The sequence below is a fragment of the Agelaius phoeniceus genome, chromosome 18, assembly GCF_051311805.1.
Source record: "Agelaius phoeniceus isolate bAgePho1 chromosome 18, bAgePho1.hap1, whole genome shotgun sequence".
Taxonomy (NCBI): Eukaryota; Metazoa; Chordata; class Aves; order Passeriformes; family Icteridae; genus Agelaius; species Agelaius phoeniceus.
Genome location: NC_135282.1, coordinates 8,146,558 through 8,217,068, shown reverse-complemented (window position 1 = coordinate 8,217,068; position 70,511 = coordinate 8,146,558). Strand labels below are relative to the sequence as shown.

Sequence of the window (70,511 nt, the reverse complement as noted above, 5' to 3'; positions counted from 1 at the left end):
CTAAAACAAATTGTGTGGTAAATATTAAGGTCAGGGAGAGAAAATTATACCAGCAATAATATTCAAAGAAGAAATGGGATGAGGGAAAAAACAAACACAAGCTTTATTTTAATATTTAAATCATACCTTATATATCAAAATATAATTTATATTCAAGGAAATTGTGAACCCAAGAGTTCCTTTCAACTATTTGCAGCCTACAAACCACAAGTTGTGCTAAGCATGATCAAAGTACTTCACAATTAGTTAGGGTTTAAATCACTATAATTGTCAGCCTTGGTTGTAATCAGAGAAACATTGTTTTGAAGCAGCAGCAAACTTGCCCTGGTTGTAATCTGGGGAAAATTCAAGAAAAACCTTGGGTTGGCTAACTGTAGTCCAGTGCTTGGGGACAGAGTTGTGTTAAACATGTGGGACATCAGAGAGGCTGTCCTGGGTCCCTGAGAAGCCACCCTGTGCAAAGCCCTCTCTGGCTGCTGCTCCACTCAGCTCCCTGGAGAGGAGTGGGCAGCACATCAGAGCCTTTGTCAAAACCAGTTCCTGAGGTGCTGTAAAAATCACATGCTCCAGGTGATCCTGGGAGGTGCTTGGTACATTCATTGTGGGATGGAAGGAAGAGGCAGCCAGTGGAATGAGCGGTGCAGAATTCTTGGATGGAGGAGGCTGCAGGAGTGCCAAGAATGACTGCAATGCGAGTGCAAGCCTGCTCGAGCTTTGCTCTTTTAATAAAGCTGGCAGTGTGTTATCTGGAAGCTGTGATGGGTTTCCTAACAGATTCCTTGGAAGTTTCAGGTTGGAGAACTCTACCAGGGACTCTGCCAACACAGCTGAATAGAGGATGAGCTCAAATGCCTTTGTAATTAGGAAGAGAGTATTTCTTGAAATTAGAAAGATCTTCTAGGAGTACAGGAAATAAAGGCTGTCTTTGAAGAAATCATGCTTTCTAGACCTTAAAAGGGCAAAGATAGCTTTAATCTGGACTCTGCTATGGAGACACTGGAGGAAATTTCCCCACTGGAAGCCTCAAAAAGAGAATTTGCTCAGCAGTACAAATGAATAAAACAACAAGGCTTTGTGCTTGAGGATCTCAAAGCGTTTTCTGCTCTGCACCAGGAAATGTAATACCTCCTGGGAGCTGTGCTAAATTGGAAACAGGGACTTTCTCAAAGCTCGCTCAACTCCACTCTGGCTCAGCACAGCCATGCTTCCACCAGCGTTGGTGGAAAAGACAAGTGATGTTTTGACAACTTGAGTCTTCAGTCGTGACTTTTCTACAGGGATGCAGGAGATTAGCAGGCAGCATAGATTTAGTGAAGAAGCAGTTAAGAGAAGAGAATTAAGTTTGCCACCTTATATGCAGCCAAGCCAGTGACTTTCTTTGGGTTCAGAAAAATCACCACCTTCTTTACAGTGACTCTCATGGCTTGCAGAAAAATGAGTGTAGCATTGGGATGGCAGTGAGGGAATGGACTGGTTGAGGAGGCTTTGCTGGCAGTTTCCCCCGCTCTGTTTCAGAAAGAAATGCAGAACTGAACAAAGCTCAACCCCCAATTTAGTTTGTATGAATCATCTCCTCTGCTTCTGTTCTCTTCTAGTCACCAAAGAGGTATCAGGGAAGAGATGATTAAAAAGGAGCAACGGGCAGGTGAAAGTGAGGGCAATAATTAGTAGAAGAGATGAGGTTTGTAAGAAGCAACCAGTACATCAGGTCTTCATCTGAAGAAGGGAAACAATTTCCTGGAAACCATTTGGGTGGTGCTGGACTGAGAGAGCCCTGGACATGACTGTGGGAAGGAGGGGATTGTAAGAAAGCAGAGGAGCTCATGGAGAAAGGTGTGTTGTGCTCCCCCAGTGGAGTGCAAATGGATTGTAGCTGTCTTTTGGGTCTACTTTCACAAAATAACTTTTTGAATTGCTTATTTGAAGAAGTCACAATTAGAGTAAGTAAAGTAACTCAGGTGTCATCAGGCACTGCCAGACTCTGGGCAAGGCCACATGGCTGTGGTCCCACTGAATTCCAGAGCACCCAGCAGATGCTTTGCTGGCTTTGCAGACCTGGCATGGCACCAAGGAAAAGGCACAGACAGGTGAGACCTGATCTGGTGTAAAATGTCTCAACGCGAGCACTGCCCTAGCAAACTGTTATAAGTTAAGAATTCATAGATTGGATTTATATGCAAGCAGTGACTTTTATCAGATTATGGCTTTTCTGAATGAATGATTAAAACCTCCCAATTAGTTTCCCTCTTTATTGCTGACTTATCTAAGAACAGAGTAGCCCTCTTGGCTTTGCTTTCTGTGTCCAGAGGTATAGGACATCATTGCAGCTCTCTGTTACAGAGGTGTTATAAGGGTGTGCCAGCTAAGGTGGCATGTCATGGCTCATTACCACAGAGCTTTTGTTTATTTTAGTGTGAAGAGCCTTTATGCTCTTGCCCAATTTTGACTGTGCACATTAACCAGTGCAATTGTGAACAGTCCCAGTAAGGTGTCAGCGATGTACATGTTTGTCTTCAGCCTCTGACCATGCACCTTTTGTGACACAAGGTGTGTCTAATGCATCCCTGCAAATTTGTCCTTACATACTCAGCCCACACTGTTCAATTAAAGATAGTCCATACAACCGATGGGTGGGAGTAACAAAGAAAGAAGTGAACCAAGACTGTTTCTGTGATTTTTTTTTTTGTTTGGTTTTTTGGGTCCCCCCCTTTCCATGAATGGATGAGCATCAGATGGAAAGAAAGACAGTCATTGGAAATTGGTGATGGAAGGATTCTCCCATTGACTGGCTTGACTCAACAAACAAAATCCACTTGAATCCATGGAAAGCAGAGGGCAGAGGGAGAGAAGTGGCAGTAAAGCTGCACCCAGCCCTCTAGCAGCAGCAAAAGCCAGATGTGGAAATTTTTCCCTGGGCTGATAGGACCCAGAGTTGTTTCTTTAGCTTTCCTTTGGCTCTTCTAAGATTTTCTTGCTGTTGGGAGGAACTGGGTGAAAAGGGCAGCGAGAGAGGGGCCTTTGTGCCATTCTTCCACTTGAGTGTAGAGAACAGAGAGCAGAAGGTGCAGTGAGAAGCCTTTTAAAGTGGTCGTAGATGTGTGAGGTCTGATTCTGTTTTCAAAAACGTATCTGTTAGATGTAAGTGCATGGGAGGTCATTGGAGCTCTGCTGCCTTTCAGGGGGTGAGGCAGGAGGGAGCTGGGCTGTGGGGTGAGGCAGAGCATCGCTGCCGGGAGCAGGAGCCGCCCTGTGATCAGCAGCCTCCAGCAGGGGGACCGGGGCAGAAAGGTTGGATTTCCCTCTCCTCAGCCGAAGGCATTGCTGGTCACAGCCAGGCACTCATGTTTAAAATCACACCAGCTTGTGATTGTGCCAGGAGTTACTCTGGAAATTAGTATGGTTAGCTGGTAGGGTTTGAAACAGAGCAGTGTCTATCTTTGGTGGTCACCCAACATCTTGTTATTTACTGGATCTAAAAATAAACTGTGTTTTCCCAGAGCAGAGAATCCAGCTTGTAGGAAAAGGCAGGTATCTCCAAATTGCTTTCCATATGGTAGGTACCTCTGGTTCATCTAACAACCCTTGGTACTCCTCTAATCCTTCTCAAATCCTTGCTTACTTTCCATGGATGGGGACTGAGGGCTTGCCACACAGCTTTTTATTCAAGAAGGAAAAATAATTAGTTCTTATATGCAAAGTTATTTCTGAGAGACAGATGTTACAGAATGTGTGATAACTTTCTGAGTTTATGGGAATGGGTATCCTCTCAGAAAAAAAAAAAAAAAGGGAATGGTCTGATACTCACTCTGCACAGACACAATGTATTTCCAAGAATTGTGCTACTCCCTGATATTAAGATTCTTGTTGCATCTGAACTAATCCCCAATAAGTCTGTGATGGGTCACAAGTGAAGACATAAAGGCACAGATATGAAAGGAGAGATGTGATAGGGTCTCAATTTAAGGTTGGCCATGGGCTGCATGTGACATTCTTGTAAGTAAACTGACAGTGTCCAGGTTTATAATAGCTAAACTCCTCAGTTTCCTTTATGTAAACATTTCACTCTAATGGAACATTATACCCAGGACCATGCCTCAGCAGACATACATGTATATGAATTGCATAAAGATAGAGCAATAGATAAATAGATTTCTGGATTTAATAAACACATTCTAACAGTAATAGGCTGGTGAAATCTTACAGAGAGGGAGAGAGAGACTGAAGGAAAATACAAAATACTGCTGAGAGTTTACAGACTGGCACAACTGGAAGCACTCAGCATCAAAAGAATGAGGAGAGGGAAAGGCCAAGATGGATCAGGCATATTCTGTGCTTATTAGTGTTTTCCCATCTTGTAGCAAGGGATGGTGAACAAGCCAGTGGGTTTGGGTGCCTGCTATTCCTTCAGAGGGGAAATCATCCTCATCCAAATCAGAGTTTCATTTATGAACTATGGAAGATTCAGACATGATTTGCCAAAGCCAGAGGATCTCTAGGAGTTTGTATTCCTTGAAAGTCAGGTAAGTGCCTTTCAAAATTTTACTTTGACTTCTCTTGGAAGCAAAAATGTTTTTTCCAGTAGGGACAGATTTCTTCAGATCGCTCATTTTCCTGTATACGCTTCTTGACATTTTCCCTGTTGTTTTTCACCAAAAAAAAGAAGAGGGGGGGAAGAAAGTGGCAAACAAAATCCTCCAATCCCTATTCCCTCCCAGATAAATCTCTCTTCCAATTCTTGGTCTGGGAACCAAAATCCTGTAACAATGGCAGCTCTCTACCGAACTTGTTGAAACTGGACAGGATATGGTCCTGATGGCCAGCATGGAAACAGGAGGATTCTGAATCCAAAGCCTGTGTGGGAGGGCTCAAATAATCCTTGTCAGTTATTTCTCATGGCTTCAGAATGCAAGGTAACTAGGTGAGAAGAAGGAAAAACTTTATGACAGTAAATGAGCAACAAATCAAACAAAAAAAAGAGGGAGAAATAATTTCTAAGTTCCAGCTTGCCCACTTGGGTCTGTCTTTGAAATGAGCATTGTCTGTTACCCAAGTAAGGTCAGTGCAACTATTGCCCCAGCCCAGACACCGTTTTTCCCTCATTTTCACAGTGCTTGGGTTTATTTTACTTCCCTCTGCTTGGCTCCATGCCATTTTGTTGGCTAACATTCACCTTGGCTGCACATGCCAGGGAAGGGCTGCTCCATGGTGTGCCCAGTGAAGCCCACTCTTCCCAAATGGCTCCAGTCCCTGATTCCTCCTGCCAGCTGCATTTTGGGGAGCCAAAAGCAAACCCCCTTTTTAGCTGGTTTTATTTACTGTTCTGAGCTAGACCAAAGAATATGTTTGTCTCCTTTGCAAAGAGGAAGCAGTAGAACAAGGGGGCTGCCCAGCACAGGGAGGGGAGGGCAGCACCAGCAGAGCCCCCCACGGGCGCGGGCACCGCGTACTCTCCCACCAGGGATCTGCAATCTTGCATGCATGAATTGCCTTGCAACGGCCACTCGGCTGTCATCCTGTCAGGCCCATTTACAAATCACATAACAGGTTTAATTTTGAAATCTCTCTCTTCTCCCCCCCCTCCCCTCCTTATTTTTGCTGAAATGGATTTATAATGAAAGTATTTGAAAAGGAATAATTATCTATATGAGCAACAGCAGCACAATGCCTGCAGCAGCAGGGTGGGCTACAATCAGAGGAAATGAGCTTTAAGTCTGAAATCTGCTTTTATACATGTATACATACTTAAAAAGAGACAGGTATTTGCAAATACCTATAAAATATTTGATGGATATGGATATGACATGATTTTTAAATTCTGTGGGTATAGATCGGACATGCAAAGTCTGATTTCGGCTTTTGCTTTTGTTGTGTTAAATGCCACATTTTAAAATAAGTGTGCACTTTATATCTGAAGTGATATTCCTCAAGAAATTGGTTACCAAAACCTTAGAAATGCTTTCCAAAGCATTCCAGCCCAATTTATGTTTTTAAAAGGGCAGCCAGCTCACACTCTCAAAGTGCGGGAGAGCCCGTTTTATGCAGTAGTGGACATGAAGCTGAAGCTTTTTCTATAGTCTCTGTCCATTTCTCTCAGTGAATTGAATCCAGTCAAAGGTCAAACTGGCCAGAGGCACTTTTATTGTCATGGTAACCATGACTTAATCAAACAATCCTGAGATTCCAGGTTTGTGGGAACAGGCAAAGATCTGAAGAGACTGGAATGAATCAATCAAAGGGGGCAGGAAAGAAAATCCTAAGATATATGACTTATCCTTCCAAATCTATTACTCTGTCCTTAAACACACAAGAATTATGCCTTGGACAAAGCCTCTTTTCAGACCAAATACCTCTGATTTTTGTTTTCTTGTCCTTTGCATCAAATTTCCTAACATACCTCTGTCCTACAGCAATCAACCTCAGCCCAGATTTAGCCAACAAGAGGAAAAGAGAGGAAAAAAGAATTTAGGAAAGATAAAGATTATTTTGTAAAAACCTACTTAAAAAAAAAAAAAGAGGAAGAGGAAAACCAAGGCAAAATGCAATCAACCACTTTTGATTTGAAAACCTATTTAGGCTTGTTAGTGGTGATCTAATGCAACTCTACAGGCAGTTAATGAATTTTTAAGGTTTTCCTCCTTTTTGGGCAGCACCTGTGTCTTCTTGGGGTGCCAAGGCTGTGGGGCTTGCTTGTGTCTCAGGCATCCAGGGGCTCTGAGTTCAGGCAGCCTCTGCTCTTTGGCAACTCCAGGGCTGTCTAGGGACATCTGGAGAGTGCTGGGGGCTGGTTAACCTGAGACTTGGCTGGGGCTAAGGCTGCCCCGAGTCTGTTTGTGCATCTTTGTTTTTATTCCAGAAGCAATTTGCATGTGTCTTAACTCCTGTATGTGCTTGTGAGTCCTGGTTGCATTTCTTGGTTGGAATAGAGGCAAATGTGTGGCCTCTGCTCCACCACCTTACTAATGGGGGAATGTCTTGTGGGATTTTGGAACCTGACTGCAGTCTATGTCCACAGGCCATTAAGCCCCTCCTAATAATTCCTACTTTGGTTTCTAATATAGTTAATCTCTTTGGCTTCCTCTGTCCTGAGAAGTCATAAATAGTAAAATCATGGGGATATGAAAGGAGTAGGAGACACTTTGCTGAAGTGTTGGTGGCAGTGTGTTTAACTTGTTCTACCTGGTTAAGTGGAAATATCACATGTTCTTTTCCAGTGCTGGAGAAGAATTAGCAAAGAATCTGAAATGTATTTGCTCTTGGAGACTTTCCTGAAATTGGGAGTGTGGGGTTGGGGTTGGTTGTGCAGTGTGTGTGCCTTGTTACACTTCCTGATACACAGTCATGGAAACATGGGGAAGCTGTTGGCTGCTGTGCCATACTGGAAAACTGGTTTTGTAATGTCACATATTACAGAATGTGTGATGTTCACCTCCCCAGCCTGCCCTCACATGCAAGACAGGATCTTTTCTGGTGACTACCCTGTCTGAGGGGATTGCTGCTGAAATTCTCTGTATCCATGCAATTTAAGGAATGCAGGTTGTGGCTTGCAAACCCCAAACCTAAGAACTGTAATGACAATCAGAGCATGAAACAAACTCCTTGATTGTTGTTTTTAATGTAGAGTGTCCTTACCAGAAAATGTCCTCTTAATGGGCTCAGCAAACAGACTCTAATGGGGGAATTGTCCAGAAAACAAGTTCCTTCCTTGCTGGTGGATGGTTGTAGTGTCTCCTACAGAGGTAGATGTTGGTAGATAAAATATGCAGAAAAAAATTGCATAATAGAGTTTAGCAGATGGACAGAATTCCATGGATACTGCCAGGATACTGTCAGGACAGAAGATAAGTTACTGAAGCCTGAGCATCAGACAGGGAAATAAGTAGCTGAGGAGGTCTGGAAAAAGGAACAGCAACCTGTGTCCAGGGAGGATGTGATTTTCAAGTGTAAGAAGAAAGAGGTCCCCTTTTAGCTTGGCTGTAAGGAGGCCGCTGCTACCTCTGATAGTGGTTGTGGAAAGGAGACATTTCAAGCCACATGGGAGGAATGGAAAAGCAATTCAATGTAGAAAAATAGCAAAGTTTAGAAAACAACAGGAAGGAAGAGGCAGAAGGCTGATTATTTCAAGAGAGCCTTTTCTGAGGTCTGTACATATAGGAGCAAACAAAGGAAACAGAAAATAATAGCAGAGATGAAATGAGAGAGAAGTACAGGGAGATCAAAAATGGGAATTAGAGGACTGGATGAGCAACTACATGAGCAAAGAGGGAGTGACACATCTGATGTGGGCTTTCTTAATAGCAGAACAAGAAGAAAGTTTAAGAGGAAGAAAGGCTGTGCAGGGCCTGCTCTGAGAATGAACAGGGTCTGTGGCTAGAGATACTGGGATCAACAAAATTGAGGAGAGTTCTGATGGTTTTTGATAGGGAAAGGCTTTTCTTCATTTCTTGTCCAGTGTCTCAAATAATATTTCAGACCAGGGCAAAGAGCAGCAGAGACAGAGATGAATTGCTGCCTCCTGCAGCAGTGCTGAGCACCCTTCTATCAGGACTATGAGGAGCAGCAGGCGCTCAGCACTACTGGGAAAGAAACCTCAAATCTTCTCTTCTCTTAATCTGTTGATCTCCTCAGGGCAAGACTGAGGAAATTGGTGAGATGAGGGACCATGGGCAGGTTATATAGGGAGCCAGCACTGCACATGACCTGTGCAGAAATGAAATGCCAGTCTGGTAGGTAAAAGCCCTTGTAAACTCCTTCCCCTCTGCAAAAATACCCTCCAAGTTAGCTTTAACACTTAAGTACCATGGTTCCTGAATGCTACCTTTAAAGGTTAAAGCATTTAAACTATAGGAACAGCCAGGGGCAAAAAGAGGCCCGTTTCAATTTGATATGTTGAGGTCCTGTGAAAAGCCAGACTGGGGGGTCTCTGAGCTCTTTGTCCTTCCCTTTCCTCCTGAACCTGAGATGGCCCCGAGGCCCAGGCTGGGCTGTGTATCACTATCCTTCTTCCTTTCTCTCCCTATGTTGTAGTAAATTAGCCATTTCCAAAGGGCTCAAGCAGGGGAGGAAGTTCTCCATCCCTGACTTGCCTGCTGCACAGGGCAGCTTTGCAGGAAGGAACTGAAAGTAGATCAGGAAAGACTGGTGCAAGAAGAGAAGAGCTGCACTTCTCCCAAGGGTTCAAAGCTTGGTTGAGACAAAAAACACCCCTCTGCCACCATGAGCACTGCCAGGATGGGTGGAACTGGTCCCAGTGACTGCTCAGGGGGAGCTCATCTGCCTTTCATGGTAGGTCACAGGACACCTGCCTTCCCTGGAGGGATCAGGGTCTGTCCCAGCATACTGTCATCAGCTGACAGGGGTTTTTTCCCATTTCCTGACCTTTATCTTGTAGCTGTGTTTCGAGGCAGGCCCAGGCCTGGCTCTTGCTGTTTAGCACCCAGGGCAGGGCAGGCTGTCGGTGTCACTGCAGCAGCCACAGCAGGACGGTCCCGCTGCACCGCGGCTGCTCGGCTTCAGAGAGAGGAGAACACCCTGCAGGCTTTACCCCACCCTGTAATCCAGAGTACTCCTCAGTTTGCTCTAACCTAAGCCTTCCTGCAAGCTGCTGCCTTTTACAGCTTATCTGCTGTGATAGCTGTGGTATTAATAGCAGGAACCTTCCTTGCAAGGAGCCGACTGCAGCCAGAGCCCAGCTCCCCTGTGCTCCTGCACTGCTATCTCTGTGCAAGGAAACACTTCCAGCTCTGCTCCACTGCTTACAATTAATGGAGATCTCCATCCATTTATCCCCCCTCAGCATAAACAGTCCTATCTGGAGGTGGTGCTTGCTGTCAGCTCCCACCCTTTAAAACGGTGCTGGAACTTCCTTGTGCTCAGAGAGGTGAGCAAAGGTCTCGAGCACTTTCTAGGCAAGAGCAGGGCTGAAGGTGACTACTGGGGAATAGAAGTGTAAAATCTTCTTTCTGGGAGCCCTACCACAGAGAGATCTTCTACTGTTGTGTTTCCCTCTTTTAAAGACATCCCTTTAAAAACCTCAATGAAAATCGGGAGGGATTTGCAAACAATCATTTAATGGATCAGAAAAGCCCAACTACTTGATAAAGCTCTTTTACCTTTAGTAAAGCATGTTGGTACTGGAAGGCTGCCATGTGCTCTCCAGGGCTGTCCTTACAATGAGCTGTTTTAGAATAGCTGCTGTTCAGGAAAGGATAGGTGTGTCTTACTAGGAAAGCTTTCTGAGGGTCTCTTCCAAGGCTTGCTTTTCTCATGGGAGCAGAGAAAGGTCCAAGAGTCACTGCTGTGTTACCCTGACACAGCTCACTCCTCTGCTCAGCTGCACGGGCAGGCACCAGTCCTGGTGAGTTTCTCAGGTGGGGAGAACTCTGAATAGTGCTGACTATTGAGTGCTTAAAAACAGACATTCTGGAATACAGTTTTTTGGGAGAAATGTTATCTGCACCAAGAAAAGCCTGTAAATTGTGTGTATACTATAAGAAATTTAGTGCCCAAGTCCTTGACAGAGACCTCTATCAGATATTTGTTTTCTCCATCCTGCCCTCAGTGCAGCTAGGGACTGTAGCTTTGCCAGGGAACTCTGAATTCCACAAGTTTCTGCTTCTGCTAATATCCAGTCTGACACTTCCTAATACCATCATTCAGAATAAGATTATACTGGGATACTCTAATTTCTTTGTCAATCTTCATTCGATTTAGAAAATAGTTCTAAATCATTACAAATTTGGATCTATAGCACTGAGCTATCTCTCCAAAAAGATCCCAAGAAAGTATATTATAGGCTTTTCATCAGATGTGTTAGAGCATAGAAGCAATGTGTGAAGATGATGGAAAACTTAAGCATGGAGACCATTTTTTCCAAATAATGAATGTGCAAAATCTTTTGTTATGGATCTTGAACCCCCAGAGGAAGGACTAGGTAGATGGCCAAAATGTCTTGCTAGTTGATGTAAAGAGAAAACTAAAAATTTGGTATGTGAAAGTTGGAGCAGGAGGAACCTGACTCAGTTAAGTCAGAGGAATATGTCAGATATCTAAATATAAATAAATCCCTCCTCCTCCTCCTTAAAAAAAAAAAGTTAAAAAAGAGTAAGATCTGTTAATTTTTTAGAGAAGAAACCAAATTCTGCTTCCTTGCATTTTTATTTTAAAAACCCCAACAAGCTACACACACAAACCCCCCCAAACAACAAAAAACCCCAAATCCCAAAACAAAACAAAAAAAACCTACAACCTTTCTAAGCACATGAAAATAGAGTTGCACTTCTATATGAAGTGCATAGTCTTATTCTGACCTCACTTTATGGCAGTGTGTGAATCTAAAGTTCAGCAGAAGTTGATGAATTTACACCCCTTAGTGTCCACTTGCAGAGTGTGCAAGTCTTGAACCAGAGCCCCAGCAGTGTGAGCCATGCAGGCAGGAAGCTGCACCAAGCTGCTTTTGAGGAAATCACACTTTTTGGATAAATATCAGTCAGCTGCAAACATTTTTCTCTCCAGGATGTGTGTGCTTTTCTAATGTTTAGAATAAAAATGTGGTGCTAGGAATTGGGAATATAGTTTTCACGTATTTGATTACTCCAGCATTAAAGCAGTATGATAATATTAGTGGTAGCCTTTAACATGAACTTTGTTCTGTAACTTCCAGGCTTCAAAAACTAATGAGGAGTAAAATTGGGGGAAAAAATGTCTTCCGACAGGCTGGTCTTCAGCACCTTTTTAATGGATAACAGATTTGCCATCATCACACATCACTTGGAATATATTATGACAAGACACACAGGCTAATATAATGCATTGTCTACACAAGGCTACTATGTATTAGTGAATTTCTCTTTAACTTGATACAGGATGGTTCACTTCCAGTTACAGAAGGTTTCAAATCGTTTTCCTGGAAATACCTAAACCCAGTGCAGGTATTCAATGTAACCAAACAGCATCAGATGCTTTGTACAGAAGTTGCAAAATGGTTTCTTTGCTTCAGTGAAATTAGGAAGGAAAAGCATGGCAAGAGTTTCTAACTGTCAGCACTTAGTAACAAGATTTCAGGGAAGCCCAGGACACAGACAGGCAATCAGAAAGGTCAGATTTTCACTGTGCTGGGTTCTGTTCCAAGAGATACGGGGAGCTGACTGCACCCTGAGCCAGGCTTGTTTTCATTTCCAGTATTCAGATGTGAATCTAGATAGGTGTTTTCAAATCCTTCAGCTCTCTGAGTGCTGGGTGCTTGCTGTCACAGGTTTGGCTATGGGGTGGTGCATAGAAAGTGTAAAAGCATCAAAAGTTCCTTCCCAGGAAAGGCAGGGTGGTGAAAGAGACGTAAACTTAAAAGCAAATATCTTCTCTTATTAAAAGACCAGTACATGCAAACCCTTTTTTATATATTAAAAAATTTTGATCAGCAGAACAAGATTGGCAGATGTGAGGGCAAACCTAATGCAGCAGGCACAGCCATCTCCATCAGCTACAGTCAAGACTCCCTTTGTGTTTTCCCTGGCTGTAAATGGCAGATCTAGAAGTTTATCTCTTGTCCTGGTTTTGCCTTTTCAGTCAAGAAAGTATAGGGCAGACTTAAAACATTTTTTAAAAGTGTTCTTCAAACTTCCCCAGGTAGGTCAATGAATAGTTGGAACTGGAATGACTCAGGAGCATTGAATCATCTGCTGACATTTTCCCCCTCCTCTCCACTTCTACACAAAATGATTTGTTTTCTTCCTTCCTCTTGATTAGCTCTATAATATACCCAGATTCTAAAGTGAACTCGATTTTGTGTCTCTTGTATTATCTGTAGTGTCTCATTAGCCTCAGTACCATCATAATCCTTCTCTGAATCATCATTTGTATATGGATGTTTGACATATCAGCTGATTGCCCCTTTTTCTCTTTCCTTCCCCATCTCTTCTGAAAGCCACTGAAGACATTTCTGTTGATACTTAAATATCACAATTTCTCCCACTATCACTAATAGCATAATAGCCTTATGAAGAACCTTTCTGCAGTGCATTTTTGTGTGACGTAATGCAAACAAGATTGAATTCAAGGAAAACATCATTAAATGTTACCCTCTTAAATTTAATTTAAGAATGAGCAGGAAGTTTGGACATAGCAAATGTTTTTCAGGGTCTAAGCATTGAGCAAAGTATTTTCAGGACAGTTTCAGTCAGGGCAGATTTAACATGGAGAAGGCACTGTAACGTTTATATGCATATGACCATAGAAAAGGCTTGAGTGCACAGAAAATAGGTGTCTATGTGCCACTGAAACCCTTGTGGCATAGAATTAGTCCTGGTTTTCCCCTTTTCATAGGGTGAGATGAGAATAAATTCCCTAAGGCTTATAAACAATTCTCCAGATATAGGGTAAAAGGTGTCTCCTGCTTCTATACAATATAGAAGTCAAAGTAACACTCCCAGTGAGCATTCTACTCTGTGTGATGTTGTGTGAGATTCTTGCATGTATATTGCTTTTTAAATATTTTCTTGTCACCCATAGTCACAATCTGTTTTTCTCTTCTTCTGGAGACCTTTGTCCAGGGAGCTGCTACTTTTTAAAAATCAAATAATTAAAGCCATTGTTACCTTTTTTTTTTTTAAACTCAGGATAACAAATTCTGGCAGGTTTTTAGTACTTGGTATCCACAGGAACTAGCACTGCTTTGCAAACATCCTCAGATTTTCAAGATCTTGTTCCACCAAATACAACCTGCATTTTTCTAATATTTTCCTTTGTTCAGCTTCCCTGTTGTCTCATTCCATGTGGTCTCACTTGAGTCTTGTTTTAACAATGATAAGTTCTTTCGTTTTCCTATTCTATCTTATCTTCACAGCCACATTTATTTTTCCTATGTAAAGTTAGGCAAAATGTCTTGGTGTTACAGTGCTGATGTAGGGGTGCCCAGAAAGCCAGAAAATGCTCCTCAAGAAACACAGCTTACAGACACCAGTCAGGCTGGGTGCACACACAGTGCTCTGCTGGCTCGGGACTTTTCCTTGATGCAGTTTTGCAATGCATGTGAGCAATTATTTTGCTGAAGCAATGGGACACTAAGTTGTCAGGCTTTGCTCATTCTGTGATCTCCTGAAAAGGCAGAGAATTAGGAGCCATCTTAGGAAATTATAGCTCTTTGCCCTACAGGATACGGAACACTGAGCTCAATTGGTATCCTTGATGGATTTGACTTCAGAAGGACTTTGTTCTTGTGACCAAAAAAAAAATTATCCCTAGTATTTCACATTAATTTAGGGTCTAACTTGAGAGAAGTAGTGCTTGGTGATGTCACCCTGCTGGGGGCTATTGCAGAGAGAGCTGCTGCTGCTGCAGAGCTGCTGTGATTGCCCTGCCTGGGCTCTGCCCAGTGCTCCAGGCAGTGCTGAGGCAGGAGAGCACTGGCTGCAGTGTCAATGCTTGGGGAACCAATGGGCACTTCTGCAGCAAAGTTTATTGCCCAGCACCTGCCAGGCTCCATTGTCCTCTCTGTGTGTCCTGGGAAAAGGAAAAGCACTGGCAAGCAGGGCAGTGAAAGGTGGCAGTGACCTCTTCTTTCCTTGCAAGGCTGTGAAAGCAGGTGCAGCTTGAGGCTGTGCTTTTCCAAATGTAACAGGTTTGTCTGTGCATCCCCCGGCAAGTGCTCACTGGGGACACCCCTGTTCTTACTTTTTTAATTAACATTAACATGTGGGTGTTACCTTGCAAAGAAATTAGAAGTCCTCCTTTCCATCACTTGCTTTATTTTAGCTTTTGGAATGGGTGAAGATTTGTTTTCCTTTCTGGAGTAGCCATGCTGTTATGATGGAGAAGTTGAAGGGTCCAATTACCCTCCCCTTGATGTTGTTTGTAAAACAATTAGAACTGGCAGTGTGTGATTAAAACCAAGAAGTTATCACTCCTTTCTTGAGGCAGGAGGGGTGGCTGTTTGCAAATGAATATGCACCAAATCTGCAACAGGAGTAATTTCCTCCTCCAGTGTGTAACCCCCTCCCCTCTGTTACTGACTGCAGGTATGCAGTGTATGGGTTTTTGCACATGAATTAACACTTGTAGCTAATAGCAGTAAACTCACAAATGGACTATTACTTTTTATAGCCTTTTAGCAGAGGCAGCCTAGTGGAGCAAAACTGTTAACAAATTAAGATACGTTTGACAGGACTTCAAGTAGGAATCCTAACCCAGGAGTCACTCGTTGGTACATAAATGTGAAGCTGTCTGTAGATCAAAGCTGTATCTCATCTGTTGTGTGGTGGCAAGTGCTAAACCACAAAATAAGAATTAAGACCAAGAGTTAATCTTGGAGAGGTTTTCAGAGCAAGGAACTGGCTTCCTGTAATGGTTGTAAAGAGCTTGTCATATCTGTAGTGCTACAGGATATAAAATAGCAACAGTCACAGTAAAAATAAGTTGTATTTCTCTACTTATGACACTGTACATATTTTAGCCATTGTATGATGATGAGGAAATCTTCTGAGGGGAGTGTCTTTAAACCACAGACAGTATATATTTGACAGCACAGATGCAGGGCTTTTGTGGGGTTTGTTACTTGAGCATAAACCAAACTGCAGTAAGAATGGCTGTAGGAACTATCAAATATGTTCAAAGCAATTCACCTTTTCCAGCAGACACCCTGCTACAGCCAAACAGGGTGTGGGATTTCTGATATGTGGCTTCAGCTCCATTGTTTTGTTTGTTCTTTTTTTTTCAATTGAGGAGGTGGAGGTGGCTGCACAGAGGCTGTGTTTGCAGAACATCTGGATGAGCACTGGCTCCTCTGGTGTGTGGGAGTTAACAGAGAGTAGCTGCCCACCCTAGAGCTTTCTGCCTCTCCTCATCTGTGGCTTTCAACCCTGTCATTCTGCTTTTTATTTGAACTCTCATAGAGTATCTAATATCTTCTACCTCATCAAACCCCATCTCAAGGACAATCTTTTAGTCAGCTTCAACTTTTCCCTTATTTTGGAACTGGCTGATGGGGCTCTTGCATCTGGCATTGTTTCATTTTCCGCCTCACCTTTCCACTACCCAGCACTGCATTTTATAAGGTAGAGATGCAACACATGTCTTGAAGCCCCAGCATAAGTTGTACTCTACAGGGGGCTTTTCTGAGTGCATTTTTATTTTTGGGGCTTGTTGACTCTGTGCAGCATCACATCATGCACCTGTGTATGCTCCTGTTGAGGAGTTCAGGAGAGTTCAGTTTGTTACCAGCTCCCCAATGGCTCTGCTTATTAGTAACTTAAAGCACAAACTTAGAGACATTCAGGCTGATTCTACTCCTCTTTCTCTATCTTGAACCTTCACTCCCCACTAGGCTTTTTAAAACTTCATTCAACATAACTGAAGACTCATTCTTCTCTTAATTCCTTGTGATATTCTGCTAAGAACATCCAGTGTTACAGTTCCAGCATAATTATATTTTCCCATAGGTGTAAAATATGTCTGCATCAATAGCTTATTAAAAGAGTGTAATAAAAATTATGACCCCACAATTCTGCTATTAATATAACAATTCTGAGCCAAGAAAGCTCCTTGATCCTTCTTATGTGTCTGCTGTAACATGGTACAAGAGCAGAACACTGTAAGCCAGTTTAATCCCTTCTTTTCACCCCCTAGCAATATACATTGGCCCAAGAGAGTAACGGGAATTGAAAGTTTAATTTATTAATATGCAATAGTGATAATGTCAAAAGAACAATATATAAAGCCCACACAGAACAGGATTACACGGTACATAGGGGAAAGCCTAGAGCTAATATTTAATATAGCAAAACACAGCCAAAAATAACTTCTCGTCCAAGGAAAAGAGGGAGAGCTCTGCAGGTGCTGGAGCAGAGGAGCTGTGCAAGCAGCTCTGCCTTCAAGTGCACAGCTGGACCCAGGCATCCATCCTCTGGCTGAGCTTCCTCTCTGCTGGGAGCCACAGAGATTGTGGTGCTTTCCACCAGTGCCAACTGTTGGGCAGTGACTGAAGTTCTCAGCTATCACTTTGTCTACTTTAAAGTCTCTCACTGCTCCAGTTTAACAGAGCAGCAGACACAGGCCACACAGGTGGGGAGCAAGCCACAGCAAAAGGGGAGCCTCAGAGCTCAGAGCACTTCTGCAAGTGAAGCATGAGACCAGCTGTTCACTTCAGCTAAATTGTTCGTTTAAGCTTAAGCAAAATTTCACCAGTAAGCAAAGTACCCTACAGCCTTAGCAGAGGTACAGAGATAGCAGAGATGTCACTGGCTTTGTCAGAAATGAGAAATTTGCCCAAGAGTCTCAAATCAGTAAGTCATGTGAGTGGAAAGATATTCAGCTTCTTAGGGACTGGCAGCTTTCACACACTGCCTAGAGTTTACTTTCTTGTTCCTTCCCTAAAATAAACAAGGAAGGAAAGGACAAATGTGAAGGAATAAACCTCAGAACTTCTTCAGTATTACTGAGGGTTCAGCATACAGCCCAGAGAGCAGAACTCACTCTTGGAGGACAAATTGAGAGAGGGGTGAGATGGGGCACTCCCTGACTTCCCTGCAGGTTTCCCAGTCTGCCACACATTTCTTAAGTGATGGGATGAGGTCCAAGCTGGCCATCTATCCTGCCTACTGCTTGGCACTGTCACCTCCCTGTACACACACACACACCAAAGAAACTGCAATAGCAAATAAGTACCTGATCAAAATATGGGACCTACTTGTCTCTGTTGATTGAAGAGTGTAGGTCTGGCAGCCAGGGCTCTCTGAGCTGTTGTGTCTGTAGATTCATCCCCTGTCTGATTCCTCTTCCAGCCTTCCCCAGCTCTAATCTGCTTGCTGTCCTTCCCTTTGCTGGAGTTGATTGCTCCCTTCATGGCGTAGTCTGATTTAGAAGAGCCAGGTCAGCTCAGCAAAGCTCTGCTGCTTGAAACTAACTCATCTCCTCTTGAATGCCACACAAGATGCTCAGCTCTTATATAGCAATAATCTCTAAAAGTCAGGAGGAGGCTGTGGAGATGAGAAATGAGGGCAAAACAGGAAACCTAGCTCTCAGCTGCAACACCAGCAGCTGGGAAAGGCTGTGTGCCCACAGCCTGGCTCGGCTGCATGTTGCACATCAGAGTCCACAAGCACAGCAGGAGAAGAAAAGCCTTGGGGTCGCCCTGCCAGCCCCTTCCTGAGGAGGGATAGATAGAGGAGGATGTTTGTAGCAGCAGTTCTTGTATGAGTTTGTTGTCTCTAAAGTTTTCTCACTGGTGTTTTTCAAGTGCCAGAGCCTGGGCAGATTAACACAGGTCACAGCTGCCCTGTGTGGAGGTGTCACGTCATGCTGCCTGGTTTTTATACATGGGGCTTCTGTGATTTATTTGCTGCTTCTCTCAAAAGCTTTATTTCTCTCTAGCTGGCTAAATTAATGTATTTGTAGTAGTTCAAAACGGGTGACTAACAGCAGGCTGGGCCCCTGCTGAGTGGAGGAGGAGAGCTTTCCCCCTTCTGCCAGGAGAGAGGGGTCAGGAAGAGCCATGTGTCTGTCTGGCCTCTGCAGACTTTCAGGGCCTTTGTGATATTCTCCTGCTTTCCTCCTGTAGTTGCCATTGCTCTGCAATTTCCTGTACTGTCATATTTTTTTTTTTAGCTTTATTTTGATACTCATTAAATCTGTGACTATATTTTACTTTGCTCAAAGCTTCATGCGGTGTGTGCCAGGGTTTTATCAGCAATAGTTAGTGCATTGGACTGACACCCAAGGGAAAACCAAGGCTCCAAAGAGGATATTTGCCAAGGGTTTACACATAATATGTGGGGTAAGAGCCAGGGAAGCTGTGGGCAAGGACAAGACCAGGTCACTTGGAAGGGCAGCTGTGAATGCTGTGTTCACATAACCCAGTCCAGAGCAGGGTGAGGGGTCAGGCAGCAGAGTTATGCCCAACATCAGATTTCTGTACTGGGTGAAGCTGCTGCTGGACAGAAGTAGAGTGGTTGTACCTGCTCCACTGACCAGAGGGACATGAGACTGGAGACAGGTAAGTGAGTCTCACTGGCAAAGTGAGTTTTACAGTCCCCAGCTGGTTTCTTTCCTCCAGGAAAGAAAAAAAAAATTGGTTTGCACAGTTTCTGTGGTTTCAAACATCTCATTGTGTTGCTTCAGTCAGATGTGGGGATATGATACATGGGGTGAAAAAGAAATGTGTGAGACAGAAAATGAGGAAAAGTGCCCTCCTGTTAGTACAAATGGTTCTGCCCTGGGCTGAAGAGGGCAGGAGAGAATGACAGACAAGGGCTCAACCAGAGTTGAAAGGCAAATCTGAACTCAAGGAAAAAGGAGGGAGTGATTCTTCAGTAAAGGAAAAAAAGATTAAGATCTGACCTAGATACAAAGATCATTCCCATCCTGCCCCCCATTTGCTGGGTCAGGAGAGGTAATGAGAACAAGACTGCTACAAAATTCTTCCAAGGTTTTGAGCCCACGTAAGGAGGCTCACCAGGAAACACAAGGTAGCTGTGCTGAGCTGGAGTCTCCCTGGGTACTGGATCAGGTTCAGGGGATCTAAACCTGTTCACTGTGTGTCCCCATTCCTCAGCTCCTCACAACATCAGGTAAAGGCCAACAGGCAGAGGATTGTGTGTGTGGAACCACGGGTGACTGTTCTGGCAGCCTGCAAGTGAGAGGCTTTTACTCAATGCTGCCTTAACAGCAGCACCTCAGCTCCCACCGTGCTCAGGATCTGACCTCCTCAGCTCTTTTCATGTGCTCTTCCCCTGCCCTGGGAAGGGTCAGGCTCTTGCTGTTGCCCATTTCAAAATAAGGGTGTGTAGCTCAGCTGAACAATGTACCCTAATGACAAACTGCCAGTAGGTGATGAGTTTAAAAATATCAAGAGATATGATGAGAAACAGCAGAAGAATAGAACTAGGAGTAATAAAATGAGGTTGATAAAGGAAGAGTCATCTGAAAAGTCTCCTGGGAGGTCTGCTATGCTGAGGCATGGCCTCTTGGATAAATGTGAGTCTTCCTATGAAACCATTTATAAATTATGTGAACTGTTTGCTTTTAAAAGCCTCATAGCAGAGACTGCTATCCATATCAAGTCACCTGTTAACTCTTGATATTTCCAGCCTCTTTTCTTTGCCTGTTGCCAGCACCCTGATTACAAGGCTTTCTTACACTGATGAGTTACCTAGTCTTATCTGGCCCAGCAAGGCTTGCCCTGCATGGAGCTTATCCACAAGAAATTTAAAAAATATTGCTCAAAATTCAAACCATTTTACTTGGCCTTTGCTATTATGTTTGAATCCTGGACTTGAGGAAAAATTTTAAATGTGTTCAAAGTGACAGCTAAATTCCAGCTTAATTTTTGAAAGTGACTTGGATATCTCATTCATGGTGAATTCAAGCCATTTGGATTTGGGTCCATTAAAATTCTAGACAAGGCTTGGATCACATATACCTTCAGGCCTGGGTCTCTGGTTGTAACTGAATCCAGGCCTTTGTGCTTAAACTCTCTGGTGTGAACTGTGAAGGAAAAACACGCACATGGACACTGTTGATAAAACCTGTGGGTACTTGAGGGAGATCTGTTTCAATAATGTTCGGGTTTTTTCATGAAAAAACATTTTACATTTGTTTTTCACTGGTCTTTAGAGATTGACAGTGAACACAAACCTCCTCACATATAGCAGGAAAATAAACCTTTTATCTGCTGGTTTTTTAAAACATGACACACAACACTCTTTCCCATTCCGGAATTAGAGAAAGCATTAATTCGATCAATTTAAGTGATGAATGCCCACAAAATGAAACCTTTTTTTTTTCTGGAATGATGACCTTGGGCAGATTAGAGCAGCTAGGTAAGAAATCCAGCAAGTATTTATCAAAGGCTTCTAAGACAGTGCAAACTCTAGTGAGTTCAAAAGCAAGAGACTTTCAGTCTTCATACAACTGACAGGGTCATAACGTTTCAAGAATGTCAGGAATCCATGTGGCTGTTCCATTAAACACCCCTGATTAGTGAATGTGCTGATAAACTTAGAGAGTCAGAGGTCAACATTTCGGAGCCCAAGGTACCCCAGGTATCTGAAAAAGTCTCCAGAATTCCCGTGCCTCTCGCCCAGTTAACCCCTTCCACCACGGCACCCATGGAGGCTTAAAAATGAGCGTCTCACACACAGCATTTTCCAGACAATTCTGCAAAGATGTTGAGTTACTCTGAAAACTATGGAAAAATTACCTCAGGCACCTCCCATGGAAGTGTTCATGACAGCTGGCTGCTCTGTGATTTCAGCTGGAGCTCAGAGTCAGTAAATGTGTAAAACCCACGTTGCACTGGCTCGTCCTGCTCCCTGCCCGGGGCTCTGGGTGATACCACGGTGGCAGCAGGCTGTGCATTAAACACCTCCAGAGCTACCACACTGCAAACACGACAGTGGGTTCAAAATACTCAGGAGCAGTCACACCACCCTGCCACTGCACTGAGCTCTCTGCTCTGCTCAGGTTTTGTTGCAAGAGCTACAGCTCTTACTCCTGCCAAGTGCCTGTGGCAGGCAATTGGGAAATCTGTGAAAATATGGGCTGTGTGCCTGAGCGTTGCTTTTGCAGGGCATTGCTTTAACTGCAGCACAATCAGGAAAGTCCCAGGAAGGCTGAATTATCCCAGCAGTTCCCCTGGGTGTTAGCCCATTTTCCAGGCAATTGCCCTAACTGGCAAGGCCCCTCCATGGACGTTGTTTCTGCCTCAGTCTCCCAGGCAGGGATGCAGAGTTGAACTGGTCCTGCAATATATGGCTTTTCATTCCACGTGCTGATTATGAGCCGCTGGAGGCACTAAGCATTCGTGTCTGCTGAGGGCCACAGCGTGACCCCATCAGTTTCTTTGAAAATCAATAGGAAAAATGTTGGAGAATGCAAAGGAAGCAGGAACAGTCAAAGTAAAGACAAGTGATGTCCTGTAATGGCTGTAATGATTCTGAAACACGCAAGGTCACAGATAATCAGGAATCTAATTCTCCTTTGAAAGAATCTGTCAAGTTACTTCCCTACCTCAAAAACAACTGCTGATTGATGTTATTTATGGGCTAACAAACTCATTGAAGGCAGTCTGAATGGAGGTTGTACCGCCTTTAGTATCCAGGTGGAGTTAGGTAGCCTCAGCTGTAGAAAAAAAACAGGTAAAGAGATTTTCATTGTTGCAGTAAAACACATGGATAGGTTGTGTTTCAAAAAGTGCCAACACTGCTGCAAGCCAGAGCCACAATGCAGCAGTTCTGTTAATCAAACTCACAACAGTTTAGGCTTGAGAGATCTCTCCATTTAGCTGTTTCACTGTGCTGCAGTTCAGAATTGTTGTGAAGTGGGGAAAAAAGACCCAGGAAGGATGGAGGTGCCTTGGGACTGGGCAGAAGTGTGGAGGGAGGTCAGGGCTGCGCAGGCACTGGCATGAACCTTCCAGAAGGAACCAATATTTGGGGCTCTTTCTCAGTGTATATTGCTCAGTGCAGATTGCAGGTAACACCTCGGGAGGAGGGTGTTGAGCTCTGCAGGCTTTATCTGGGAGGATTTTGAAGCCAGTTTGTAGCAATATACACCCCAACGTGCTGGCTAGAGCTGCAAATCAGGACAATCTGTATCTAACACTAAATGTCAAACTCCTTCTTCTCTACCAGTTCTACCCAGGTGCTTTTTGGTTTTACTTCAAATTGTACAGAGCAAGGGCAGAGCTGTTTCTGTAGGAGTGAAGTAAAAGGTTTATCACAAGCAACTGGGTGGGTTGACAAGAGGGGCTCTTTTCCCTGGACTGTGTGTGTGTGCTTGGAGCTGGTGCTGAGGGAGCTGTGGCATGGATCCAGATCCAAAGCAACCTCCAAACAGCACAGATGCAAGGCAAATTTGGACTTGAGCATGAGCGTGGATGTCAACTCAAAATGTATAATGCAAAATCAACTCACAGCTCAAGGGCCAGGGCCACAAGCAGGGAAGTAGCAACCCCACAACTCACAAATCTTGGGATTAGGCTGGATGGCAAAGTCAGCCAGCAGAAGGAAGAGGCCACATGAACCTCTCATGTAGATATAATTTAACTGCATTGTAGTTGTGAACTGCGTTCTCAGAGATTTCTTGTAATGAGACATCTTAGAGTTTGTTGGGTTGGGTTTTTGTTTTTTTTTTAAAGCTGGTCCTCAATTTTTTTCACAGCTACTTCAACCTCAGCAAGCTCCTAGACCTGAGGGGAGATGGGTGGTCCTTCCAAAGAAAGAGCAGTGCACTTGTTTCGATCATTTTAACTTCAAAGATGTGGGGTAGAGAAAGACCATAAGAAAATGTGGTTGCAACAAGGAGAGAGCATATGAAAATATGTGATGAGTGAGATGTGAAACTCAGGCAAAGATGAGATTTTGGCTGGCTCCAGCTGGGTTCAGCTGGCCCTTAGCATTGAGGATTCAATGCAATTCAAAGAAGAAATTCCAAATTCCAAACACAATAAAAACTGTTGTTCAAAATGAAGCTATTTCTGCAAAGTGACAGACAAGAATTTACCTCAACTCTAATTCACACAACTTGGATGTTTAGAAAGCAGAGACATGAATAGTGAGATAGACAGTAAAGATTGTGATGTCTAAACCTCCCTGTATGGTTATGAATTACAAATTATGTATTTGCTCACATCTAGGTGTTATTTTTTTGGCAGTGAGGTTGTTCATGGCATGTCTTTTTGTTATCTAGATTTTTCTATCACTTGAACAAGAACTTTGAAACTGCAAATATGGTCAATATCTAGTGCAGGCACAGCAGGGCCAGGGCACATGAGAGTCTGTTCTGCCAGAGCAGTGCAGGGGCTCTGACAGGACAACTGTCAACAGTCAAGATCCAATGATGTGCTGTGTGTCACGTGTGTGCCTGTCCCAGCAATATCCTGTTTCATCAGCATTCACCCTTTTCTGTCCCTCCTATTATACAAAGGTGTTTTAAAGAAAAAAGTTCTTATAAGGGCACAAGCATAACTTTCACTCCAGCATGAAACTCTTCACGTGCTGGTGTTGCTCTGTACATAGTAGACTTTGAGTCCTTCTTCCCAGCACTGAAGTATCTGGAGCCCAGATTTGTAGTCAAGATTTCAGGCACATTTTTGTGGCCTCATAGTTCTTATTTCGTTTTTTAAAAGAAAAAGAAAAAAGCTATTTTAATAATCTGACCTGCATTTTAATAATTTCTAATGTCTGTGGTATCCATCCAGATGTGGTTTTGCCTGTCTGACCCTCCTGTCAATACTTATTAATTTCATGACAATCTTTTCAAGTGTGTTTGGAAACAAACAGGGAAAAGTTACTCTAAGGTCAAGAATGAGCCCAGGGAGGTGAAACGGAATGATCATACTCCCTACAATAGAGAGTATGATATTTCTGCAGCTTTTTCTATCTTGCTCTTAAAGTGGGCTCTATGCACAGATCAGTAAAGCATCCCTGAAGAGGGAAGTTAGTACTTGAGTCCTGGAGGTGAGAGGAGGAACCAAGGCATGTTACTGAAGCAAATCAGTGAGTCAATGCAGAACAAGGAGGACCAGGGCTTTAATCCTTCAGGTCTTCCATGGACAAGTGAAACGTGAATGTCTCAGACAGGGTGAGGGCTTTGCTTAAATAACCGTGCACCAGTGTAACCTGGGGGAAAATTGGTGTTGAAAAACTTGGGAGTCAAAAAGGCAGCAGGACTGGTGAGGCTGAAGTGCCCACAGTGTGCAAAGTGCTTAACCAGAATGGTGGTTTCTTAATTTGACAAACTTACCAAGTTGATGTAAACCAAAATGCTAATTATTTAAACCTAGAAACTTTCTTTATTTTCTTTGAGAAAACCACAGCAGAGTCTGCTTATTTGGGGGTTTCATTGTTCTGCCCTGTTGGGTACAGCTGGAGAGACTTCAGATCTTCAAAGGAAAAGTGGAGGAACACCAGCCAGAGCTGGATGAAGTAAGGATGGGTTGTCAGTGGTCCTGGAGGAAGCCTGCCCCAGCTCTGTGAACAGCTGCAGTGTTGGCAAACACGGACTCTTCTCGCTGGAGTTTCTCATGTGGAAATGAGGGTGCTTGGCATGGGGCTGGGGGGTCTTTTTGGAGCCTTTTCAGTATGGTACCTGTGCCTTCTGAGTACCGGGCGGCCAAGCCTGGGCTGGCAGTAGCACAGAGCCTCTGCGAGGAGTGAGCGAGGCTCCGCGGGGCTCCCCGGGCTGGCGCGGCGGGCGGGAGCCCATCCCCGGGGAAACGCTGCGGCTCGGAGAGGAGCGAGAGCGCCGGGGCTGAGCCGGGGCAGCGGCGTGAGGGGTGGCAGCGGTGGGATGGGTGGCGGAGGTGGCAGCGGTGGCAGCGGCAGGATGGGTGGCAGAGGTGGCAGCGGCAGGATGGGTGGCGGAGGTGGCAGCGGTGGGATGGGTGACAGTGGTGGCAGCGGTAGGATGGGTGACAGAGGTGGCAGCGGTGTCAGCGGTAGGATGGGTGACAGAGGTGGCAGCGGTGTCAGCGGTAGGATGGGTGGCAGTGGTGGTAGCGCGGGTCCCCGCCCGTCCCCGCCGAGCGCGGCCGCGCCCCGGGGCCCTTGGGCGGCTCCTGCGGCGGCAGCGCCCCCCAGCGGCCGGCCCGGCCCGCTCCCGGTGCGGTCCCGCTCTGTCCCGGTCCCTCCCGCGCTGCCGGGGCTGGCGCAGCTCCGTGTCGGAGGGCTCGGAATGGGGTGAGGCTTTCGGGACAATTTTCAAAGCGCTTCAAGCCACTGTGTGACCTGGTGGCCCCGCGGGGCACGTGGGTGTCCGGCCGCGGGATCCCTTCAAGCCGGGGGAGCCTCTGTGCGGCCGCAGGGAGCAGCCACACGCGTCTGTGCCAGCCCAGGGGAACACGGGGACTCCGAGCGCCCGGAGTCCCTCGGCCACGTGGGGGAGAGTCCCGACCGTGCTTTACCGGGTGAACGCAAGTTGAAATTTCATGTTTCGTTGAGCATTCAAAGAAAAAAGGAAGGTTGGATTTTGTAAAGGGCTTTTACCAGAGGAAATTAAAAAATATGTATCTGACATATCTGAAGACTTGGTTTTAACTTGCATCCTGATTGTTCCAGATGTTCCCCAGATGTCAAAGGGAACCAGGCATTGAAACAGCAAAACACATTTGTTTTAATACGCTCTAACTTTAGTATTGACAAAGAATTAAAAAGCCTGAGTTTGTTTTGATTTTTCCTTTCACTAACAACTTCAATGTCTATTAATTGTCTACTAATCAAACGGAAGGTGAATTAGTTCCTTTTTATTTCAGACAGCATGAGGTTGATATACATCTTGATCCTGGCTGCTTCCCAATCTCTTCTCTTTGGGTTTGTATGGTACTGAGCAGCTCTGGGAAAAGTGCTATAAACATTGGCAACGATCGATGCACAGCCACAGGGGTAAAAATAGAGAGCTGAGCTCTTCCACAAAGTGCGTATAAAATCCATCAGCTTGGGGCTTCCCTCTTTAGCTGTCCCCTTGACAGATTTCAGGATGTGTGGAAGAATTGAAAGCTACAGGACAGGTTGGAAACATCTTCAGCCCACTGACCAAATCTCCTTAACAGGGCCCAGCATCCCCGGGAAGCAACAGACAGGGCAAAGAGTCCCTCCACGACTTGAGGAAAGGAGCTGCAGCTCCCAGGGGCAAAATCCCCTGGGGCAGCCCTTGCCTTCTCTCTGGGCAAAGGTGGGATGAGGGAAGTGTGTGCTTCTACCTGGCCTGAACCTTCTCTTCCCACGTCTTTTCTCTTTGTATTTCTGCCTAAGTGAGACATCAACATTTAACTAAAATTTAATGTGTAAAAAATGCACTTTTTCAAGAATCATTCAATATTGTTTCCATTATCTCATTGGGGTGCAAGGGAACCAGGTGCTCTTAAGACTCCTAAGGTGGATTTATTGCATTTAAGGAGATGCTGTCGATGTCCGACACTCTTTGTAGTGTGTCAGGTCTACGGAAACTGGAACCTGAGTGACAGACTGGGCACGGGCACAGCGGTCCGTGTCACTGGAACAGAGCAGATACAATTTGTGTGCGTGTTCTCTTAGAGGGGTTTGGGGATTCGTGTTCTGTGCACGTGTGTGGCTGAAGGAGAGGGGCATCTGTGCACCGTACGGCACTGTACCAGCGCTTCCCGCGGCACAGCTTTGCACACGGGCTTCCGAAGGAAGGGGTGACCGTGCGTTGTGCCCATGTCCTTGTGCCGGGCACCGCGAGTGACCCGAGCTGCGGCCGTGCCCAGCCCCGGGCCCAGCCCGGCCCCGTCGCCGGGAGCACGGGGGGTCGCGCCGCCCTGCGCCGCCAGGGGGCGCTGGAGCGCGCGGGCGCCAGCCCCGGGAAGGGTCTGAGTGTGAGTGCCTGTGTGTGTATATATATATATATATATATATATATATATATATATATATATACATAAATATAAATAAATAAATATATATAAAAATATGTGTGTGTGTCCGTGTATACGTGTACCTGTATGAGTGTCTATATGTGTGTGTGGGTATATGTGTGCAAATGTGTGTGTCCATGTGTGTGTGTACATATATGTCTGTGTGTGTGTCCGTGTGTCCGCACATGTGCCTGTGTGTGTGTCCTGTGTCCGCACATGTGCCTGTGTGTGTGTGTGTCCTGTGTCCGCACATGTGCTTCGGTGTGTGTGTCCGTGTGTCCGCACATGTGCCTCTGTGTGTGTGTATGGTGTGTATGTCTGTGTGTCCCGCGCCCGCCCGCGCCGCCGCAGCCCTGCGGAGCCGCCCGCGCCTTCCGGCGCCGTGACCCGGCAGTGACGCGGCCATGGCCGCCCGCTGAGGCGCGGAGCGCGGCCGAGCCGGCGGAGCGGGGCGGGCGGCGGCTCCTCGGCGTTGGCGCTGTGTGCTCGGCGCTCGGGTGGAAGCGGCTGCGGCCGTGCCCCTCGGCCCGGGGCTGCGGGTGCCGCCGTGCCCCGGAGCGGGCGGGCTGAGCCGCGCTCCGTCCCCTCAGGCGCGGGAGCCGCCGAGCCCCAGCTCCGCCGGGCCGCCCCCGCGGCTCCGCGCCGCAGCGGCCGAAGATGAGGACCGTGCTCATGGTGGCGGAGAAGCCGTCCCTGGCGCAGTCCATCGCCAAGATCCTCTCCAGAGGTAGGGGAGGCGGGCGGGTGCCCGTGCCCGGTGCTGAGCCGGCGGCACCGGGAGCTCTCCCGGCACGGCCGGGGCACGGGGATGTGTGCGAGCTGCCGGGGTTGCTGTCAGTGCTGTGAGGGTGAGAAACGCCCTGGGCAGCGGCTTGGTTGTCTTGGAGCCGGAGCCTCCTAGGAACGGTGGCTTCGGACAGGTTCATAACAGAATGGGATGTCCCATCACGTTCAGATTTGTATGGATCCCTGTTTAATCCAAGAATAAAGGAATCTAGTTTCAATATTTTGTGTAGCTCTAGAGTGCCTTAGAGGATACGGTGTCTGGAAAGTGCCGACCAAGTAGCAAGTTGGTGTTCTGAGATTTTTGAAGTTAAAGTTTTGTAAATCTGGAAAATAAAAGAAATTGATTGTGTGTGATCTAGAAAAGTAGCTGTATTTTTATAAGGTATCATGGTGGGAGGGAAAGGCTGGTGGAGATAATGGATAGTTTAATTTGAAGATGAAATATACTTTAAGAAAGCCCTGAATTGATACTTAATGAAATAAAAGTTTGATCAATGAGTAGCTTAAGATCTAAGGAAAGGGGGATGTAATTTCACACAAAACAATTTGTTTCACTAGCTGGGTTTTTTTTTACCTCATTAATATTTGTGATCCTGTTTTCACAGGGAACATGTCCTCCCGAAAGGGACTCAACGGTGCCTGCTCTGTGCACGAGTACACCGGGTCCTTCATAGGACAGAGTGCCCACTTCAAGATGACATCGGTGTGTGGTCACGTCATGACTTTGGATTTCATAGGTATTTGCCTGCTCATCAGATGCTTTAACTAATATGGCTTGTAGAGCTGCCAGGTCCTTCAGAAACAGCTAAGAGGTTCCTTGGTATACAGTAAAGCAAGATGTGTTAGTGTAGAAAATTTTCCATATAAATTTTGAAAGCCAAGTGTTTTGCAAAGTAAAGCTGTTTGTTTTATAAATATTTCTTCAGAGCTCCACCTAATATACTTTTGCTTTTTAGGAAAATATAACAGCTGGGACAAAGTGGATCCAGCAGAACTTTTTAGCAAAGCTCCCACAGAAAAGAAAGAAGCTAATCCCAAACTGACCATGGTGAAGTTTTTACAGGTATTCTTTCTTAGGAGTAGTATTTAGAGTTATCATTTTCTATGTTCCTAAATAGGAATTCCTCCAGGGAGTAGCTCTTTGTCACAGTTAGATCTATTTTATTAACATAGTAGAAATAATTTTTTTTTTGCTTGTTCTTACACTGTCGGAAATCTTTGTTAAATTTACTTTTCCCATTGCCTTTAGAGTTTTTTGACAGTTCATATCCTGCTTCTCAGAAATGGAGCATTGGATGCAAGCTTAGCTTTAACAGCCAGTGCAAGGCACAGCTTATAAATGCCTTCTTTAAAATAAGTCTGTGTTGGTTACTGCTCACACTTCACACACCTGCTGAAACCAGAAAAAGAAATATATAGGTAGGGAGGGGGGAGGTGTTTTTTTGAGCTGCTGAAGAACTGTGCTAATTTTTCTCACAGGTGGAGGGAAGAGGCTGTGATTGTATTGTCTTGTGGTTGGATTGTGATAAGGAAGGAGAAAACATCTGTTTTGAAGTAAGGTTTCCATTTTTTAAGACTCACAATACCATAATATATGTCTGACAAGACTATTAATGCATTATTTTATGAGTATGCAGTATAATTCAAACTAAAGTTGAATAAAGTTTTAAAGGCATAGAGGGCCTTGGTGGAAAAACTCACACGCTTTGAACTCTGTAAGATATCGGTTAAAGAGTATAAATAAATTTCAGAGGTGTTGCTCATCTCAGAAGAACAATAAGGCCTCTTAAATGTTAGAGCATTCCAGTGCTTCAAGAACTGGTCTTATTCCACAGCTGGAGTAGTTATTTTTATGTCCTTATAAAACTTCATCTCTGTTATCTTTTGTTTATTAAGCAGTTAGATGCCTTAGAGCACAGAAGCTGCTTGCAAGTGTAGGCATACTGCAGAAATTTGGCCTCTGCACGTAAAGCATAGAACAAAAATTTTGCTAAGATTTTTTTTAACATCCTATTCCCAGAAGTCTACATGAAGAGCATTTGTTTGGAGCTTTTCTTTAGAGTAAAGAAACACATTTTATGAAGTGATTGTTGTAAGTTCTTTACATACCCCTGTATCATTACTTGTGCCTTAGCAATGAGTAGAATAAACCCAGATAGACACTGGTACATATTCACCAAAAGGTGCTGCATCTGCACTGGTAAATGTCTTTGCCCTTAGCCAAAAATACTGATTTGCTCCCAGCAGTTGCTGTATAGTAAATAAACCCTTCAGTTTTGTTAATTCTTCATATGCTTTTGAGTGGATGGACAAACACTGCTCTGGCATATCAGCTAATGCATTGGCATGACATCTTGCTGACTTAAAAAAGTAGTGACACAGAAACAAATATTTTGTGGAGAGTGTTTTTTTTTTATCTTTAGAGAGAAAGCCTTTATCTTTCAAATCCTCTTTAAGTATGCTTCTGATTTTCCTTAGGTTCTTGATGCTGTTCTTCCTGTCATGAACAAGCCTCGTGGCACGGAGCGGACGATTTACAGAGCTAAGTTCAGTTCCATCACCGACACCGACATCTGCAACGCCATGAATCACCTGGGAGAGCCCAACCGCAACGAGGCCCTGTCCGTGGATGCCCGCCAGGAGCTGGACCTGAGGATTGGCTGTGCCTTCACAAGGTGACAGCACAGCCTGCAGACAGCCTGCAGGTTTTGGAAAGGTTCAGGAGTGGCTCTGTGCCCTCGTGTTTTAACCCCAGCCCAGCCCCACACAGCCACTCACTGGGGTGGAGGAGAGTTCTGGATGGGTAGAAGTAGGAAAAGTCATGGCTTGAGAGAAAGACAGTTTAATAGGTAAACAAAAGCTGCACAAGCAAAGCAAAATGAGGAATTAATTCACCACTTCTCAGGGGCAGGGAGTTGTTCAGCCATCCCCAGGAAAGCTGGGCTCCATCACACATTATGTTTACTTGGGAAAACAAATACCATCACCTCAAGTGTTCTCCCCCTTCCTCCTTATTCCCCTAGCTTTATATGCTGACCATGATGTCATATGATCTGGAATATTCCTTTGGTTATTCAGCTGGGATCAGCTGTCCTGGCTGTGTGCCCTCCCAGCTCCTTGTGAGGCAAAATTATTATGCCTTAATTAGCTATAATTTCTCAGAATGCTCTTTTCCTAATGCCTGAATGATTTTATAGATTACTCATATTTTGTGCATGTATGATGACAAAAACTTCTGCTTTTCATGGGAATGAGAATATTAATGTGTACATTTCTCATTTGTTTTTTTCCCCCTTGCCTTTCTCTTAGGTTCCAGACTAAGTATTTTCAGGGAAAATATGGGAATTTAGACAGCTCCCTTATCTCCTTTGGGCCATGTCAGACCCCAACACTTGGATTCTGTGTTGAGAGGCATGACAAAATCCAGTCATTTAAGCCTGAGACTTACTGGGTGTTGCAAGCTAAAGTAAGTTTTACAGTACTTATTTTACAAAAGAAATGCATTTGTATTTTGTTCATTCATAATTTCTTAGCTGCTGACAAGAATTCACAATGCCTATAGTTTACTCATGTGTTCTCATTCTGTTCACATGTGTGTCACCACTCTCAAGAACAGATTCCAGGATGTCAGTTTTGCATTAGAGCGCTTATTGTCTGCTGCTTATAAGAGTTCTTCAGTGCTAATCATCTAAGCTTAGATTCTGCCAAAAAAACTACTTAAAATGGTGCTCTTTTGTTCCCTGGGGTCCTTGGACTGACTGTTGTTAATTTGAATCCAGGAATTAATTAGCCTGCCAACAAACATTGGCATTGCTGAGTATTGGAATTTTAAAGCAAATAAAATGCTCATTGTGTTAATTGGCAATTGAGTCCTCAGAGTACTTTGGCAGCTTGGAGTGGTTTTACAGCCTCGCTGCTGTCCAGGCTCTGGGAGCAAACCAACAGGGTTTTATGGTTTGTGATCACAAGGATTTTTAAGCAAATGAGGGATTCGTGGTAAAAAGTTGCCATTTTTGTATTTTAAAAGTAAAAAAAAAGGTGAAATCTAGCATCTGCTGTCATCTGTTGTTATGTGTCTTGTGTGTCATGCTAGGAAACACTTGGTGCTGTTTACAGAGGGGTTTGTGCTCTCTCATGTTGGTCACTTCATACTAATTTTTGTACATGGGGCTGAAAACATGACCTAGTTATAGTTTAATACAAAAGATTGAAATCAAAATGGTAAACTTTGAATTTCTGCCTATTTCAGTCTTTACTGTTCCCAGCACTAAACAAGAACAGTATTTCAGTTCAGTCAGGAATAGCTCTGGTCATTCCCCAGACCCCAGAACTCCAAGTGCTCCATCCTTCACAAAAGCCCCCCCAAAAAAGAGTAAAATTACATGTTTGAGCACTGGTGTCCTGGGGTGGGTTTGTCCTAAACTTCTCCTAACAAATCCTCTGTGTCCTCGGATTTGCTTGCTGGACTCTTGTTGGCAATATGCATTGTCACACTTGTAGGAGTAAAGTTGATGGGAATTATATTTTTTTTTTTGTCCAATAGGTGAACCCTGAAAAAGAAAGTTCTCTCACTTTGGATTGGGATAGAGTGAGGGTGTTTGATCGTGAGGTTGCTCAAATGTTCCTGAACATAACAAAGATGGCAAAAGAAGCAAAGGTAAGAATATTTACCAAGTGCCAGTAGATCCATATTTCATTGAAAGGAAATACAATTTAATATTTCATTTGCTGTTTATTGAGGCTATTGGTTGTTTTTTTAAAGAGTGTAGAATATCTATGTTTTGGTTTTTATTTCGTTCAGCTTTATGTAAATGAGAGTAAAAGGCAAGAGATTTTTTTATTGTAGATTGTACTGTGCTGGTGTGGTCATCTCAGCAGAAGCCTCTTCTTAGTATTGACTTTGGGAATGCTCATCACTCATGATAGGAACTCTTCATTACTAAACCTGCTAGGAAATACTGTTCAGATGTCTCCAAGCAGACCTCTTATTTCCCATGAGACATTGAATAAATTGGAATTTAATTATGTGTAGGGCAATATTCCTGCAGTTAAATATTTAATTATGTGTATGGTACAGTCTTTATAGCCAATTAACTTATACTCTGCTCTGTTCAATACTTGTTTGACACTGTGTTTGGATTTAAGTGCTTTAGACATCAAGGTTCAAAGACTGCTTGAAGCTTTTAAAAATCTACATTCTTATAGTTAGGACTGTTGCTTGGAATGAGCACTAAATCCTTGTAGCACTGAAAGTAGGAGCTGCTGAGGTAAGTGGGAGTAAGGACAGCAATAAGCTGCCTTGCTGTGTTCCCAGTTAGTTACAGACCTGATCTAGTCCTGGCACAAAGGGACTTTCAGACTTTAATTTTAGAACTAGATAAAATTATCTCCAGTCATATTTTCTGAAGTAAAAATATACTGGTGGTTACTGTTTTAAGAGAACAAAGCAGATATTATAAGAATAGACAATGGTAGATATGATACATATTTATAGACATTATTAAAATTATGCATTTACCAAATGTCAGAAGTTTTACTGTGAAAATGCTCTTTTCTAGGTGGAATCTGTAAGTAAAAAAGAGAAGGTGAAGCAGAGACCACTGGCTCTGAATACAGTAGAAATGCTTCGAGTGGCCAGTGCTGCTTTAGGTAGGTACAAAAGTTCAGATTTTCACACCGTTTTAAAGCAAGTATTTTGGCTTCTCAAACAAAACAAATAATGCATCATTTTGGGCAAAGAGTCAATTTTAAAAAGCTGTTTGTCAAAAGTGAAATGTTTGACAAGATCAAGGTCAATCGTGTGGAAAGGACAAATCATAATTTATTTAAATACTTGGGTAAGGTGTACATCCAGGTGCAGCAAACCATAATCACAGGGATGTGGATATGATTTTTGTTTTCTCCTGTCCCTCTCAGGAATGGGTCCCCAACATGCCATGCAAATAGCAGAACGTCTGTACACTCAGGGCTATATCAGCTACCCTCGAACAGAAACTACCCATTATCCAGAAAACTTTGACCTGAAAGGATGTTTGAGACAACAAGCCAATAACCCTTACTGGGCAGAAACTGTGAGTACATGAAGCAAAAGCTGTACTATCATTCTCTAGTCTGTTTCAGACTAGATCTTGCTTGGTGTACTATGACCTGTAGGCCTTCAGAAACTTTAAATATCTCTAGTTTCTTTTATTTATCTTGTATTGTTATGGATTTGATGTGAGTAATCCATTTCTTCCTTCACCCAGGTAAAAGTATTGCTATCAGAAGGCATCAATCGTCCAAGGAAAGGCCATGATGCAGGAGACCATCCTCCCATCACCCCAATGAGAGCTGCAACAGAAGCAGAATTAGGTACAGGCAAATTCAGTAGTACTGGGACACTGTGTGAGGAATTCAGTCCCTTGAGATGTAAGGTGCCAGTTTCAAAATCACTGAGTTGCAACAAAAAGTAAAATTATTTGAATGGCAAGAAGTGAAGAGAGAGCAAACTTGATCCTCACTGAAACTTCTGGTGGCAGTGAAGTTCAGAGCTGCTCCAAGCAATTGATCCTTGGGACTATAGTACTGCCAAGAAGAAGAAAACAACTTAATACCTACATTTCTAGGAGAAATTTGTCCCAGAATAGTAGCTCCCAAGTAGTGAAGTTTGATTGTATTTGGTGGCTGAGGTGTTGTTTCTCCCCAGGTGGAGACGGGTGGCGACTGTACGAGTACATCACTCGGCACTTCATTGCCACTGTCAGTGCTGACTGCAAGTACCTACAAACCACCATCTCCTTCAGTATTGGCCCTGAAAGATTTACCTGTGTTGGAAAGGTGGTAACTTCACCAGGTAAGACAAATCAGAAGAAAGTATTAGCTGCAGAATATTTTTTTTCCTCATTAATACACTGAATAGATATAAAAGTGAAGCTCTGGGGACAATTGCAATTGTGAAGACTTTTTTGAGCTCTCAAAACCAGAGACCAAATTTTATCCTAATTTTCATACTTCAGTTATGATAAAAAAGTGTTATTTTTCATGTAGTAGTCTCAAAGATTTAATGCCACATTTGCCAGTGTGAAGACCAGTCTTTTTACACACAGTAAATGCCTTTTAGGGGATAAATTACACAAAGGCAGAAGTTTTTTCTTGGGCCTCTGTAAAAACAATGCAGCAGCACTACTGAGACTTTTATGGTAAACTGGCAAGTTGTTTGTTTCTTTACTTACAGGGTTCACAGAAATTATGCCATGGCACAGCATCCCGTTAGAAGAGAGCCTTCCCCACTGTGAGAAAGGAGATCTTTTTCCAATTGGTGAAATAAAGTTGCTGGAAAAGCAAACCAGCCCTCCTGATTACCTGACAGAAGCAGAACTGATCACTCTGATGGAAAAGCATGGCATTGGTAGGAGCTTGCATAATTTCCGTTGTTCTGCAGTACATCCACCAAGAGTGCAGAGTCTGAGTCACTCCTCTGCACTGTCTGTGTCAGTGATGAGCTCTCAGTGTTCATTTGGATATGTACAGTGATCATCCCTTTCCCTTGAAACCACCATGCCCATAGCTCCCCTCAGCAGATGGTAGATTGTTTCTTCCCCCACGTTCCTTTCCCTTTCTTATCCTTATTTTGAACAGTTTCTGGTTTCTGGCCAAACATTTCTGGCCAAAGCAGTATCCTTTCATAACACATCCCTGTCATTTCTCTGTCAGAAAGAGCTGATGTGTGGAAGGAAGCACCTCCTCATTCTTAGGAATGATTTCTTGTCTTCACAGCTTGCTTTAGCTTTGCTCTCTTCAGTAATCCTTCTGTATCTTATTATATAATCTACCACAATTCTACTTTCCTTTATCAGTCTGACTTGTTTCTTTTAATGGATTTTCATGAATTTGCCCTGTCAGAGCAAACACAGGCTCTTAGTCTACTGTGTTTTTCCAGAGTAAATAACTGTGAGAATAGGTGTCTTCCCAATAGTAATTCCTTGGAAGAGATGAAAGGATTACGGTTAAACCGTATGTTTCAGACTTACCAGGATTGCAAAGGAACATCAGAGTTACTAGACAGGGAGAAGTTTTGCACTGGAAGTTGGGTAACAGTAAGAAGGTATCTGAATTTAAGTAGTCTTAGGAGCCCTGTAATCTGACATTAAACCAGAGAAGCCAGAAAGAAGTCATTTGTTGAAAATTCTTTTTTGTTCAGGGTGGATATATTGTTTTCCTTTGTGTGGCAGGAACTGATGCCAGCATTCCAGTCCACATTAACAACATTTGCCAGCGAAACTATGTCACAGTGGAGAGTGGTCGGAGACTAAAGCCTACAAACCTTGGCATTGTTCTGGTTCATGGTTATTACAAAATAGGTCAGTTAAATGCTCTTCCCTTTCCCTCCTCTTCCCTTCCTTTCTCTTTACTATATCAAAGGCTGATGTCAATGTCTAAGTAACATTTCTGTCTCAAATAATGCTTATTTTGATGTCAGTTTATGTATGAATGGTTTCCTACCTCCATTTTTGACCTTTTATTGCTGCTGTCTCTGGTTTCCTGTTAGATGCAGAACTGGTTCTTCCTACAATCCGCAGTGCTGTAGAGAAGCAACTCAACTTAATAGCTCTGGGTAAAGCAAATTATCATCAGGTCTTGGAGCACACCCTTGACATTTTCAAAAGGAAATTTCACTATTTTGTGGATTCTATTGCAGGTAAAACTTTCTACATGTGAAGTTCCCTACAAGTACTTAGTTGTTGCATAGAAAATACTTATATATTAGGCTCCTTTCAGAGGTTTAGACTTTCTGAAAAGTTGTGACAGGACTGGAAGTTTCCGGTCAAATTAATTTGCTCTCCAAAGGGACTGAATCATGTCTCCAGAACTCTGCTTCAAGTTTATTTTGTGCCTGTGCAGTGGTGATTTTTTGAAAACTTGAGATTAGCTGAACCAGTATGTTTGTGCATGCTCAGTGCAAAATGCTTTATATTTGTCTTTGTAGACAAGGAGGAACATTGTGAGTAAAATATTTTCATTCTCACTTCTTCACAGGCCTAGAGGTGATTTTGTGCAAAGTTTCCTCTTAAGAACTAGAATTCTAATCTAAGTGTGATTATTCCTTTTGCAGGAATGGATGAACTGATGGAAGTGTCGTTTTCACCCTTGGCTGCCACAGGCAAACCCCTTTCCCGCTGTGGTAAATGCCATCGATTCATGAAGTACATTCAGGTCAGTTTACCTCACACTTGGAACTGGAATTTCACTTGCTGGGGGGCATTGAGTATAAACTTCTTTTCTATTATTTAACTTCAGTTTAAATGTGGTCATCACGAGTTCCTTTCTAAAACAAAAAGGCTGATATGGTTTTGCCTTGGGGAACAAACCAGAGAGCAGCTCCAGCTGGGTTTACCACAAGTTTTAAGCTCTGTTCACCCTGCAGTTGCTCAGGAGATTTGTGTTCTGTTTCCAGGCCAAGCCAAGTCGCCTGCACTGCTCTCACTGTGATGACACCTACAGCCTCCCCCAGAATGGTACCATTAAACTCTACAAGGAGTTACGTTGTCCCCTGGATGACTTTGAGCTGGTGCTGTGGTCATCTGGATCCAGAGGAAAGAGCTATCCACTATGTCCATACTGTTACAACCATCCTCCCTTCAGGGACATGAAAAAAGGTAGGAGTTGTGCAAACATGCAGGTATCATCCTTACTTGAAATAGATTAGGTACAGTCAATACAATATACTTTTTAGGAGTTTTAAAATCAGTGTTGCTTAGTATAAGGTGCTGTTCCCTTTAGGTTCTAGATACCTAAAATTTATGTTAAACTTACTGACCAAAATGTATTAGTTAACAAATTTTTGAAGGGGTTTTTTTCATAGAAGAAGTAAGAAAATAATTTACCTGCATGCGCTGTAGGTGACCTTCACAACACTCAGCATGCAGTGAAAGACACCAAGATACTGATGCCTTGCAAATTTGGGTAGTCTTGGATAGGAGTATAAACAAAGACCAGGTCTTGGGAATGTTCTGATAGAGATAAATGATGTGTTAAAAGCTGTTGAAGGATATAAGAAGAGGTAGACTTTGCAGTTAGTTTAGTGACTGTGGGACTGAGAATTAAAGTAGTGCACTGAAGCTTTTCAGCATCTTTTTATTACCATCTTTTAATTAAAAATATCTTGGACTAACAGTGAGTAGTTCAAGTATAAAATAACAGTTAGGCAGGAGCCATACATTTAATTGAAAATGTAATGAGTTTTCATCACTAATCTGTCTAAACTGCCTGTACTGTACAGTGGCAGTATATGGCAGTTCTGAAAACCATTATAGGAAAATTTTTCAGCAGGGGATTATTCTGAAACTGTGAAGAGGCAAGTTGCCATTTTGGGAGCAGTTCCATTCTTCAGTGATTTAGAAAATCTACAGTATACTCAAGTGTCTCTGGCTTCTGTGTCTCACTTCCTTCAAACTGGGTAGTGTGAGTAGTGAGATAAAGGGTGGTGTGGTTTCACTCTTCTTCCCCAGGAATGGGCTGTAATGAGTGCACCCACCCCACGTGCCAGCATTCCCTTAGCATGCTTGGAATTGGGCAGTGTGTGGAGTGTGAGAACGGGGTTCTGGTGCTGGACTCGACCTCGGGCCCCAAGTGGAAGATGGCCTGCAACAAATGCAACGTGGTCGTGCACTTCTTCGAGAACGCCCACAAGGTGCGGGTGTCGCCCGAGACGTGCGACTTGTGTGAGGCGGCGCTCGTGGACGTGGATTTTAACAAAGCCAAATCTCCCCTGCCTGGTGATGAGACCCAGCACTCAGGCTGTGTGTTCTGTGACCCCGTGTTTCAGGACCTGGTGGAGCTGAAACACGCGGCCATGAGGCACCCCATGCACCGTGGGGGACAGGGCAAGAGGCAAGGGCGGGGAAGGGGCAAAGGCCGGAGACCTGGAGGAAGGCTCAACCCAAAGAAACCCAAGGACAAAATGGCAGCTCTGGCTGCTTACTTTGTATAATGGCTACACAACAGGAAAATAAACTTCTTATAAAAATGTGTTTCTCTTTGAGTTCATTTTTAAGGATCTTTGATGTTTCACTGCTTTCCTGTTCTTAGAACAGTTAAACACCTTAGGTTGCTCCCAAAACAAACTATTCTGGGTGATCTGTCAGTAACTGAGTAAGCCTTTAATTGGGAATCATTGATACAATTAGAGCTCAAAAATAATAGGGAGACTCAAGAAGTCTGCTTGGACTGTTAACTGTGGCTAATAGAAAGGAAATGGAATGTGTCTCTTCTGACATTTCTGGGGCCTTTGTCAGCAATGCAAGTGCCAGGAATATAACAACTGATTAAAATCAGTGTTATGCTGGCATAGTCTTTAAGTGTGGCATGAGACTTGCTTCATCTGACTTTGAATCTTCAAAAATAATAAATGATTAGTAGCTGTCAGGTTTTTAAATTACATCTGCAATAGCAAGAGCACTGCTTTAAGTCTGTCACTCTGCTGCATAAGTGAATAATGCCAACAGACATACAAAGTGGAAATTATAAATGTGAAGGGGAATATCTGCCTTGAGCAGTGATTCCCAAATTATGGCCTGCACAGACAAGTTACTATCTCACAGTTAATGGGGCCCAGTGAAATGAGACCTCCTCCTGCTGCTGGAAGACAGATTGAGTATCCATGCTGGTTTATTCCTCTGTGGTCACACAGCAGATCATGTCTGACAAAGCACAGTTTGTCCTGTCTGTTCCTAGAATTGCCATTTCAGTGTTGGTTAGTTGTGGTGTCGAAAGCAGGGTGTCCTCGTGCTTTGGTGTGGAGCTGTATCTAACCACTCCTGCAGTGGGTGCCACATTGCAAAATCTCATTGTACAAATATATAATACTCTCTCCTTTCCTTCCATGGGCTCATGGCTGAGCATGTCTGGTCATCTGCTCAAGTGCAGTTTGTGTCATCTATAGCCCCAAAATGGTTTCAGCACTAGTTGAGGTCAGATGGGTGGAGCAAAGGCTGCTGCATTTCAACACAGAATGTGCAGAGAGTGACCTGACATGGGATTCATTGGCAACAGAGAGGAAAAACAAGTCCCTACAAAGGTAATTTACAACTCTGCTGTTTTAGTTGGCAAAGTGTGTGCATTTACTGAACCAGAGAACACAGCCCAAATACCACAGCACCAAGCCTGTTCCTCTGATCAAATGTTTGTTTATACACTTGGAGCTCAAACATGAACTATGTTTTACAGTACTGCTTAGAAGATCCAGCCATAGGTAGAAGTTTCTTTTTCTGTAATTCTTTTTAGTTCTTTCTGGTAAAAGCAGGCTATTTGCAGGAGCAAATAGCTTCTTTTCAGGGGAACTATGCCATTGTTTTAAAAATCAAGTTGATGTGGTGCCTCAGAGTCATAGGTCTCGGCATAAAGTACAACAGCTTCCAGGGTGCTTGTACTGATTCAGTTGTTGAAGTGCTCTTAGCTGTAGCCTGGTTTGTACACCAGGAGCTGCTCTGAACATACCTGTGTGCCCAGCTGGCTGCTGCTGCTGGCTGGGATTTCTGTAATGCTTGGAGATGATCCTGGAACTGTGGGAAACGTGTCATTGGTCATTTTCCATGGCTTCCCATCTGGGTGGGAATGCTTTCCTCTTCCTCCAAGCATGGCTTTTACTTTGGTTATTTGCAGACAAACCTTTGCTTGGAAAATCTATTTGCACCCTCCCCATTTGCATGTCTCTCCATGTCTGGTTTGTCAGGGTGTGTAATTCTTCATAATCTAATGTAGAGTAAGCATTTTAGGATAGAAAAGCCACTCACCTGGGTCAGTACTCACCTTGAGTACTGTGTGCAGTTTTGGGCATCACAATGTAAAAAAAGCATCCAAAGGAGAGCCACGAGGGTGGGGAAGGGTTTGGAGGGGAAGCCATAGGCTGGGTGTACAATACTGTCAGGCATATGGTGAGATTTTTGAGGTGATCCTGATGGCTCCTTCCAATGAGGTTATTCTAGGATTCCATTGAGTGCTGAGCGCGGAGAGGGCTCAGTGAAGAGGAACCCTGGGAAACACCTTCGTGCTCCTTTCTGCTGTTTTCAGCCCTTCTCTGGTGGCAGAGGGTGTGTGGAAGGAGAGCACCAGAAGCTGCTCTGGGCAGAGAGCGGCAGAGACTCTCTCGTCCCGCCCGTGCCTCTCGCCGCGGGCCCCGGGAGCCCCGCCCCGCATTCCAGGCATTGTTTGCGGCCCCGCCCCGCCCGGGCCCGCCCCCGCGCGGCCCTTAAAGGGGCCGGCACCACTCTTCGCCCCGGCCCCGCCCCGCCCGCCCCTCCCGGCCGGGCAGCGCCGCCATGGCGCTGGAAGTGGAGCCGTCCGCGGCTCCCCTCAGCTCCTTCCTGAGGGACTTCCCGGCGCCGCTGGGCCCGGGGGAGCCGCTGCCTTGGAGCTCCGCGGGGAGCGGCGCCCTGAGCAGGGCCGAGGTGCCAGGCGCGCTGGCCGAGCGAGCGAGGAGCCTCCTGGGCAGCAGGTGAGGGGACGGTGGGGCGGGCAGGGACTCCGGCCGGGCTGCACCGGGGGCGCCGCCGGCGGCCGCTGTGAGGGAGCGGGGCCGCCCCGGCACCGAGGCCGCAGCAGGTGCAGGCGCGGGAGGCGCTTCCTCCTGACGCGGGGCCCGCCGGGGGCGGGGGAGAGCCCTTAGCGTCTCCAGGGAATTTTAGGTTTGGAGATTTATTTATTATTATTCCCCCTTCTGAATTACTTTTGATGACTGTTAATAGCATGCTTCTATTGAGGCCATAGGCCTTCGGCCCTGTGCCTTCATAGGATTGTTTGTGTGTGCTTTTCAAAGCTATTGCTCTCCCGCTCTCCGTGCGGAGTCAGTCACAAGCCCGCAGTTAGCGCGGCGGGGCCGTTCCGGTGCTGGAGTGGCAGCAGCGAGAGCTCAGGTCCCTCAGGGCACCCGTGTGGTCAGCCGGGGGTCGGGGAGGGAGGCAGTCCCTGAGGTGCCTCGCAGGGCTGCCAGGGGTAAGGGGCGAGCCAGCTCCAGGGGTGTTCAGCTCCCCAGCCCTCACGAGTGGGACGTGCCCGTGTGGGTTTCTCAAGCTGATGTTTTCTTAAAACTTCAGGAGCGCAGTCACATCACTGCTGGAACACGCAGCTGCTCATCAGTGATGCTTTTATCATCCCCTGACTGCATCCTAATAACCCTCATCCTGAACAGTTTAGACTTCGTCTTCAATGCTGCTAAGAATTTGATATGACTTATTTTGGCAAGTTAGTGCTTCATCAAGAACAGGTTATCTCCCACCAATTCCCCTCTATTAATGCACTTCGGCAGTAGGGCCTGTGCATTCCAGCTGTTAAAAAGTTCCTACCACAATCTGCTTCGCTAACCTGAGCAGTGATTGTGAATGCTCTAAAAGAGTATGAGTGGTGATCAGTGCTGGGGTACTGGGGTGTGGAGGAGACTGGTTCTGGTCGGGTATGTGCTGAATGTTACCTGGTTACTAGAGGAATTTGATAGATAGTAAACATGGTTTGAATTAATTGCCTTTTAAACTATCATCCACTGAGTTTATGAACACCAAATAGATTTTGTTGTTGTTGAAAGTGTATAGGTGGTTTTTAGATATTTAAATTGTCCTGGAAATTTGTCTTTAAAATCAAGTTATTCCTGCATATTAGAGAGATTATTATGGACATAATATCACTCATACCTTAAATAGTATACCTAAATCTGAAGATGAAAAATGCATGCTAAAGAAATACAATTTCTTAGTCTGTAGTTTTAAAAGGCCCAGATAATCATTGCATTTTTTAGTTGTGCTTTGACTAAATTGCTCTTGAACAAAACACAGCTGTGTTTTGTTCCACAGTGAGATTGCAAATTCATCACGTGCATTGAATCTTTGAACTCTGTGGAGCAAGAGTGCTTCTGGGTGAATGCTTTAAAGAACAAGGTAATGCCAATCTTGAACAAATACTTATCACATGGCACCCAGTATGCCACGTGGGCCAGGCTGGTGCTCTCTACAATTGATTTAGAGAGGAAGGTATGAGGCTGTAGAGTTATGGGATGTGTTACTCAAACTGCAGTGCTTTAAAAAGCAGTATTTCTGAGCTGCATGTCTGCTGACATTCTGTTGTTGTCTATTGGGCACAGTAACAAGTGGAAGCAGAAGAGGAATGCTGGTTTTGCAATGCTTTCACCTCACCTGTCACTCCTGGTGTTTACACAGAGAGGAGCCTGCCAGTGTCAGAAGCTTCATTTTTCACATACCTGCCCTGCAGCCAGTTCTGGCTCCACAGCCTCTCTTGTGGAGCTCCCCAAGTCCTGAGCTGGCAATTAAAAAAAAAAAAAAAGGGGAAGGAGAGCTAAGGAAAGTAAAGCAGAATTGAAGTGCAGTGATCTACTTATTCTTCTTTTTACAAAGTGTTTGTGAAAAACAGAAGTAGATAAGAAAAGTGTTTTTATGAATTCTCGTGGCTGGCTGCAGGCAGCTCTGTGTTTGGGTGGAGCCATGAGTTTGGGTGTAATGTAGCATACCTGAAGTGTCAAATGTAGGGATCCCTATGGAATTATAGCTCAGGTTTGGACTCCTAAGACAAAGAGAAACCTCATTTTCCAGTTGCAAAAAGGCTGCATTTTCCTGTTGGGTAGGCTAAGTTCTTGCATGTGGAGAAGACTGATACAGCCCAAGGCCAAGACAGGAATCTTGTGTTTTGAAATTGCAGGCCTTCTTATAATCCCTGTAATTAGGAACTAAAACTGAAGTCTCTGATTGTGTGAGAAGTTGCCACCTTTACAGTTTTCCCCCATGTTTGCTGTGATGGATCAATTCAAAATACAGCTTTGAAGGCTAAATAAACTTTTCTGTTGATGTGAATCCTCAGTAAAATAGATGAGGGAGTAGTAAGGAAATAAGTGATAGAAGGCTGTTAAAGATTTTAAGAAATGGAAAAATAAGGGTGAGGACTGACATTAGAAGACACTTAAATGTTTGTATAAAAGTTGTTGAAGATGCAGGGGGGGGCCAGATCAGCGACTGTGCAGGAGGTCACTGTAGTTGGGATCCAGCAACCTGCAGGCTGTCATGGCAGCAGCCCAAACACAGGGAGGGCAGCTCCTGAGAAACACACACCTCAAATAGCTCTCTGTTATTCTGCATAGCTTTAACACTCTCAAGGGTTATTGGGTGTACCTTGCTGACTTCTGGTGGTGTTGCTTGATCTGTTTCCTGAGTGTGAGATTTCTCTAACACTCCAGCATCACAGAATGTATTTTACATGGTGATTAGTACTGATGAAGAATTTTTGTGTAGATCAAAGTGTTATTGGGGAAGCAAGTTTGACACTCAGTCCTGCTGGTCTGCTTTTCATTTCTGTGTTGTCAGGTACTCCATTCACACCTGCACAGGAGTTTGGGTCTTGCCCAGAAGGGCCCAAGCCAATCAAGGTCCATGGGCCAATAAAGGCCCAGCAATATCCTTGGCTCAGGAGACAACATTTGGTGATGTTCAGCTTCTTCCAGTTGCTTGGAGGCACAAACCTTTGTGATTTGCAATGAGGAACGTTGTTCCTCCACTACTGATCAGGATTTCTGTTGAGAAGAGAATGGACCAAGAAACAACTTTGATTGGGTCCAACAAGGAGTTTCTGAATGCTGTTGCTTCTCCAAGGCTGCACACATCTTCTTACATGGAAGCAGCTGGGTTTGTCAGGCCAATCCCTGAATGGCCTAATCTAAAATGAATTATTTTAACAAATTTCTGCAAATGCAGCTACCTCAGTAAAACACCAGCTAAAACAGCAAACCATTTTGCTCTCTGGCATGCCTTGTCCCTAAGTCACTCATCTGGTGAAGTTTTGCAGATATTTCTACTTTGAATAGTTCATTTAAATCAGTGGAACTGCCTGCTGCTGACTGCAGCTAAACACATGCACAACATTTTGAAGAATCAGAGCAGGCTTAAGTAATCTTGTTTTGCAAAAGTTCAATTAACATACACTTTTGGGTAATAGCTATGTTCTGATAGCCTATGAAAATAGGTGAATGTGAATGAAGTGACCATTAGTTACTTCCCAAGCTTTAGAAATTAACCTGAAATATTCCTGACTTTCACTGCAACAGAACATGAGATGAAGTCAGACCCCCAAATATAGAAATTTCATCTTCCCCTTGATAGGAGCTGAAACTTGTATGGCCATCCTGTGACATATCCAAAGAACAATGTGAGATTGCTGCAGCCTTCCTGTTGGAGGAGATTTACTACAATAACAGTTGAGAGACTTGGGTTTCCTGTTCTGCCCCCTCCCAAGCAATCTGCTGTTGCCTCAGCATCCTGTTTTGTGTCTTTGTGCTTTACAATGTAGTGCTCACACTAAGGTGTGGCCCTGGTATCTTTATTTCCAGTATTCCCTTCTTTTAGAGTAGTTAATTCATCAATTCTGATATTTTGATGTCTAATGTGATTTAAGTATGAGGAGGGGAAAAAGAAAATCTTATCTTGCTTCTGATTCCCAGTCTCTTCTTAAAATACTATTTAGTCTCTTCCTCAGTGAAAACTAATTTCTACTGTGACCTCTGCTTTTAATAAATTCCCTAAAACTTACTTCCTTATTCCTAATTTGAACAATTTGTTGTAATGCACTGGTACTTCTTGCTTGGGAATATGTTTGCATATTTTGCTCTCATAACCTGTGTGAAACATCCTTTCTGTTGTTGTTTCAGGATAAATACTCAATTTTGAAACAACATGTTTAGGGTTTAATTGAAAAGTGGCTTTTGTGGAATTAAGCCTCTCCTGTTCTGCTGTGGGGTTTTTCTTCCTGCTGAGAATAAAATGGAAGTAGCAGGTGACTCTTCACTGCACATTTTGTATAAAAACTGTTCAGTAATGACTGAAGGGCCTGAACAGATGGATTCTAGATTCTAAAGCTGCTGCTTCTGGTAGTTTCATAAGAAAAGCTGAGGAAAAACTGCTCCATGTAACCATAAGAGATGGAAATTCTGTGTGTGGCATTGTTTATGTATTTGTTTTGCTTCCCTCTTGTTCATCTCCTTTAATGACCTGATGTCATTAGCACAGGAAACAACTTCCTGTGCATTGCAGAATGTCAGATGTTCTCTCTTTAATGGATATATATTTGTACTTTTGTGGCCACCATCACCCTGGGAACTCTGGGTACTGCTCTAATAAATGCTAATGCTTAAAGCTGCTTGAGTGGAAATATTCTGTAGTTGATTATAAGAATAAAAAGCAAAAGGGAAATAAAAGCAGCAGATTGGGGAGAAAATACTGAATACAAGCAGCTTTTGTTTATGAGGAAACTTGTGACCTGCTATTATTTTGGCAGTGTGAGAGGATCTTTCAGTTGCTGGAGAACTGCTGCCATTTGCAGATCTGCACTAAACCCACTGCTGATAGAACTGCAACGTGCTGGAAACACACCCTGAGCCTGCAGTGCCAGAGCTGAGCTCTGTGGGATCTTCTGTTCCAGAGCCATGGAGCAGATAAGGCTCCTCTCCCTCAGATGTAAGGCAGCTGCAGCTGAGTTATGCTAGAGCTCATGCTTTCAGATAAAACACTTGTTCTCAACATGTGTGTGTGTGCACAGCCTGAAGGGAAAAGAGGATTACACACTGGTGCACTGGCCTGCAGTAGCACTGCTGCCTTGTTGCCATGACTTTGGTAGTAATGTCTAGAAACAAAATTAATCACTTTTTTTTTTTTTTAAATCTGAAACGTAAGTGATCAATACTTGGCCAAGACAGCTGGTAATCTCTTGTGCTTTATTTTATACAAACAGATTTCCTGACAGTACTGTGGGAGAATGTGTGTATTTGGAGTGGGGGGAACATGAATTCTTTTGCTTGCAAAATAGGGGCATAAAAATGCAGAAGGCTTTGTGTAAACATGGAGTGTTTGGCATATCCTAGAGTGGCTGTGTACCACCCTCCAAGGTGACACAGAGCTCAATTCTCTGCTCCCAGTGCTCAGGAGCATCTTTTTGGGGTCTGCCATCTGCTGCACAACTCTGAGTGCTCAAAGCCATTGTAGGCTGGGCATGGAGCACTGCAGGAAGTCTGTCAGCTGTTTTCTAGCCTTTACAAAAAGTGTAGTTGTAGCTGAGCCTCTGGCCAAGGTCTAGTGGCCTGACCTTTGATGCTCTGGATGCTTCTCTGTTACCCAAAAAACTCTTTGCTAGAGACTTCTGAATGTACCTCTTAAACTGGAGGGGAAGAGGTGGAAACATCTTTGAACTGGTGACTTGTTTGCACCACTTGCTGCAAGTGTACTGGAGATTTAATGACCCAGATAAAAAATGAGTGAGAAGCTATCTTACTATGTTTCTGCTTCCCAAAAGAACATGTATATATTTTGATGTTTGTCTTTCTGAAGACTGGTACTAAAAGGGTCAGTAACATCTTATGATTGACCTGACATACGTGAGTACACTGTGGCTGTGGTGGTGTGACAGCTGGTCTTTTGAAATGAAAAAAAATAGATAACTAAATTGTATTGCAGAAGAGAAACAAGGTGAACAAGAGAAGTAAGTTCTGTTCTGTAATTTATGCCAAATCTAAAGTATGCAAAACATCATAATTGCGTTCTACTTCTGTGGGTAACTTTATTTTGGCCCGGAGGTATGTGTGTCAATGGAGCTTTGCATAGCTCCATTTACCAGTACTGTGTGTGTCCAGTAGTCCTGGATCTTTCAAGGAGGAGGGTGGCATGTAAGTTTAAGTGTCATCTTTATTAGCATAAGTATTGCTTTACTCTTTTACTTACTTCTTTTATCTGTACTCAGGTTTTTGAAACAAATCTTGTATTTTGCTGTGAGTAGCTGGAGGAGACGAGCTCCCTGCTCCAGCCACTGTTGATCTGACTTCAGCTGCTGGTGAAGCTGTGATGCCTCGTCTGCACTGTTACAACATGCTTTAGTTCTTTTAAAATATTTTTTATTGTGGTCAGAACACACCCTTTATGTTAGCAAAGAAATAGCCTGCAGCAAAGGAATTCAAGGTCTGTTTACTACTAGCCTGTGTGTGCTGAGGCTGAGTGTTTGGTGTTGCGTGTCAGAGAAATGAGGCTAACGTGTTTCTTCTAAACATTCCCCTGAAGTAGCATCCTGTGCATGTAACACCCCAGCAGCTTTCCTCTTCTTCCCAACACAGTTGGTTTTCCACTGAGGAAACAGCTACAGTGTTCCTTGTGATTCATGGAGATTAAATTATGCTTGGGTCAGCTCATCACTGGGGTGTCTTGGGCTTCTTTGAAAGGAAGGTTTTAACAATAAGTGACATTCTTCTTTGCTTACAGGAAAGGTTTGAAGTCTGCAATGGTAATTGCAGTGGGTTACTTCTGCACTGGTTGCCATAGGTACTGTGGCTGTTTCCAGATACTCTCCAGCCAAGTGAGACCTTGTAGCTCTCAACTAAAGCAGCAGTTCTTGCTCCTTTTTAATGACACATTTTGTTAACTCTTAAAGTCTCTGATTTAGAAGGTGAACTTAGAGCTGGTAAATGTTGAACCTGAATGAAAGATGCTACTCCTTGGAGCTCCACTTACTTGAGCTCAAGTGAAAACCAGTCTTGCCAATATGGTAATGCTGTGATGAAGATTTAATAAAGTAATCACAAATATGTTCTGTTCAGAACAGAGTTTGAACTAAATAGGTTTGGTAATTTTTAGACTTCTATCTTTTTTCAGTGTATCAGAATCAATTATTTGATGTTGTTGCTGTCTGCATAACAAAATCCCAATGAACAACCACTTTCTTATAGATTTGCAGAACTATCGAGTGGGAGGAAATACATAGGAAGCAAAGCTGAATGAAGCATATCAGTACTGAGGAATCACAAAATTTCCTTCTTAGGAACTGGGTGGCAACTGGAAAAAGTTGAAGGATGTGACATAATTTGTAAATTTTCTCTTTGTTATGGGTATCCTGTAAGCAGAGATTTATACATGACTTGTGCATTATAGCACTTAGTAGATTTCCTTTTGTTTAAGCTGCTTTTTATGGACCCAGTTCAGCAATTCTGGACTCTGGAAAGCAGAAATATACAAAATTTAAAATCAAAGAATTAAGCCCTCTTCTGATCTTGAGCTGTGAACCCAGGCTAGATATGATTTTTTTCCTCCAGTATAGCAGAGAAATTCTGAAGATGTCTGAAGCTGTGGCTCTCACTGTGCATCTAAATGCATTGCTATTTTCTTAATGTTTCTTGTCTCTATTCTTGGAGCTGAAACGTGCTTTGACTAAAGCTTCTGACTTTCAGCAGTGTCAACAACACATCTGACATTGTTTGCGGGGCTTATATTCTCATAGTCCTTTCTTTTTCTCTTACATGAACAACAACAGGAAGAAGGATTTTGGAGGGCAGGGGTGCCATATCTGTTTTGGATATGTTTCTTGCCTGACCTTTTAAAAGATTGTCTGTCAGTGTCAGAGCCATTATAAGCAGGCATTGTTACTTTAAACGAGCTAGGAAAGGAACTGACTCCCCTAAACATATCAGCCTTAAAAAAGAAATAAAAAGCCACATTCTGTTTTCCCTTGATGTGGCATGACTGCAGCTAGCACTGAAAGAGCTGCAAACACGTTGCCATCTATTTGAAGTACCGAAATAACTCATTAAATTGGGCTGTCACCGCCACAGAATGCATGGCATAAAGCAGGCCTGTGTTGGAGCCTGCTGACTGGCACAATGCTTTCTGTTTCTGCCACAGGAGGTACTCATACATGGCTGTGAGGATGTGACAAGGCCCCTCTTTCAGGAGCACAATGGCAAAATGCATTTCAGCTTGTTGTCACTGGGATCTAAAACCCCGCAGCCTTCCCCTCCCTGCCCTTCTGTACACACAAACCACTCATTGCTGAGCAACATCACAGACCAAACGCTTCCACTATTTCATACTCCCCAGCAAACCAGTTCCATGCAGAACTTTCTAAATGTTTCCTGGGAAAACAAAGTCTTGTCCTTGACTTGCACCTTAATGTGGTATTTGCTTTGGTTGGGTAATTCAACACCTTGTGGGAATCAAACGCTCCATGAACAATGGATAAAGTGGCTTTTTATGGATGCTGATGCTTATTCTTCATTGTGCTCATAGAAAATGGCTGGAACATGTTTTGTATGTATACTGTAGTTGTTAGTGCTTGCCATGAGGCTGTAGTGAATATAGGAGTTATTTTATAGTAGCCTCCTTTTGCAGTTAGATGGGACTTATTTGTTTACAGATTCAAAAACCTTATAGCAAGTGTGTGCTTGAATAAAGCATTGAGTGAGCAGGAGATGGTGAGCAGACCATGTAGCATTATTGTGTTCTAGATGCCTACCTAAAAGCTTTGTCTAAATAACAAGTCTTGGAGCCTCTTCTCATCCTAGTCTCCAGTCTCAACTCTTTGCCTGGGTGGTTTCTTTGGAAAACTTCCAGTCAGAATAAACTGAATGATAAGGGCTGTAGGTTAGCATTAAGCATGACTTTTCTTGTGAAGGGAGGGAGAGTTCCAAGGAACTTTTTAGAGATTTGCATCTACCACAATGATGAGATCTTGATGCTGTCTGTGGTGAGATAGTTGACTGCAAGCAAGAAATGCTGTGTAGTGAGTAAAAACAAAATGTGTGTGTTCAAAGGCTGGAATTGAAGGTAGCAGTTCCCATCTGAGAGCTCAAGAGAAAGAGGTACCATCTGTGACTGGAGTGTGAGGCAACAGTTTGAAAATATGATTCATACGCTTCTTCCTCTTTACATTCTTGAGAAAGCAGTTGTCTAACTGAGGATCTTACTAAAGATTTGTGTGAATAAATATTGAACATATGGTTTGCTCTACTAGTTTACTAATGAAGTTTGTGTTATTGTGTGTAATGGTTTCTAAGTCTGAGGTCACCAGCCATACACTGTGAGGTTGTAGCTCAGTTTAAACTAATGGAGTCTATTTTGCTTTCCCTTCCTTTTCTTACCAGCAGAGATGTTTCACCACTTCTTGCAGCATCATTGATCCATGCTGCAGTTGATGAAGTTCTCCAAAAAGACTTGACTGAATTTAAGCTGCAAAATGTGGAAACAGAGGAAGAAGGAGATGAGGAAAGGTTCACCTGTAAGTATACTTTTTCTTCTGTCTGTGGTTTTCCCAGAGGCTGTCTTTCAGAAGAGTTTAGTGTTTTGAAATGTTTCCCAGATATATTTGGTTAGGCTGCCTGGCAAGCAGCAGTGAATGGAACTTCATTTGCTTTTGCTGTGTAGCTGTGGGATGAAAGGAAGCTGTGCTGGTTTTGTGGGCAACATGCAAACACAGTGTCAGGAGCCCTGACTGATCCTGTGCATGGGCTTTCTGAAAGGGGAGAGTGTGTCCTTTTCCCTTGGGCTGAGTGACCCTATTATTCCCATGTTTTGACAATGACATCACAGTTGTTGTACAGCCAGACCAACACCTTCAAATCTTCCATATAAACCATCTTGCTTTTGTCTTGGCAACCAGATTCTGGCTCCTCCACATCTTAAACATCCTGAAACTCCAGATCTTTCTCTTGGCAAGTTGCTCGATAGTTTGTGGCTTTATCAATGACTTTTTCCCACTCTCCCCTATAAAAGTGAGATACTGAGGGAAAAAGAGCTTTGCATGTCTTCTACCTGATGCCTGCATTTTTTCCTGAGTGAACTGGAGAGAGAACAGACCTTGGTGACTGAGTATTGGGTTTGTGCCTTGTGTAACAGATGGTCCTACTGCATTTATGTACTGAAGTGTTTAACATTAGACTTCACCAAACCTTTAGTGCCAGTGCCAGGAATTTAAACGGAGCAGGATGCAGGCAGAATATAGAATAAAAATGGAGAAGAGATGTCTTAGGTAAACCAGTCTGTTCTGCAAGAGGAAATACTCACCCTTCCCTTCCCCTGGGATGGATTGAAAGGCAGTTCAGTGTGCCCCAAACAGAGCAGTGCAGTGGCCAGGATATGACACTTCCCAGAAGCTTCTTTCAGCATTCACGTCCAGGTCTGAAACGGCAGGAGGGGGAACTCGGTTAATTAAGTCGTGCTGCACCCTCACTATGTCATCCTTTGCCCTAATGCTTGTGGCTTTCACTCACTGCAGCTACCCTGGCCTGGGGCAGGATTCTGCCTTGAGGAGAAGCTGGCAAATATGAATTTGGTGTGGCCAGGTCACTGCAGCCTCCACAGGAAAGTCAGAAGCAGCATATTGTAACTCACCTAGGATAATTATGTAGGTTTGCACAAAGCAGTTGGAAACTGTTATCAGAGCACCCTGCAGTCACTGTGCTGCAGACTCTTCATTGACTCCCATGAATTATCTTTGAGGTGAACTATAGCAGTAATACAGGACATGAACTGCTATACATTTGTGAGCCTAGGATTGTAATCTGTAGTTCTGTGTTTTATGTAAATCTTGAGCCCACAAACCAAAATGAACCCTATCTGAATAATAAAGAAATAATGTTTAGAAACAAGGAGTAATGAAGAACTTGATAGGACGTGGATGTTTTCTTGGCTACAAGCATTTGATGTCTCTGGTTACTATATACTGGGGACATTTGCAGAATATTCAGGCTGCTGTTTTGCTCTGAAGGCCATAAAGATAGGACTGGAGTCTACTTTTAAGATAGTGCAGGCAAAGTTGGAAAATCCTTGGATGAGTTTCACGTTGAACTAGTTCATGTTCTCTCTCACTATTCCTTGTTGACAAATGCCCCAGAGCCCTCCCTGTTCTGATGGTTGAAACCTTCTTTGATTTCCATTTTCCATATTCCTGTCTATTTTGTTTCTTTGTTCTTGTCATCATTGCCATTTAGACCAAATCTCTACTGACCATTCATTCCCCTATCAAACAGGATGGAAACTGGCTCATTGTTCAGGTACTTGAGTCAGCAAGGAACAGCTACCTTAAAAATGTTCATTTTTCTGCCCCCTTGGACTGTACTTGTTTTCCCCCTCTTGTAATTGCTATTACATCACTTTAACTGTACAACTTGAAGGAAAGCTGTTCCTCATGCTACGGCACAGTATGGACTCTCTTCCTGCACTGCAGTAATAAATCTGCCAAAAAAAGCATTCTTGGAATGAAAGAGAAGTGATTATATAAAAGCAACGGGGGGGAAATGTGTGCATGTGTGAGTACCACTGTTTATGGTACACTGCAGAAGCATTTATGCTGTTAAGATATTAAATTCTTTGTCAGATGTCACAAGCTTAATATTTAAACAGCAATATGTGTCTTCTGGTCAGTATTAGTCTAGATGTTTACAAATATGTAAGCTAACAGCTGTAGGCAAGGCTGTCAGAGATGCTGTCCTATTTAGTTATTTTGTGTTTGGGATGATTTAATATCTAAAGGTTTTTATAGCTTGTCCATTAACACCTACATATTAAGCAAATCAAAAGTAATTTTGGTTAGTATGTAGTGGCTGCTCATCAAAGATGTGTGTTTAAATTTAAGCTTTCAATTCTCCAAGCCCAGAGATGCATCTGAAGCTGGCCAGCTACTGTTGCTGAAGAAAAAAAGCTTGAGAACCAGGAGTTGTAAAAAGGAATTCTGAGGAAGCTTTAATGTTAGCAGGAGTCAGGATAAAATAGATATAGGAAAGATAGTTCATGCACTGCAAGTCTTTAGAGTATACAGTAGTGACCAGCAAATTATTTTTGCTCTATAAATGTTCTTTTCAGTGCGTTTTGAAGTTAGTTGATTTAGCATTGAGGCAGGTTTTTCCCGTTCAAATAACAAAACTTTAAATTGTTACCTGTTTGGAGGGATACTGTGTTGCAAAGCTAGACACAATGCCAAGCACCAAGCCATTCAGTCTGATGAACAAGTTTGGATTAATTGATCTTTGGGATCTGTCCAGAAAAGGATTTGAGTGTCTGGCTGGAGCTTTTCACGCTATGCCCAATGAGTGTTTACAGTTCTGCTCTGTAATGACAAAGCTGGAGAGCAGTGGAAGTGTTCTGTCCCTGCAGCCCCTACAGCCATGAGTATTTAAAAAGATAAAGATAACAGCTTAAAATTCTAATCTGTTCAGCTCAACTATGAGTTGAGCTATTGACCTTAGCAAACATTTTCAGACTTCCTTGTTGTTTCAGTGGAAGTGGTTCAGTAGGACATAACCTGACCCAAAGCCAGGCCAGTGCTTTTTCAGTCCTTGTGTCCAAGACAACAACAACCTCATCTTGAAAGTTTTTCTGCCCACTTGATGATTCCCTTTTATTTTTCAGTATGTATGAACTCCTACCACTTTATCTTACTGATTTTACTTGCGTAATAATAACATTTATGTCTAATATAGTAGACTGATTTTTTTTTTGGGTCTTTGTTATGATTTTTGTAATGTAATCACCTGCTTGATAAACCTCTATTTTTAAAAAGAACTAGCAAGTAAAGAAGCTGCTGTTATCCTTAATTTTACACTATTTTCCATTGCAACTTTCTCTCCACATTATTCTCAGGACCTCATTTTAATTCTTGCAGAGTCTGTAAAGGCAGGGTGCTGGATAGGGAAAGAAACTCGAAGGAAAGACAGGCCAAAAGATGGAGTAGTGCAGGAAGGTGGGCCAGAGCACTCACTGTTTTGCCTCTGTGCTGGCAGTGCTGGACGGGGAGTCGCTGCAGCGCTGCTTTTTTAACAAGCTGCGGGACGTGTGCTGCGAGTGGCAGAAGCAGCTGCCGCCGCTGCGGCCCCTGGCGCGTTTCCTGCTGGTGTCCATCCACGCCATCCGCAACGCACGCCGCAAGATGGAGGATCGCCACGTGCTGCTGCCCGAGTTCAATCAGCTCTTCGGTCTCTCGGTAAGTCTGGACACAATGGGGCTGGCTGGGTGGCTTTGCAGCATTGCTGTAAGCACAGGGCCCTGGTGATGGATGGTCTGTGAATTTGTTGCCATAAGTTATTTGTCGTGTCTGCATTGGAGCAAGGACTTGGTGACTCAGATTGCTGGGGGCCAGCTACTGCCCTGATAAAGAAGTGATGCAGGGAGGATCTTGTGACTTTGGGATTCGTGTCATAAGTTATGATATGGGAAGTTCACCTAGTGTTATGTTGCTGGAGTTAAAATGTTCTTGTGACTGACACAACTTATATATGGATTGAGAGCAGCCCTGAGGAGCAGGACTTGGGGGTGTTTGTTGATGAGAAGCTCAATGTGACCCAGTGATGCAGTGTGCCTGCAGCCCAGAAAGCCAAATATGTCCTGGGCTGCATCAAAAGCAGGGAAGGCAGCAGGCTGAGGGAGGGGAACCTGCCCCTCTACCCTGCTCTGGTGAGACCTGCAGAGCTGTGTCCAGCTCTGGGACTCACTTCATAAAAATGAGAAGAATCTGCTGGAGCAAGTCCAAAGGAGGCCACAAAGATTATCAGAGGGCTGGAGCACCTCTGCTGTGAAGGCAGGCTGAGAGCTGAGGTTGTTCAGACTGGAGAAGAGAAGGCTCTGGAGACACCTTATAGCAACTTCCAGTGCTTAAAGGGGCTACAAGAGACAGGCTTGGAGCAACCTGGTCTAGTGGAAGGTGTCCCTTCCCATGGCAGAGGGGCTGGAATTTGGTGGTCTGTAAGGTCCTTCCAACCCAAACCATTCTGTGATCTGGAGAAGAGCAGTTGCCCAAGTGCAGTTCATGGAACTGCTGGAGAACTATATAAGCAGCAGTCTGCTCCTTCAATGCCAGGTTATTCTTAAGGACATTAAGTGACTAACAGCAAACAAAGAAAAGTAATTGGCCTGCAAAGTACCCATCTTATCCATTTTGTACCTGTGTAAATGGACTTAAATTGTCATTTGTACAGAAGAAAGCCCACAATAAAGAATCTTTGCTTGTTGGTAGCAGTCTGAGCCATTTTGGTTTGAATGTCTTCCTCTCTCTCTCCCTGCCAAAGGATGATGTTGATCGTGCTTACTTTGCGGTGTTCGATGGCCATGGTGGAGTGGATGCTGCCAATTACTCAGCAACACACTTACATGTCAATGTTGGGTTGCATGAAGAGATTGTTAAGAATCCAGGTGAAGCTTTGAAATGCTCTTTCCAGAAGACAGATGAAATGTTTCTTTTCAAAGCCAAAAGAGAGGTGAGTGGGTACAGATTAATTCCATTGTTTTTAAATAACACTGAGAACTGTTGGACAATGTGGTATTATCCAGAAGATTCTGACAATACAGTTTATTTCAATCACTGGCTTCTTTATGAAATTATGCTACATGTAAAGATTGTCTTTGATCAAATTATTTCTTATTTTGAGGAAAACCAGTGCTTGGGAGTTCAAGATGAGTAATTGAAAAGAAGTGCTAAAGTGATTTAAATGATTCTGACATATCAATTATTTGAGAGAATACTGGTGCCTCCTTGTCTAAACCAGGCAGCCTCTAGATGTTCTGCTGTCTTACTTCTTACCTGGAAAAGAGATTTCTTTCTGCCTGATAATATGGTTGCTATCTTCCTCTTTCTTGTCCCACCATTAGTGTCACTGGTGATTGTAAGTGAAAAATGTGTTCTATGATTTAAATCAGACTCCTCAGTTCATTAAACTTATTGATTAAACTTTGAATTTAGTTGGTCCAATGAACATTCTTTCTTCAAATACACATAACACTGTTTGAGAACTCTTACTACAGCACTGCTGTGGAAGTACTCATTGTCAATATCTTTATTTCTGTCTATGAGGTACGAAAGAGGGACTAGCATTTCATAAGGTCTGACTCTCATCTTTTCAGGGAATCTAGGACAGTTAGATGTTTTCCCTCTGTTGACATTCTCATTTAAATACTCAAGGATAAGGAGATCTGTGTGGAGCAAGGTATCTGTAGTTGCTAGGGTGGAGAATGTGAAAGGGATTGGAGAGACGTGTTTGTTTGTGAAATGTTCATTCTACTGAAATTCAGCTCCTTTTGCTTTTCTGCGTGTCTGTTTTAAACAACAGAGCTCTTAGTCTCCTAGATCAGCTTTGGAATTAATAGCAAGAGAAGGAAGAACATAAGAGACAGTATTTATCATCTGCATATTAGAAAATATCTTTATAAACAGTTTATTTCACAGCTCTCTACTGTCTTGTACCCTCTTTTCAAGTACCTGATTTAGGATTAGCAGGTCTAATCTGCTGCATTTAGTGTGATCAAGCCTAAGTTTTCAATATTGCCATATATCCTAGTGGAGCTTGTTGAGTATTCACACCCGTTTTCCTTCTGTAGAAGCTGCGGAGTGGCACAACAGGTGTGTCTGCACTGATTGTAGGGAGCAAACTGCACATAGCATGGCTGGGGGACTCTCAGGTGATGCTGGTGCAGCAAGGGAAAGCTGTGACATTAATGGAACCTCACAAACCAGAAAGAGAAGTAAGTCTGACTTGTTTTTTCCTCTTAAGTGTGTGATGTCAGATTCTCTCCTGAAATCTTTTGGAGTCAAGCCTTTTTAAGTGTTTGGTGCTTTACCTAATTACATATACTGCACAGGATGCATGGGATTAACAATTTCTTGTTTTGTGTCCACTCCTGTGTCTTGACAAGGTGATCCTTACACCTTACCTGCTTGGAAGTACTAATGAATGGTACTGATAGTCCTGACTTCAGTTCCTGCTTAGACTACTCAAAATTTGCAGGAATTGAAGACTTTCACAGGCTTTTTGTGTGTGAATTTAAATCTGCCTGTTAAAGAATATCTTAGTAATTTGAGATTAATAGCAGTTTAAAATATTAACAATGGTGCAAATCTTTCATTATATGCAGTACTGTCAGTGAAAAGCTAATGCTGATCTCTTGGCCTAACTGGCTTAAAGTGTATTGCATTTCCTATCTATTTTCATAGCCAGATATTTTATTCCATGAAATTGGAATGGATGGGGACTTTGCAAGTTTAGCTAGCATTGCATGACCTTTTGCCTTCACTGCATGAATATTTGTAACAACTGAGTAGTTAAATGAGTATCAAGGCAAAGACTATTGTTACTTAGCTTAGTTATCATGTATTTCATTCTGAACATTTATATATTCACCCAGCTGCTCTATGGAATGGGAAGAAGTGGCAGGAAAACTTATTCATCCATATGAGAAAGCTTGTGATGATATAAAAACTTGAGAATTCTGCTTTTCTGTGGACAAGCCATAGGAGGGATGGAAAGTAATGGCTTTTATCCAGTAATCCTATGTGCCTGTTTCTGTGCTAGATTCTGATATGTTTGCTATATTCATTGGAGAAATACACAAACTGGAGCAGCAAACAAAATGTATTCCACTGTTTTTCAGGATGAGAGAGCAAGGATTGAGACTCTGGGTGGCTGTGTAACCTACATGGACTGCTGGCGGGTCAATGGTACCTTGGCTGTTTCCAGAGCAATTGGTGAGATTCTGTACAGATCAGAATCTGGAAACTTGGGATTAAATTTGATTGAAACACACCTCCTGAGACTGTGTTTACTGTAAATGGTGTCTTGTTCAGCATCAAACAAATAGTAAACCCCTTACTGTCTTTCCCATAAGGCAAGGACTTACATGCCTTGCAGCTACATCAGCTTATTGGTTTTACCATGAGAGTAAAATGTTTTATTTTACATACTAGCCATGATAATCCTATTTTTTTTCCTACTACTAAGATCTTGCTTCCTATAAGTGCCTAAAGTACTGTAATGTTTTACAGTAGTTTAACAAATATGCAGCATTTAATTTGTAAAAGTGGAGGAAGCAATAAATGTTTGTCTAGCCTTTTTTATGTGCTCAAATGTCTGAATTGTGAGGGGGTTTTGTCCACTTTAATATGAATGTATCTTTCTCCTGACTTTGGATCTTTCTGCTTAAGTCAAATCACTGTATTCTCCTTCAATATCCTGCAATTTAGGGCATTTTAATTGTAGTATTCTCACAATCTTATTAAACAAGCTTACTTTGCTAATTGCCAATTAGGGCAGAAAGAGAAGAAAAACCCTGAGCAATACAGATAAATGCAAAGTATGAGTGGGAGCAGATTAGTATGGAATTTGTATAATGCTATTTGGATCAGTAGCAACCCATGTTTGGTAAGTATGCCCATACAAAACTGATAAGCTGAACACGATGAGCAGATTCTTAGGGCATTGTGATGTATGTCTGGATAGCTGAGAAAAATTTTATTTTCATGGCATTCTGAAGGCTGTACAGGAGGCACATCTGCGAAATGAAGGCCTGACTATCTCCTTGCACAAATATATTTCTGAGAGAAAAAACTTAGGAATAAATTCCTTATTTTCCCTGCAAAATTAGGGGGGTTTCTAAGGAGTTACTTTAATTTTTACTTTCTAAGGGGTTGCTTTTAATTTTTAAATTAAAGTAACTCCTTAGAAACCCACCAGATTTAGGTGGGTTCCAAGCATCCTTAAAGAAGCAAAAGTCTTTGTGCTTATTTCATGGCTTTTAACTACTCTCATTCTGCATCAGGTACCTCTGGAACATGATCTGGCCATCCTTGAGGATGGTAAAAGCAAGGGGTGGGTAAAGAAGGACCTGTTTACATCTGAAGTAATCAAGCCTGTGCTTTGTATGTTTGTCTCAGGTGACATCTGCCAGAAGCCCTATGTCTCTGGTGATGCAGATGGAGATTCCTTTGAGCTGACTGGCTCAGAAGATTACCTGCTCCTTGCCTGTGATGGATTCTTTGATGCCATCAAGCCCCATGAGGTTGTAGACTTGGTGCTGGATCATTTGATGCAGACCAAAGGAGTGGGGCTCAAAGCAGCAGAGAGACTGGTGGCTGCTGCCAAGGAGAATGGGTCCAGTGACAACATCACTGTGCTGGTGGTCTTCTTGAGGGATCCTCAGGACATCCTGGCAGACTGTCTCAGAGACTCTAAGAGCCCTAGGGCTGATGATGATGCTCAGAGCTCACCCTTCACCTTCCTCAGCTGTGAGGCAGCAGCTGAACAGTGACAGAATCTGTTTAGTCCAGAAGGTTCAAGTAAGTTCACGTAAGGAACTGTTTTCCAATGAAGAAGCCTCTAATACAGTGGGCACAATGTATCAGGAAAAAAGACAAATGGACAAATGTGGAACAGAAAGGCAAGACCCCTTTTACTGAGTTCCCATTTGCCTTTCCCTTCTCCCTTTTCTCTCCCCTCCCCTGAAAAAACACTGAGCGGACGTGGAGATCTGTACAGCTATTTCATCTCTGGGAGCAGACACTGAAGTGTGTCCCAGGGCTGTTGGTCATAGCCCTCTGTCCTGGAAGGGTAAGAAACCATAATAGGTATAAGCTAATGGATGAGAAGATGCATTTCATGAATTCTGAGTGAAAATTTGAATTAGTGCTTTAAAAGAGCACTGTATGTTGTACTTAACTGTGATGTTACTTTGGAAGGTGGAGGGGAGAAGGTGTCCCCACCACAGAAAAGCTTCTTCCTGTGTGTGTTGTGTAGGAACAGACTTGGGGTGCAGGGACTGGCTGACTCCAGTGTGCTGTGTAAGGTGCTTATGGTTTGTACCAAAGATAGTACAAGAATGATGTGGCCTCTTTATTCAAACACAAACATTTAGCATTCGTGTGTATGGAGAGGAGAAAATAAAACTGGATGCTCCAGAAAAGCAGGAAAACTAGCTAGAAATATCCCAGGGAAAATGATAGAAAATCAACTGCTTTCTGGGATGCTCTGGTTTATAAACTGGAATCTGATATTTAACTGCACTGAATTATTTCTCCCTAAAAAACATGCTTATTGGCTATTTGGCTACCTGAAAAGACCCCTCTTGTGGTATTTGAGAGAGATCTTTACAGTTTGTGTGCTCAAGCAGGTAAATGTCCTCTTCCTGCCACTATTTTGTGTACTATAACAAAGGAGGAATTTATTTTTCTTGTGTTTATTTGTTAATTTTCTGAACTTTACATTTGAGGAATGTTTTGCAGTGTTACTTTATTTTGTTGTGGTTTTTATTTAAACTGGAATTTTCAAGTGGCTCTGTCTTTATTACCTGGTGTAAAAAAACTGACTACCCTCAAGTGCCTTAAATATTTCACCCAAGGATTTCTGGCTGCCTATCACAGTCTGGTGAGCCAGTTCCTAATTTTTTTAATGTGATTTTTTGTTTTCATTGATGCACTTAAATGTTTCAGTTTGCAAATTATTTAGTGGTAACTAGGTTTCAAGAAAACATCTTTAATTGTTGCCAAATCTTGTGGTTTGTAGTAAAAGCTTTGCTGTGACTTACTCCCTGCCCTGTGCAGAATGCTCTAGAGGTTCAATCATAAAGTAACAATCTGAGTAATTATTTCATTTAAAAAGTAACTTCTGGCCTTCACAAAAAATTTAGTAACACAAACTAGAAACAGTTTAGTAACAAATTTTTTTTCCTAATGGAAGGTTAATTTGGCCACACTTCATGAACCTTTTGGGTCAGAATAACTTTCTAAGAACTGTGAAGCTCAGAGGATGAAAGAAGTGTAATGAATAGGTGAAGGTGTTTGCACAACTGCTCCATTCATGACGTGCTAGAGCCTGTGGTTGTGTTTTGTCTTGCCTGGCCAGCAGGACTCAACAAGATCTAAAGGCTCAATGGTAAATTTGTTATTAATTTCAGTGTCTAAACAAGAAGTGTTTTGCATCTGGCAGCAAGAATGTATGCCACATTTAGAAGCACATGTCATTGCAATATGTCAGCCCTATTGATTAAAATATGGTGAGCATTAATGTTGCTTGGGGAGGAAGGTGAGGCAGAAGAGCTGAAAGGCTCAGAGGAAGAACAGAGCATCACTGTCTGTGTCCCCAGTCTCTGGATCCTTTGCTGATGTGGGATGGTGCAGTGACCCCAAGGGTTTGGCTGGAATTACTGAGGATGATCCTACAGTTTTTAATGGAGGAACTCCTCAGTGACCTCCTCTCTCACTGCACAGCAGCTCACACAGCAACTGCCTTGTTTTGACACAGGGGCTGTTCTGCTGAGAAGGCTGTAAGCAGTTTTCCACCCTACATTTTGGTGTCTTAAAATGTATGGGGAAGGATTTCCATTATGGCAGCCTGGTGGGTGGGCATCAGTGTTTTTAGTGAGCCTTCTTCAGTTAAGGGAGCCCTTAGGCTTGTTCAGTAACCTCCTTGGCTTGATCAACTCCTCTGTCTTTGACTTCTAGCCAGATATTCAATTCCATGCTGAGTCCTGATGACCACACTAGTGCCTCTTGGTGTCTTTGAAATAGTTCTATTATTAATAGAGTAAGAATCATGCAGAATTGATGGCTATCTGAGGGTTATCAGGAGAGGGGAAAATTATTGTATTTATGAAGGAAGGTGTGAAATATTGGTAAGTTCATGATATGGTTTAGTTTCTGAAATTTGCCAAATTTCCTCAAAGGCGAAAGGGATTGAACAAGCCAAACTCTTTGTAATGGTGATTTTTTTCAATCTTTTCTAGGCAGATTTGCATTACAGAGGAAAGAAAGTCCTAAGTCTTTTGATGGATGCTTGCAGCTATGTGAGAATATAGGTTTTTGTTTCAAATTTGATAATTTCTGTTTTATGGGAGCTAAGTGAAGTGGGCCTTTAAAAAGCTGTCTGTGGCAATCATAAAATCTAATTCTGAAGCAATGCTCTAGGGAAGAAATTCTGCGTTCTTAGAAGCTGTTCCCTTACATTTGCATTCATTCTGACTGACATAGTGCTTCATTTCTTTGAGATGTAAATGAATAGGAACAGTCTTTGAGAAATCAGAGAGATTTCAGCATGGATTAAAAGTATTTCTCTCATTTTCAGATACTTCTTACTAGCTTTAAAAAGTCTGGTCAGGTCAACAGAAATTGTAATGGGTCAAAAAAGGCAGTTTGTATCCCATAGCTAGAATAAGTAATTCCTGATGTGTCATCTACAGGGAAACCCCAAATACGGTTTGGGGCAAGCTGTAGAAATTAGCTGAAGTATTGAAGACAAATGTTCAATAATTTTCACGTCTTACTAGACCCCAAATGAATGTCTGCTGAGTTCATTTTAGCACTCAGTAGAAGAAAAATTGCTCTTTAGAGGAGCCTGAAATTTTAAAACAGAGCACACTTAAATTCTTTTGTTGTTTGGCTGGAAACTGACTTCAGTTCTTCTGCTTAGTGGGTATGCAGCATCTCTTTTGCTTATGGGTAATTCATGCTTCTACCTTCCCTTCCTTTCCCCATCCTCTCCTTCCAAGCCACACCTAAGACAGTGAATATTCTGGGTCTGACAGAGACAAGATGAAAGTTTTGCAAATAACATTTGTTTGGGGGGTTCATTTTGGCTTTTTTTTTTTTCTGAGAATACGGATGATAGAAACACAGGGAAATTCTTAGAACAGAGAGAGATTAAGTAAAATCCACCCTCTGAGTGATGGAGGAGTGAAAGAGAGAGACAGGAATGCATTTAAGTATTATTAATGCCTATTTTAAAAAGGAAGTGGGCTGGAAAATAGAGCTACAAATGTCAGTTCTTTGGAGCGAAATACCAGTGCTTGAAGAATTGGAAACACACCCATTAAAAAGGCAGAGCTCAGCTGTGCTAACTCTTGTCTTCAAACAGCCAAAGAAGGAATAGCACTAAAGTGTCCAAGGTGACTTTCTGTGACCCCTCAACACTACCATGGCAGCTAATGCTCCTAAATGGATTTTTCCAAGCATCCTCCTGTGCTCAGAGGGAGCAGCCAGCCTCTGCAGTTCCTGGTCACTGTGCAATGCTGCTGTGAGTAAACCTGGAGTATGTTCATGAGTGGAGGGGCTGGTGAGCCCTGCAGGATGAGTAATTGGGCACCGAGTGGTTACAGCAATGCTGGCAGCTGAGTAGTGTTAATCACTGTGATGACTTTAATAGCATTTAATAGACACTTATCTCCATTCAAAGTCAGATGTGATACTGCTCTTTTAAAAAGCATTTCCAGTGCCATTAACCTTCTGTCATGAGGAGCCACTAAAATTTCCTTTTTTGTTGGATGTTGGGAAAAGTACTTCTCTTGTTTTCTGAGTTCTGGAGAGAAGTTGGCTGTCTACACTGGAAAACCTGTGTTCAGTTGATAGCTTAAATCAGTTATTTGGGGTTGAAGCTTCCCTCCCAGGCAAAAAAAAAAAACAAACCAAGAAACCAACACGTAAAGGCTAACCTAAAAAAGGTGTTTCCAAAACAAGTGGCTAAGAACTTTTGTAAATGGTATTTGTAAATGGCCTTGCAAAAAAGGTAACCAGCAAATACCCTCCATCCATAAAGGGCATAGACAGTAAAGTCTAAGTTAATATTCCAGCTCCACTCTTAGTGCAAATTTGACTCTGTTGGTTAAATTATTTGTATTCTTGTGGATGCAGGTACTGGATGTGCAGCACCAGCCATTGTCTGTTTCTGTTTCTCCAGTCACTGAAGTATCAAGCAAATGCTTTAGGGAGCAGGTAGGGGGATGTTAGCCACAACAGAGCAGATTGCAGATGATTCATGTATAATTTAGCTCTGGTTAAGCCTGAATTAAATTTCCCTGCTTAGTTCTATTACTGTCCCTTTTGCAATTGGGCCTGTGCCTTCAGACAGATTCCTACTAGGAAAAAATGGTTAATTTCCCCTTTTTGAGGAGCAAACTCTTCTGATGAACAAAATGCCACCAAGGAAGGATTGGGGAAGGAGAAAAATGAGCTTTCAAATGAATGTGAAACTGCCCAATCTACATGAAGTTGTATCTCTCCCTAAACACAAATTTATAGCAGCTCTGGTTGCATTTGAGTAGTACTGGAAACCAGGGGGGTTTCTGCCAAGCTCATCAAAACCTTTCAAACAGCATCAAAACCAAGAGGCTGGTCCTCTCTGTGTTACTAAATCGAGCCACTCAACCAGCCAACCCTGTGGAGTATTTGTTTTTTAGCATTGACAGCCCTTAAAAGCTAACCCAGACACTTTCTGCATGTGTTTTGGTTGGATTTTATTTAATTTAAAGTTATTTTTATTTATATAAGTCATGTCAGCTGAGAAGGAAACAAATGGGGACTTGAAGGAGTGACTGCACTTCTGAACATGTATCTGTCATAGACACTTGTTAAAGTAATGCCTTAAAAGGAGCTGGTAGGATCTTGTGACAGAGAACCTTATCTCTGCATGGAACAGGAAACCAACATCTTCCAGAGAATCACATAAACCTTTATTTTGGTGTGACCCATCAGACCTGAACACTCTTCTGTGTCCCTGGTTTAATGCATGTTCCAAGCTGCACACGCTGCTGCTCATGCACACAAAGATAAACAAGGGACAGCTGTGTTGACCACATAGAAAATTTAGCAAGATGCAGCTTTTGTTAAGTAGGAGAGGACAAAATCAATAGGAAAAGAAATGTTTTCAAGCTTCTTGGAATGCAAACAATAGAATAAAAAAAAAGCAGCCTAGAAGTGTTGGCAGTGCACTGTCGGCTGAAAACCACTGTTTCAAGCAAATGAATTTGGCTGTGTTGTGATGTCTGCTTTATTTTGATAACAAACTCCTCTCAGTCAGAGTTTTATGTCTTATTATGTGCCTTTTGGTTGAAGAGACAAGATACATTCAGTTCCTTAGAAAGTTAAATATATCTAGGCTTTCTGACATGCTAGATCCTGATTATTGAATTTTCTCTCAACTATTAAGCCTGATTACTAATTTCCAGGAGATATTGATCTATCAAATACTGAAATTATTAAATGGTTTTGGATTTCCATGCAAGGGAATGTCATTGGTCCTTCCTGATCAAGTGGGTCACTCCTTGAAGTTATTTATCCCTTTCAAGGCCATACATTAGGCAGGTAAAAGGTTTGTTGCTTTGGCAAATGGAGGTGGAATGTGTGACCATCATTCCTGCCAGGAGCTATTTATCCTTTTATCAAAGCAATGATGCTTCTTTTTGGATGTCTAAGGATAAAGAGATAATAGCTAGGAAACCAGGGTGAAACCTTTGTGAAAAGGCATTTGGCTGAATATTGCATGATTAATGCTTCTTTCTTTGTCTGTTTTACCCACTTTTTTTTTTCTTTAGTGTATTTAATAATAGCAAGATTTTTTTTTATTTGGGGTCAAAACTTTATACTGACAAAAAAAGTCTAGTATAAAGTTTTTAAGTTCCTTTAACTTAATGACTTTAATTACTTTGAAATTCCTCTTCTGAAAGTCAGTTCTGCTCTGTGTCCTCCCTATTTTCTTCCCAATTTTCTTTTTCTCTATCTTTTATGTCCTTTTACATTGTCACCCTCTCCCTCTACAAAATGCTGCTTTTTAGGCTAAATAATCTGTTGGCTGTTAAGTCAGTTTAGTTGCCACTTTGTAATTTTCACTTCATCTGTGTCCATAGTGAATTTGGTCCAATCTATGGAGGCCTGCAACACCAAGAGTGTAAAAAGAACCATGTCAGCTAGGAAGATGAGACTACAATAACTGTTGCTTTGGCATGGACCAGTATTGGATAAGTAAGAAGAAAATCCTGAGATTTGTATTTTACTTCATAGGAATACTTAAGCTTATTTCAGGTAACAATAGCTCTCACCCTGATTACAGGAGTTCAGAAATGTTCTTGTCTGTCTTTCCTTATTCTTGCAGATAGTTTGTGTTTTCAAACATTTGCACTGTTGAGAGTGGGGGAAAAGCTTTCTGCCTTCCTTGCCCTCTGCAGCTCTCTGTCCCAGCCCAGCTGAGCAGGGTGGGAGCAGCAGCACAGCCCCAGCTCAGCCACCTCTCAGCCAGTGCCACTCTTCAGGGCCTGCCCGTGCTGTAACGCCCGTGCTTGAGGAGTGCTAAGTCAGACTCTGTAACTACTCCTGCTGACTTAAAATATATCTTCTTATCAGTATTAAAACAGTACAAGAGCAGAGCTGTTGCTTTAGGCACATTTCTTGCCACTGTGTTGGCTGATGAACCTTGAATGGAAGTAAGAGAGCCAGTGACTTTGAAATAGGAGCTGTTAGCCAAGTTTTGTAGAATCATAGTCCTTATTTATTTTATATGCTAATCTGCACTTGTGACCCTGAGCAGAAAAGCTGCAGTACAGCAGGTTTTATAAGCTGTGGCTTAACCAGTTATCTAGTCTCTTAAAACTCTTATTTAAGCTGACTGGTTTTATGCACAAGTTGAAAACCTGTTGTCATTGATCATTAAATGCTATGCATATTGTACATTCATTTACATGGATTGTTCTAATAGTGCTTGTGTGTTGTATGCTACATGACCATATTTTTTATATATGTATGTATTGCATGAGGTTTAATTGTTGGGAATTTTTTGTACTGTCACTTTTGTATTCACACAGTGCCTCATGTATCTATTTGCATATTGCAAGAAGTTGTTTCAAAACAGTGATTGGAAACAGGTGGGGATAAGAACTTGCCACTGGAGGATTTGATGGTTCTGAAGTATTAATAAAGTATAGTGACTCAAAGCACTGTTTGTTTCTTTTCTTAAAGATCTATTTCATTCTAATATTTCAGGTGCCTCATGTTGTAACTTTTTTCATGTAGGTCATGGTGCACATCTTTGAGTGGTTACCCTGTCTCACCACGTTACCTTTCTCCATAGGGCTTTTCTGAGAAAAGAGATCAGTGGCAGCACTAGAAGGAAGCAATCCTTGGGATTACACAGTGTGCTTACTTGAGAAGATGAACATCACTGAAACCATTCAGGACTGTGTACCTCTAATTTGATCTATTCCTTCTTTTTCCCAGCTGACCACGGTGACAATGCAGGTTAAGTGGGGTGTACTGCTGGTGTCCTGCAGTAACAGGATAATGATCTGAAAGACTCTTTTGCAGCCAGACATGGTGACAATTTATTTACTTGAATACTTGTTAAAGAAGTGGTCTTTGACCACTGAAGTGGGAGGCTGGAGAGCAAATCCTCAGAGTATGTTAGGGCTAATTTACTGCAAAACATAGAGGAAGTTCTAAGAGGAATGGTAACCTGAAATACAAGTAAGGCTTGGGAGCTGACCTAACCTGTGGTTGTTTCTGAAGTGCAGGTGTTCCTATCCTCATGAGAGGAAGACATAACGAGAGCAGGACAGAGATGGGAGACTTGACAAAAGACAAGCTTTAACAAGGGGATCTGAGAGATGCAATCTTTCAGGAAGTTTGTCTAAATGCTTTTGTATTTATCCTAGAGAGAATAAAAGTCTACAAGAACCCAGAAGGCTGCATCACAGGGAAGCAGATGAAGTATTCTTGAAATACAAAAATAAGTATAACCAAATGAATCATCAGGTGTGTTCTGGTCAAGATGTTATGGGCGTGCTTGAACCTACTTCAGATCAAACCTCAAGTCTCTTGAAAATATCTTCCATTTCATGGTTCTAAATGTCTTTTTTTGGTTTGCTTTTATTTTATTCTTTTAACAGGAAGAATTGCCGGGGTGAAACTTCACTTGTAATAATCTCTAAAAAAGCAGCAAATTCCTAGAAAAGTGTGGGCTGGGGATTTGCTTGACTAGGTTTAGCAGCAAATCCAGCCTGTGATTCACTGGGCTCACCAGGGAGCACAAGCAGCAGCTGACTGGTGCTGTACTTCTGTGGTTTTGTAAAGCAGCTGTGGGAATCCATCAGCCAGGTAACTCCACAGTCCAAAGGCAGCTACAGCTGATCTTGGCCAATAACAACACAGAGCTGAACAAAGTCACTCCAGTGTCTCATGGGAATCCCTGGTGCTTCCCTTCCCAAAGGGCACTGCCTTCCTCTAGGTCAGAGCCCATTCCAGCTGCAGTTGAGAACAGGACTGGCCATCACTGTTGTTTCTCCGTGCTGGTGCCCGACATTGGCTTTGCAGTCTCCTTTTGAGCAGTAGGAGATGAAATCCAGGCATTGCTGATTCTTGGCAGTGCTGTTGTACTCGTGACTGTTTTCCTTCTCATCCAACAGATCCCCACCACCCATGTGTTCAACATGGGGCTCAGAGCCAACCTTCTGCTCCAGGATTCCAGTCATTGCAGGCTCTGTTGCTGAAGGGTTTGAGCAAGAAACAATCAATAAGCCTATGGAAGTGAATGTCAAGGAACAGCCTTTTGGCCAGTTTGGGTCAGCTGTTCTGGCTGTGCTCCCTCCCAGCTCCTTGTGCACCTCCTCACTGGCAGAGCCTGGAAGACTGAGATGTCCTTGATTTAGAGTAAGCACTGCTTAGCAACAACTTACAGCATGAGTGTGTTATCAACATTATTCTCACACTGAATCTAAACTACAGCACTGTACCAGCTACTAGGAAGAAAATTTAACTCTATCCCAGCCAAAACCAGGGCTCTGCCAACAGCCTGGAAATGCCTGTCCTTTCCACCTGGGAAATGGAGTGAGCAGAAGTGCTTCTTCAGAGACTGGGAGAACTTTAAGAAATATGGGTTCTCCTAGTAATGCAGACTTCACATCTCTGCCATTTGGTGAGGGATAGAGAAAACATCTTCTGCATCTAGATCAAGTTTGCTATTCAAGTAGAACTAATGTAGATTACAGGCTTTCATCTTACTATCTCTAATTTTATTTTTTTTAAGAAATCGAGCATAACCTTGAATATGTCATGCAGAAAGTTGTTTGTAAATTACATGTAGAGACTGTAATGGGTGTTTACCTGTTTCACCAAACCAATACTGCAGTTTTGCTCATGTAACTGTGCAGGACTTCTACGGTCAATATCTCTTATATTAAAAAAACCCAAGCTGTTAAGCTGTTCTTGCAGTCTTCTGGTTTGGATCACTAACAAAATCTGTTATTGGTTGCACTACAGTAAATTCTTAATATCTGGTTAGAGGCTTTTTGATGCTTGTATTTTGTTTTGGGTGTTGTTTGGTTTTGGTTTTTTTTTACTGGAGTCAAAATGTTTTGAAGTTTGAGTTTGCCATGTTCTCATGTTGTTATGTTGAGCTGTTTGGAAAGGATCTTAAGTTCTCATTAGAATGAGAAAATATTTAAATGTTTAAATGCTGCAGCTGTTACCTAGCCTTCAAATAGAAGTAGATCTTGGAAAGGACTATTTTGAACAAGCCTTGACAAAGATAAACCTGCTCATTTTATACCAGAGTTCACAGTATGCTTGAGGCACATAGTAAGACAAAACCAAGTCCTTTTTGCATAGCCTAGAAGAAAAAATTCCAGCTATGCTGTGGTGAGCCAGGCTAGCTCCAGAACTGCAGTCTGCACTTTGGTGATGTTCTGTTTTCCCTGAGAGGATTGAACCAACCACGGAAAAGAGACTTCCCACATCATATTCCGGGCTGGAGGGTAAGCACTTCCAGGAAAAAGCCTGGGACTTCCTCGTACCCAGCCTGATTTTCTGTGTAGACCTTCAGGTGCTGAGCCCTTGTAGGTGCCAGGACAGCGCTCCTGTGCCCGGGGAAGGCAGGAGGGGCTCGGCAGGGAGAAGGCGAAGGGCTCGACAGGTGCCCAGATCCCTCCAGGGCTCCGTGTGCCACCCCTAGAGGGCTCCCGCCTTCCTCCGGCCGGAGCGAACGGAGAGCCTGGGAGAGCACGGGGGAGCCACGGTCTGCCCCGGC

General features: G+C 43.1%; 2 protein-coding genes across 4 annotated transcripts; both read left to right on the top strand.

Moving 5' to 3' along the window:
• The first annotated feature begins 27,750 nt into the window (after window positions 1-27,750).
• TOP3B (DNA topoisomerase III beta) lies at window positions 27,751-39,153 on the top strand. Its single transcript, XM_054645627.2, has 17 exons — window positions 27,751-28,085; window positions 28,750-28,881; window positions 29,101-29,207; window positions 29,624-29,698; window positions 30,623-30,819; window positions 31,454-31,610; window positions 32,688-32,801; window positions 33,703-33,793; window positions 34,061-34,215; window positions 34,390-34,495; window positions 34,830-34,976; window positions 35,358-35,531; window positions 36,355-36,483; window positions 36,672-36,821; window positions 37,236-37,336; window positions 37,578-37,779; window positions 38,632-39,153. The coding sequence occupies exons 1-17, from the start codon at window positions 28,016-28,018 to the stop codon at window positions 39,111-39,113; spliced, it is 2,589 nt and encodes an 862-aa protein (XP_054501602.1). The 5' UTR covers window positions 27,751-28,015; the 3' UTR covers window positions 39,114-39,153.
• Window positions 39,154-41,388: 2,235 nt separating this feature from the next.
• PPM1F (protein phosphatase, Mg2+/Mn2+ dependent 1F) lies at window positions 41,389-67,425 on the top strand. Of its 3 annotated transcripts, XR_008535268.2 has the most exons (8): window positions 41,389-41,615; window positions 51,063-51,196; window positions 54,696-54,895; window positions 55,977-56,165; window positions 57,283-57,426; window positions 58,333-58,426; window positions 59,612-60,284; window positions 66,346-67,425. XR_008535268.2 is itself a non-coding variant. In XM_054645492.2 (7 exons), the coding sequence occupies exons 1-7, from the start codon at window positions 41,440-41,442 to the stop codon at window positions 59,983-59,985; spliced, it is 1,311 nt and encodes a 436-aa protein (XP_054501467.2). In that variant the 5' UTR covers window positions 41,389-41,439; the 3' UTR covers window positions 59,986-67,425. The 3 variants fall into 3 exon arrangements, 2 of the variants coding, with proteins under 2 accessions (XP_054501467.2, XP_054501468.2); XM_054645492.2 differs by having other exon boundaries at window positions 59,612-67,425; XM_054645493.2 differs by having other exon boundaries at window positions 41,390-41,615; window positions 51,066-51,196; window positions 59,612-67,425.
• The last annotated feature ends 3,086 nt before the right edge of the window (window positions 67,426-70,511 follow it).

Bases quoted from the DNA above. Each gene is read 5' to 3' on its own strand.
- TOP3B (XM_054645627.2), top strand. From the start codon at position 28,016: ATGAGGACCGTGCTCATGGTGGCGGAGAAGCCGTCCCTGGCGCAGTCC. The intron at 28,086-28,749 runs GTAGGGGAGGCG...CTGTTTTCACAG, and splicing joins CGCCAAGATCCTCTCCAGAG to GGAACATGTCCTCCCGAAAG. The intron at 34,496-34,829 runs GTACAGGCAAAT...GTTTCTCCCCAG, and splicing joins TGCAACAGAAGCAGAATTAG to GTGGAGACGGGTGGCGACTG.
- PPM1F (XM_054645492.2), top strand. From the start codon at position 41,440: ATGGCGCTGGAAGTGGAGCCGTCCGCGGCTCCCCTCAGCTCCTTCCTG. The intron at 51,197-54,695 runs GTAAGTATACTT...CTGTGCTGGCAG, and splicing joins AGATGAGGAAAGGTTCACCT to TGCTGGACGGGGAGTCGCTG. The intron at 54,896-55,976 runs GTAAGTCTGGAC...TCCCTGCCAAAG, and splicing joins ATCAGCTCTTCGGTCTCTCG to GATGATGTTGATCGTGCTTA.